The sequence below is a fragment of the Malania oleifera genome, chromosome 9 (assembly GCF_029873635.1).
Source record: "Malania oleifera isolate guangnan ecotype guangnan chromosome 9, ASM2987363v1, whole genome shotgun sequence".
In the NCBI taxonomy this organism is placed as follows: domain Eukaryota; kingdom Viridiplantae; phylum Streptophyta; class Magnoliopsida; order Santalales; family Ximeniaceae; genus Malania; species Malania oleifera.
The window spans coordinates 34,569,044-34,641,132 of record NC_080425.1 but is presented as its reverse complement, the minus strand read 5'-3'; the positions used below and the strand labels follow the sequence as shown (position 1 = coordinate 34,641,132).

General features: G+C 34.2%; 1 protein-coding gene across 1 annotated transcript; it reads right to left on the bottom strand.

Annotated features, from left to right (window-relative positions):
* Positions 1-14,280: 14,280 nt before the first annotated feature.
* On the bottom strand, positions 14,281-28,457 carry LOC131164452 (uncharacterized). Its single transcript, XM_058121640.1, has 4 exons — positions 28,267-28,457; positions 27,989-28,065; positions 25,190-25,297; positions 14,281-14,495 (listed from the first exon to the last, which is right to left on the bottom strand). Exons 1-4 carry the CDS (start codon positions 28,397-28,399, stop codon positions 14,466-14,468), a joined length of 348 nt encoding a protein of 115 aa, XP_057977623.1. The 5' UTR covers positions 28,400-28,457; the 3' UTR covers positions 14,281-14,465.
* Between the last annotated feature and the right edge of the window lie 43,632 nt (positions 28,458-72,089).

The window sequence follows — 72,089 nt, the reverse complement described above, 5'->3', positions numbered from 1 at the left end:
AAGAGGGGGGTGAATTGGGTATTTAAAAATTCCTCCTAAGTTTGGTTCAAATTACACAACCAATATTACACAAACCTAAGGTCTTTCTACATATTCGTAAACCCAATCAGTTGTCAATAGTAAAACATAAGTATTCAAGTGTTGAAATTTTAAATGCAAAAATAAAAGCAAGCACAAGAAATGTTATCGTGGTTCGGCCAACTGTGCCCACGTCCCCGTCTCTAGCTTACAAGTTTGAGGATTCCACTAATGCTTACTTAATGAGTGGAGCGGCACTGGTTACAACCAAGTCAATTTACAGAGCTGACCTCAACCTACACCTTACTAGGATGGTGCACCCAGCTTTCCTAACTAGGTCTAAGCGAATCAGGGACTATTCAACAGGGCTAGTCTCCCTCTTCAGAACCACACCTGGAATACAACAAATGTATGAAATTTTGCGTACACGTAAAATGGTTCTTATACGAAGTAGGCTATGTACCGATTAAGCATAGTATAATCAATGTACATCAATATGTATGAACTATAAGGTCAGTGCTCCATGTGTGCAAGCAATACTCAGAATAATTACTTTATCTAATCAAGCACAAGAGTGTATTCTACAACTATCTTTGAAACTATGTATCAATATATCTCAATCACAAGCTTAGGGTTTCAAATATTTCTACCAAGAGTAATCTAAATATCTCTAAACAATATTTTCTCAATATTCAAGAACAAGGGGATATTTAAAAATAAGCTTGCAAAAATATTTTTGCGCACACAAAAATACAAGTTCAATGAGTTTTGCAATGACAATGCAAAGACTTACTTAACTATAAGATTTTTCAAGATTTATTAAATTAAATCAGGGGAAAAATCATTTGCTTAACCCTCAAATAAAAATCACAAGCATACAAGCAAGTGAGGGTTTCTAGCAATATAGGATAATGAATAAAACACTGACAATATAAGATTTCTCAAAGGAATGAAGGTATTTGAGTGTTATGGGCTTATTATGAAAGAATAGGATTTGGAAACTTTTAGAGGATTTCTCACTAATCAATTAGCTAATTTTTCACTAATCCTCACAAATGAAGCCCTATATATAGAAGTTGGCCAAATTATGGCCGTTGGGGACATGGTGGTCTTTATTAAAATTATTTTTAAAAAAATTAGGAAAATTCACCCCATTTAATTATTTTTAATCTCGATAAAAAATAAGCAACCCGAGATTTTTTGGGTGGCTGATCCATGGTTTGGTTGCCTAAATAGACTCAGTAGAAAAAGTCTCTTTTGGACGTTCGGGCACTCGAGTGTATGTTCGGTTGGCTGAACCAAGCCGAAAATCATTCCGTCTGCGTTTCGGTCGCCCGATCTCAAGTTTGATTTACCAAACTCACATATTCGGTTGCTCGAGGGTAAAATGACTAGGTTCAGGTGCCCGGGGACAATGGAAAAGTACATAGTACTAGTTCGGTTGACCGAGGATGGTACATTCATATTTGGCTCGGTCACCCAAAACCAAGTCAACCGACTGACATCTCAGTCGTTTGGGCACTCGAAATGTTTTGAACACAACGGATTCGGTTGCCCGACCTCTCATAGTTTTGCCTATTAAGTCCAATTTAAAGTCAATTATTTGCCTTGATAATATATGTGATACGGGGACTATTTTGTGCATTTGTGTAGGGACCTAAGGTCTTTCTAAGGTCTGTGAGGACACCAAAAAAATATAGAGTTGGTCGATCAATCCCTAAGGCCAATCTACGGTCTTGAGCTTATAAGTTCCTACATGCATGATGCACATCAATTATTACAGACCATTTCCTATATTATATTACAGACCCAAGATAAACATAATATGAATTACAACACAAGATAAATCTTCTGGGTTGTCAATCTTTAAGTCTTCTTATGCCATCAAGTGATCTTGCTAGTATGAACTTGCATACAAATTTGATAAACATTAAATACTTGAGTATTTGTCATAATCAAAACAGGGTATGACCCATAGGGTCAACAACTTTTGAAATTCGCCACTAATACTCTACTATTAGAGACGTTTTTTAAACTGTCACTACTAATTAGGCTTTAGTGACGCTTTTGATATTCATTACTAATACTCTACTATTAATGACAAATTTGAAACCTTCACTAATAGTTAAAAAATGAACAATCATTAGTGACAATATTAAAACCATCACTAACAATTTTAAAATAAAAAAAAATTTAATCATTAGTTCCTGTAAAAATCTGTAATAACATTTTTACATACATAACATTAAATCATAATTGCTAAAAAAATTCATAAATTATTCAAAATTTTAATTCAAATTCAAATACAAATACATTATACAAATTGAAATTGAAATTGAAATTCAAATTCAAATACATTATGCAACTTCAAATTCAAATACAAAGATTCCATCTATTCAGATAATAGAAAAAAAATACAAAAAAAATCAAAAGCTACATCCGACTATAGTGCATGACATTGTGCTGATGTTGTGATAGTCGCAAACCCTACAAATTAAAAATTATAAAAAAAAATCGGTATATGATTTTTGAACATATATGTATATGTACTATAAGTATCAATGATTTGATAGTAAAAAAGTTAGACATTCGGACATAATTAAAAAAATGATACAATTTTAAATAGCTAAGTTTTATCAATTTAGAAAAATTGTGGCAACATCTCGCCTGTAAATAGGACATTTTCCATAGAAATATGCTCCAAACTTGGGTGTTTATAATAAATAGTTTACAATAATCCAACCAGTAATGAATTTTATGAGTGCACAAAAGCTTCATATAATAAGCATTAAATAATGTGATATGTTCATACATCCCACAAACAATCTAGATCAGAATATAGTTCTATGAAAAAATAGAATATGATGTTGATGGTTTACATGACTTCCTTTGGACTCAAAAACAACTATAATAATCAAATAATGCAAATGAGTCCATGATTGATAGATTTTTCACTTAGCATATGCAAAAGTAAATTTAGAGATGAAGTTCAAAATTCATTTGAACTTCACTCATCCTTTCAAAAATGATTTAACATTCAGCACAATATAATCATTCTCACAAATATGGTATATGACTTTGATTATTTTGGGAAAATTTTAACAAATTTTCGACAGCATGCCGTCTGTAAATAGACCATTTCCCAAACCTGCAAGTCACAAAATCATGCAATTCACAAGATTTTTGCATCATACAGATGTTTAATGTGCTCAAGATAACCTTGGGACTCAAAAATAAAGACATTGATATGCATGAAAGTCCATAGGATTATGTTTTCCAAAATTATAGAAATTTAGAAAAATTTTGGCAACATTTCGTCTGCAAATAGGACACTTTCCATATAGATATGCTCCAAACCTGGTTTTTTTTACAATAAACAGTTCACAATAATCCAACGAGTAATGAATTTTATGAGTACACAAAAGATTCATATAATAAGCATTAAATAATGTAACGGGTTCATTCATCCCACAAACAATTTATATCAGAATATAGTTCTATAAAAAAATAGAATGTGATGTTCATGGTTTACATGTCTTCCTTAGGACTCAAAAACAACTATAATAATCAAATAATACAAATGAGTACATCATTGATAGAATTTTCACTTGAAGTCCACTCATTCTTTCAAAAATGTTTTAACATTCAGCACACTATAATCATCTGAGCATAAGGTATATGACTTTGATTATTTTGGGAAAAATTTAATAAATTTTTGGCAACATGCCTTCTCTAAATGGAACATTTCCCAAACTTGCAATTCACAAAAGCATGCAATTCACAAGATTTTTGCATCATACAAATTCCATTTAGATTAAGACATGCAACAACCTAAAAGTATATACCAACAGGCAATACACATCATTGTGTCAGCCATGCAGATGGCGTTCCAATCAAGCATACAGTCCTAATGTCCACGACTAGCTTGCAGTTCACAAGATATATCAATCCAGGCATGCAATTTAGGAATAAAATCATCCATTAAAATGAAGCAATAAGAAAAAATGGATAATGGGTGTTTGTGCAGTGTAGTGTAGTGCAATGTGGTCAAAATAAAGCAAAGTGCATGAAGTATATAATTATAGACCCAATGAAAGAATAAAAATGTATCTGGGCTGAAAAAATTTTACGCTCCAAGAACAATCTATATCAATAATATGCAATAAAAATAGGATATGATGTTCAATGTGCTTAATACAACCTTAGGAATTAAAAAAAAAAAAAGACAATGATATGCATGGAAGTCCATAGGATTACGATTTCAAAAATTATGGAAGTTTAGAAAAATTTTTGGTACCAAGATGTTCTGGGTCATAGTTTTATTGCTTTTGTTTATTTTGTAGGGTTTAAAACATCCCTGTTCTTGTGTTTTATCTCTTCACACGCTATCGAACTTCACACGTGGGGGGAGTGTTAAAGCTTTAAATACATTGTTGGCCATAACCAAATAACTTAAACTTCCAGGTGAAATGGTATTATAACAAAGGATATGCTCCCACTTGAGTAGATGACATTTAAATTCATATAATTTTGTAGAACATGATGCATACTTTTCTCTAGTCTCCTCTAAAACATTAAGGCATGCAAACTAGACCATAAACTTTCTAGCTTCCTAAAAGAAAATTAATATTAGAATGGAAAATACAGAAGATTATTCTTCATCTCCAAACATGGTATGTAGCAATAGCCCAGAGCAATTTTGAAAAATCTAACTAGATTCAAAAATCTAATATCACCCCATTTTTTCTCAAAGAATTAATAAATACTCTTCTATCGGCCTTTTTGAAAAAATACAACTATAGAATAGATGATCTACAAATTTAGGGATTTTTCTAGATCATATCATGCACATAGACAAACTTCTGAAACCTTATTTCATTAACGTATCCAATGTAAGAACTCTTCCCACTTTTAGCACCTATATAAGGAGCTCAAGGTTCTAATGTTAGATAAGCACAAGGAAATTGTGTGTGTTGTGCTTTGAGCGCATAAACAACAAAAATTGTGTGTGCTTTATGTACAAGAAAGAATTGTAAGTATGTGTTGTGTGTTGGCAACATGGGAGTGTTTTGTAAGTGAGAATGCTTAGTGTTATCTTGTATTTGTGAGGTACATTAGTGTGTGAACATATTTATTGTCTTGTGTGAGTGTCTCGATGTATGTCCAAGTGTAATGTCTTGAGCACGTATTTTCATCTTGTAAGGATGATGGATTTTCTTGGCATGTCAAAGCTTATGTATGCATATATTGAATTGTTATTGTGTGAAATAGATGACACCATATGTTGTTGTAGTTGTGAATTGTGGAATTTAAGTAAGTATGGATTGTGTCCCCCCTTGGGTGAAGGCCCTAAATCTCCAGAGTGTATTTCCACGTTAAGTAGTGGTTAGAAAAGCTAGAATGTGGCACTTGTTGGTATTTTTGCATTAAGCAGTGGTTGGCCAATTTGGAATTTGACACTTTTTTGAGATAAAATATGCACTTAGTTGGGATATAATACTATGTTGGAAAAGAATGTATAAATGTATGCTAATTGGATGTTTTGCAATGGCTACTTTAGATGAACAAGTTGCCTAAAATAAAGAGCATGTTCATGCATATTACTTTGAATAAATAGTGTTTTCATGCGCCTCATGATCATGAATACATGTACAAAATCATGTGTTAAGTATTGAAATCTTTATTTGAGAAAAGGGCGAGTTAAGAATGTCTATTGAGGTTGTGGCTGTTCACCCTATTCCTTAATATGCTTAAGTTCAAACTGAAGGAAAAGCTCCACTTATTAAGTTCTCCAAGATACTATCATTTGAAATGTATTACAGATTGCAGGAAGACAATATGTTTAGTTTTGGGGATTACCAAGAGGTTATGGGTTCAAGTTTTATTGCTCGTGTTTATTTTTTAGGGTTTAAAATATCCCTATTATTGTGTTTTATCTCTTCACACGCTATTGAACTACACACGCGGGGGGAGTGTTAAAGCTTCATATACATCATTGGCCACAGCCAAATAACTTAACCTTCTAGGTAAAATGATAATATTCAACACACTATAACCATCTAAACATATGGTATATGACTTTGATTATTTTAGGAAAAATTCAACAAATTTCGGTAGCATGCCGTTTGTAAATAGAATATTTCACAAACTTGCAAGTCACAAAAGCATGCAATTCACAAGATTTTTGCATCATACATATGCCATTTAGATTAAGACATGCAACAACCTAAAAGTCTCTACTAGTAGGAAATACACATCACTATATCTGCCATGCAAGTGGCGTTTTAATCAAGCATGCAGTCCTAATGTCGACTACCAGCATGCAGTTCACAAGATATATCAATTCAGGCATGCAGTCCAGAAATTAAATCATCCATTAAACTGAAGCAATAAGAAAAAATGGATTGTGGATATTTGTGTAGTGTAGTGTAATGCAATGTAGTCAAAATAAAACAATCATATGCCCTAAAGACAAACTACATTTTACATACCTTCTAATGAGAGGAGTAGCCACCCACATCATCTAAACAAGATTGGTGCATCATTTGTTCGATCTGCGCTTTCCAGTTCTTCATGGCTTCCATCTCCGCTTTTCAAGTGAACATTTTACTTTCAATTTTCGGTTCTTCGTTGAACAGGTGGACACCTGTTCTTTCAATTACTAGTTCTCTGCTCCCAAGGTGGACACTTGTTCTTTCAATTGCTGGTTCTTCACTCCCTAAGTGGACACCTACTCTTTTAGCTGCTGGTTCTCCGCTCCCTAAGTGGACACCTGCTCTTTTAGCTGCTGGTTCTCCACTTCCATCGTCTGCATCCAAAGAACCATCTACTCCTCTTGAGCCTTGGTAGCTCGATGCACTCGGTAAATCTCAACACGAGATGCCACACTCAATGAAGATGATGATGTTAGGGCGATGTATCCACTCCCAAGACCATTCAACCAGCCATCCACTCGTTCCCAAGCACCTGGGTGCAGATCTTGTCATCTATCATTGGTTGACTATTTTCAGTCATGAAAATGATGAAAATGAAGAAGAAGAATACAACTTTGACGTTTTGAATAAAATAATGAACTAAATAATTAACATGACTTGCGTGCTTGCTCTGCGCACCCTGGCACCACTCCTCCGATGGCCTCTAATGTGTTATTTGATAAAGATTCGGCCTCGACTTCAGTTTGCCAATGATTGGATCATGCTACATTATCATATAAAAGTTCATTAATATTAATTTGCAGATGTCAATATAAATAACACTTGTTAGGTAATGGTCAGATAGTTTTATAGCAATTACCTTTCAATGATTGATGAATAACTTTGACCTACCACAATGCATCATATCTAGTTTACTGTAGTTTGCAACATTTTTATCACAGATAGCCTACAAAATAGATGTAATGACTTTTCATTAGCCACATAAATATAAAAATGTAGTTATTATAATACAAACACATCACCTGATAGTTAAGGTTGCGAAAATGGCGACACACCACTTGCCAATCCTCTAAGGAGATTTTATCGTATGGGTGTGCTTCTTCCTTATCTCCCATCTCCCTAAAATAGTCACTCATTTTGTTGCGATAGGACTTAAACCGATAGCACAGCTGTGTGTTCATCACCTTTTTGACATTGTCTGCAGTGAAAATATCCATATTAAACTCTTCCTGCATATGAAATACATATTGAATGTTAGACAATTTTTTGGGTAGTATATTAAAAATAGAATAAATGTTTTAGTGTTACTTACCAAGATGCGCTCATATAGAACCAAGCGCTGAGCTTCCGTTATCTTTGGTCAGGTGAAGCAGGTGATTGGAGCATGTTGTCAACATATAATGTCGAGCTCCTGAGACTAGGCTGAGTACCAATTATCATGCGGGGCCGTGAAGCCTAGACAAATGTCGATCTAGATCAGCTACCCAGTCCTCTCCAGGTGCTTTTTTAGCGCCATGTTCTTTGCTACACCACAACCTAACCTCGTCATCTATTTTATAAAGGTAGATGCTGAATGAAAAGAAAAATACAATGATCATACATGTGAAATGATAGTAAATATATTAATTTAAACCAAATACTCATAACCTTACCAACACTGCTCATTATGGTGGGCAACTCATCCTAGGATTGATCCCCAGCTAATGGATCCATGTTGGGCCAGGGTCCCGAAGGATCAAATGGTGATGGTTTTGCATAAGCACCGACATTCTCTATCGGTCTCGAGGATGACCCATCATCTTCGCAAGATGATGTTGTGGATAGCCTAGACTGAAATAAGCAACGACGACCTCCTGGTGCCATGTATGTAAGATAATTCACAAATAAATATAAGAAAATTGAATATTAGATGGATGCATAGTAAATATATATTTTTTTATTTATACATGTCAAATACATTGTGACAACATAACATGCTTACCCCCCCCCCCCGCCCTTATACGTCCTTCATATCAGTATCATCCTCACTTTCTAGAGTGTCTTCCTCTTCACTATAGTACTCGACCATAGTTTCATCTTCCCCATCAGTTTCATCATAGTCAATGAAGTCAACGTGTATAGAAGGTTCAATTCTAATGTCAGCTATCTCTACATGTTCTACCGTGGCACCAACCCTATTCAATGGTATAGCATCGACTGCTTCCTCGACAACATTGAAAGCAAATTACATTGCTGCACTAATAGATGACTGATCTTCTAGGAAAGCATCATTGCTGACACTCTTCTCCCCATTTCCGACTTATGTAAAATCATACAAACTTCAAGGAGGAATATTTTGGGTCACATGCCATTCATCCTTTAATTTTGTGTCCCTAAGGTAGAACACTTGTTTTGCCTATGTCGCTAGCAAAAAAAGGGTCATTTTGATACCAAGTTTTACTAAAATTGATACTAGTAAAGTAGGCATCTATGTTTATCCCACTTTTCTTTTATTGTTGATGTCCCACTAGGTACACTTGAACATGTGGACAAGTATGTTAGCTCTATAGTGAAGCTATAGAATGTCATCCAAGAAACCAAAGTAGTCAATTTCTTCATCTCCTTTTGAGCCTAGCATTGCAACCCCACAATTTTGGGTTCTTCTATGCAGTTCAAGGGACTTTGTATGAAACTGTAAGCCATTGATAATGCAACTGCTATAGCGGTTAACTCGTTGATCGGGGCCACATGCCAATGTGTACAAATCTTTACTTGTTATTGGTTCTTTATTCTAATACACAACTTTCATCTATTAATTAAAAAGGAGTTTAGATGAATAAACCATCAATATTGAAAATATACATTGCTTCAAACTCGGGTAGTATTTGTTACTTACATAGTTCCCAAACCAATTGACAAATTCCTTCTTATGTCTTTTGTCAACATTCCTTTCATTTTGAGCCAGAAGTTGAACTTTATGTTCACTATATTCAACAATAGTACATGTTAATGTTAACTAAGTGTATATATATATATATATATATATATATATATATGCATATGTGAATACAATGTAAAGTAAGGAGTTTGGAACCACGTACTCAATATATGGAACAATTTCATCACAATTATTGAGGACATAAAAAATGGGCCTTTTATAAGTTGTCCATATCAATGAAATCGTAAACCTGTGCACCGAACGACCAAACTTTTCCTCGAAATATAGAGCTCCTCGGTTCTTCATCTTCGACATTAATAGCATGAATGTCTACACTGCACTCCTTACGAGTGAACCTTGTGTCAATATCATGTAGATACATTGAGTAAAATGCAAGACATTCACTATCAATGTATGCCTCAATGACTGAACCTTTCGGCTATGCCATATACCCCTTCAAAGTGGACAATAACCTGTGCATTTTAAATAACATTAGTGACTTGTACACAAAAAAAAAAAAAAGTAGGATATCATGTGAACATTGTAGAAGGACTTTATAATTACCTCTCAATAGGATACATCCAACGATATTGCACAGGTCTTCCAATTATGGCCTCCCTTGATAAATGGATGGCAAGGTGGACCATCATATCAAAGAATGTTGGTGGAAATATTTTCTCCAACTTGCATAATATGATCATGATGTCCTCTACTAACTGTTCAAGTACATTTACGCTCAATTTGTTGGAGCACAATTGTCGAAAGAAGGTCCCCAACTCAATTAGCACTGAGCGAACATCTTCGGTCAAGTGTCCATGAAAGAAAACAGGTAGAACCCATTGCAGAAGGACGTGACAGTCATGAATTTTTATTCCTAACATCTTCCCTTCCTTCGTGCTTATGCCTTGAGCTATGTTCGATGCATATCCATCGGGGAACTACACTGATTTCAACCATTTAAAAAAATTATTCTTCTCATCCTTTGAAAATGTGTAATAGGTTGATTGGATGAGAAGTTTGTCCCCATCATGAATTTGATGCAACTCAAGTCATATTCCTATATCTTTCATATCCCGATGAGCATTTGCGTTGTCATTTGTCTTCCCATTTATATATAGCAATGTACAAATGACATTCTTACAAATGTTCTTCTCAATGTGCTTGACATCCAAGTTGTGGCATAACGGAAGATCATTCCAGTATGACAACTCGAGGAAGATGCTTCTCTTTGTCCAATTTAACTCCCACTCATCACGTTTTTTTTTTTTTTTTTCTACTGTTGGGTGATTTCCTAAATTTTATATCTCTAATCAACCTGAGCTAGTTTAATATCTTTTCCCCACTTAGTTGGTTTGGTTACCACCTTTGTTCAGGTTTTCCATTAAAACTTCTAACACCATGAATCTTCCAAGGATGTTTAGGTTATAGGAAACGACGATGACAGATAAAACATAAATTGCATCCATAATCCTTATTAGACATTGGGCATGCTAAGTGACCTTTTGTGCTCCAGTTTGATAGATTGCCGTAGGTAGGGAAATCATTAATTGTCCACTGCAGTGCAACATGCATCAGAAATGTTGAACCCAGATTCCACATAGAATATCTCCACTCCTTTTCTCCATAGTTCTTTCAACTCATCAATTAATAGTCTTAGGTAAACATTAATATCATTAGCAGGTCCCCTTGGTCCAGAAATAAGCAGAGACATATAAATGAAGGGTTCTTTCATACATCACCATGGCGGCATATTGTATGACATCATCATTACTGGCCACATGCTATACGAGTTGTTCATGTTACTGAAAGGTTTGAACCCATCTGAAGTAAGGCCAAGTCTGATGTTTTGAGGATCACTAGCAAACCACGGATGCCTTTTATCAAAATTTGCCCAAACTTCTGAGTCCATTGGATGCCTAAGGGTGTTTTCCTCTTGAAGACGTTTCTTTTTATGTCATCTCGTATCTGTAGCAGTCTTTTTGCATATGTACAATCATTGCAGTCGCTGTATTAATGGACAATATCGCAAAATTTTTTGGGGGATCATTTTATTCTTTTTCTGATTAGTTTTATACCTCAGTTCACCACATTCTGGGCACTTGTTCGTATTTTCATATTCACCATAAAAGAGTGCACAATCATACCTACACACATGTAATGGAATGTAACCGAGACCCAATTCGTGCATGTATGTCTTCGCCTCATAAAAGAACTTTGAAAGTGTTTCACCATTAGGATGTGTCACCTTAATGAGACTTAAATGCATGTTGAATGCGCTATAAGATAACCCGTGCATTTTCCTTGCATGAAGCAACTTTATTAGGAACTCTAAATTTGAAAACTTTGTACATGTTGGTTATAGGGGCACCCATGCATCCCTTGCGAGATTAGAAAATGGTTTACCTAATCGATTTAGCATACTAGGATCGCAAGGTATGGTACCTACTGAAGTAGATTCATCGCCAGTACACAACACACTGACATCGTCCGTGTCCATTGCAATCCCCCTTTGCAAGTCACCTATCATTTCAATTAACCCTTCCGAATATGTTTCACCACCTACTATATTTGCCTCCTCATCTTCATTGTCATCATCATCACTTTGAACTACGTAATCTTCACCATGGAACACCCATGTTGTGTACCTTTTCTCCATTCCAAAGTCTAATAAATGTGTATAAACCAAATCAATGTGTTTGAATGTTATGTTCTGGCATTTCTTGCAAGGACACCTTATTCTACTGACATCGTTTGCATGAGGACGCGCGAACTCTATGAAATCATATACCCTTTTCATATATTCTAGCAAAAACCTTCCCGAAGCCTTCATCCAACTCTTATCCATGTTCATTGATTACTCTATAACATGTTTAAGTAAATGGTGTTGATTACATTGTCAGAATGTTTATAACGCATGCATCGTGAATCCTAAAATCAACCACCTTCGGTCTAAAGGGTATAGATCCTATTCCATTCAAGAATGTTGCATATACATTGCACTCAATCGCTCAAATTCCTTTGTCGTAGTCATTATAAATTTTGGCAACATCTCCCCATAGCTCTCCAAGTACACGAGATGAGGGAAGTGCACATGTTGCTAGTTTTCCATCATTAACAAATTGCCACGACACCCCACTATGCACCCAGAGAATACAAGTAGAGCTGCGCTCAAAATATATAATGATAATGAACAAAGTGTGAACGACGACAACAATGTAAATACAACTTCCTAAAATGTCCACATTGGACAATTCAAGAATGGTTGAAATACAAACATCACTAATCATAAATTAAATAAATAATTAACATGTTCAATTGATTATTAGTCTACATAGTATGACTAACAATCAATTGAATTTTAACAATTGATTTCTCTCATATGCACGATGAGGCATGAATGTATAGTAACCATCCTTGAACGGGTCTAAACTTCAATGAACACATGAAATGACATTAATTAATTTGGAATTTTAATTCATATGGCATTTAGTTCTTGGCCTTTCACTGGTCTTTTATACATTGTTGTTATGAAGATTTTCTAACTATGCACAATCTCCAATGTTTGCGTTTCCCACCAAACCAAGAAAACACACTATAGGCATGTATAAAATTTAACAATTTAGTATGTGCATTAGAAGCCTGTGATAAGTAGAATTTTCTTATATTGTGCATGGTTTCATTTGAAAAATTCAACTTAATTTACTTGTAAGGTTAAGTTTTGGGAGTGCGGAAGTGAGCTCTCACCAAAATGGGATGTGTATAGTTTTGGGACTAGGTTGTTCAATGGAGTCACCATAGGATTGCATGGATATAAAAAAATGTGATCCATTAGTTGCACTTGGTCATGGAATTTTAAGAATATCACTTTAAATTTTAAGAATTTATAATTAAACTATGCATTATTACATAGTTCTTATTATGTAAGGATAAAGTTCAATATTCGTTTAACTTTCACTCATCCTTTCAACAATATTTTAACATTCATTTTATCATAATTATCTTTGTACGTGATTTTATTTTAGGAAAATTTTAACGAAATTTCGACAGCATGCTGTCTGTAAATTGGATATTTTCCCATAAAACTTTAACCTGTAAACTTGGTTTTTTTTAGCAAATAAATCATTTCAAGCATGCAACAACCTAAATCCATTACCAGCATGCAATTCACAATACAATGCATCAACCATGCAGTTGGCGTTCAACACAAGTATGCATTCCAATAGTTCAATCTACAATTCAAATAACATAATACCATCAATCAAAAAGATTTAGTCGTTCGGTGCATTATGGATAATTTGCAATGCTGTTCACATAATGACATGGAAACAAAGAGAATGATCATAGGAGCATTTACTTAATATATCTATGAATGATAGATGCTCCCCCTCAGTTATGCGCTCTCACTCATTATATGCTCTTTTCATCTTTTTCTCCCTTTTTGGATATCTTTTCAAACTTCATTATCTTGTTAGTAAGGACCATTCTATTAAAATTTATTATTTCAAAGTCATTGAATTTGGTAACTATCAATCTCAAAGAGCACGCCAGCCTAGGAACCAACTAATGTTATCATTATAAAAATAAATAAATGAGTAAATATGAGTTTTTGAAGGGAAAATGGTAACACAAACTAGTTATCATGTTTACATATGTAGTGTAATGTTTATATTTATACAGATTAAGCAAAGTGCCTAAAATCATAACCAGCACAACTTGTACATCAAAATGTACAGGAAACTTTAACCAATCCTTAGTCAAGCACCATGTGTAACACCCCAGCCCGTTATAAGGCCCTAGAGTGCTACTACACCTGTATAATATGTCTGTCTCTGATAACATACATATACTAACCACCCTTAATAGGGACACACGGGTGTTTCATACTCATTTGTAATCTTAAGCACAGCGGAAAACATAAGCATCTATTTGGAAATCTAATAGAAATATTCAAAGTTTCTAACTGTATCCTCAAATACATACAATTGTACTTAAAACATAACATGTTCTTACAATCTCTAAAAGATATTTTGAACTAAATTTATTACATACACAAAACACTTACGTAATCTAAAATTAAAACAACCGTCCAAGTCCCTCTAGCAGCTAGTACCGATGTCTTGTAGGACCTGAAAGAAAGGTTGTATGTTGGGGCAAGACACTATTCAGTAAAGTGGAAGATATTACATCAGTGTGTGACCATACATATTCAAACCGGTAGAAAGCAGTTATGTGTATATAGCATATTCTCAATATTGTAATATAGAAGATATATAGATATTATTCCTGCGATAGATAATTAAGCCTTGTTGCAAGCCAGAGTTCCCAAGGTTATGGTAGGGTACAGGCTCATATACTTTATGATCCCTCTGCCCGACACTCAAACCTTTGGTTTTTCCAATTTTAGTTTTCAAATCATAAATATGCATATTTAGAACACTTTCTAGCTTAGAAACAATAATAACAAAGGCCAACACCTACCCTTTGGCTTCGGATTGTGCAATTTACTATAGTTCGAATGGTACCACTTGGTCCATTAATCCACCAGTGACACCAAATCCAGCTAACTATCTTGATACCCACACTGAAAATCATGTGTGTTGTTGCATTGTATCCATAATATAAAGCAATGAAATCGCGCTTAAGCTTTTTAAGGCTTTAAATAACATCGAGCTTTATAAGGCTCTCTTATAACAATGAGCTTTTTAGGACTCTCATATGATGGTGAGCTTTTTAAGGCTCTAATATAATGGTGAGCTTTTTAAGGCTCAGATAGTAACAAGATGCGGTTTCAAATATCATATATACAATTTATAATAAAACGAATTAACTTATTTCAAATTCACGAATTACCTGTACAGTTCTAGTATTTTCACAAACTCATTCATTCATACTGGGGTATAAATCGGCACACAAACTCTCGATTTAACCCTTTTAAATATATAGCTTGGTATATAACCGGCACCTGTTTTTCACATTTTTAGATAAAAAAAAAAAAATGGAACTCCAATTCCCATAGTCCATATACGTATTTAAACAGGTTCACATATTCCATTTCATATCATACATCACACTCATTTGTTCAAAATTTTTTATATAGCATATAACTCGATAAATATCATTTAAATGGATAATAAGGGATTCAAGCATCTTCTACATTAAGATTAATATAAATAAAGAAGTTTTGAAAAGTTTGGAGATTATACGCCAAAACTCTCATTTTTACCAAAATTGTAAAATCATAAAACTGACATTTTTACTCAGTGAAACTTCGCAAATAAGAAGTCTTATCATACATATAAACATAAGCTAACTTTTTAGTGGTTTAGTTTTCTAAAAATACTTATGTAAACAAATCCCCTTTCCTTTTTCCCGAATACAGGAATACAAACTACTCGACTCCAAAACAACGAACTAAGTTCTTAAAACCTAAAAATCATAGAACAACACTTCAACATAATTCTATTTGCTACAGATCTACTGAATCAGAAACTAAATCAGACCTTTACCTCGATTTTGGGATAAAACCCGGAAATCTTCAAAATGAAGATCCAATCCACTATAATTGTAGAAATTTTCCCCCTAATCCGCGTAGTAACATCGGATCGTGGATTCAAGTGATGAACAACAAAAGAATCGAGAAGAGAGAGAGAGAGAGAGAGAGAGATTTTTGAGTTTCTTAGCCATGAAGCAATGAAAAATGATATTTATAGACCCCTTGACCCAGTCAATCTCGTTGATGAATGGTGACCTCGTTGATGAGCTATAGAAGGCTCTTCGTTGACGAAACTTTTCCTTCGTCGACGAACCTTTTTTCTGATATTTTTTTTGTCAATCGAGATCTCTTCATCACAAAGGCTCTGAATTTCGAGGACGAACTGTAGAAGGGCCTTCATCGACGAGAACCTTGGATTCGTCGAAGAAGCCTACTAAAATTACATTTTTACCCTTTTCTTATTTTATAGGTTCGGGTCTCTACAATCTCCCCTCCTTATTTAATTTTCATCCTCAAAATTTATTAATCGTTTCTAAGCATAACCTTACCTTATAACTTAGTTTTACAGAAGAGTCGGCAGCCACCCACATAGCGGCTCTGGCCCAAGTTTATTACATAACTTCACATATGGCGGAGGAATACTGTGGTTACAATGTGATGCTTTAGGAGATTACAATAGATATACAAAATTCTCTTGAAGACCATATTTAAAATAATATGAACCATCTATATACCAAGCATACATACATTCTTACTTACCTGTCTATCTCTAACTATCTCTAAATAACTAAGGGTACTTTTGGTGTATCTCTGACTCTAATTCCCATGAAACTTCCTCCACTATGTGGTTACGTCATAGTACCTTCACTAATGGTATCTCCTTAGTCCGTAACTGTTGTACGTTCTGATCTAATATCTATACCGGAACCTCTTCGTATGCTCATGCATCATTGATCTCTAGAGGCTCATAACTCAACACATGCGAAGGATCTAGAACGTACTTCCTCAGCACTGACACGTGAAAAACGTTGTGAAATCTGGATAGTGCTAGAGGTAATGTCACTCGATAAGCAACCGAACCTACCATTTCCAGGATCTTAAATGGTCCAATGTATACCAAAGGCTTAGTTTCCCTTTCTTACCAAACCTCATTAATCCTTTCATCGGAGCAATCTTCAGGAATACCATATCTCCTGCCTCAAACTCTAGCTCTTGTCGACAAGTATCTACATAACTTTTCTGCCGACTCTGAGCTATCCTAATTCTTTGTCTAATCAGCTCGACCTTTGTAGAGGCCTACTGAATCACTTCCTGTCCAAGTATCTACCGCTCACCTATATGATCCTAGTATAATGAAGATCTACACCGATGACTATACAATGCCTCATATGGTGTCATCCCTATACTGGCCTAGTAGCTATTATTATACGCGAATTCCACAAGTGGTAGATACGATATCCATCTATCGCCAAAATCTAGTACGCATGCCCTCAACAAATCTTCTAACGTCTGAATAGTCCTCTTGGACTCTCCAACCATTTTTAGGTGAAATGTCATACTAAAAGTGAGTTGTGATCCCAAGGCATCCTGTAGACTCTTCTAGAAATGAGAGGTAAAACGTGGGTCTCTATCTGAAATGATAGAAAATGAGATACCTTGGAATCGTACAATCTCCTGCACATATAACTCTACCAGCTTATTTAGAAAATAGCTAACTCGAATGGGAATGAAATATGCAATCTTCGTTAGCCAATCAACTACAACCCATATAGCATTCAGCCTATGCACCGCCGTAGGTAACCCCAATACAAAATCCATCAAGATATGCTCCCACTTCCACTTGGGAATGTCAAGTGGCTGAAGGGGTCCTACTGGTCTCTAGTACTCTGCCTTGACCTGCGAACATGTCAAGCACTGCTCTACGAAACGGGAAATCTCTCTTTTCATGTTAGACCACCAAAAATATTCCCTCAAGTTTGGGTACATCTTCGTAGTGCCAGGATGTACGGTGTAGAACGAATGGTGTGCCTTATCCATAATGACCCATCAAATCTCAGCATCATTTGGTACACAAACCCTACTGTGGAATCTCAATATCCCATAATCAAAGCTATTAAAATTCGTCTTTAAACCACTCTGTACCCTTTCCATAACCTCTACCAGCTCTTCCATTTCCTTCTGAACTGTTCGGATTCTCTCTTATAAGGTCGGTTGTACCACCAAGCTAGCAAAAAGAGCCTAGTGATTTCCTTCCACTATTTCCAAGACCAACCTTTCCAAGCCTATATAGATATGATGTTGAACTCCCACTGCTGAGATTGACGCATCAACTGACTTTCGACTCAGAGCATCAGCTACTATAATTGCTTTTCCTGGGTGATAGTTGAAGGTACACTCGTGGTCCTTTATCAACTCTAACCATCTATGTTGCCTCATGTTCAGTTCCTTCTAGGTAAAAATGTACATAGACTTTTATGGTCGGTAAAAATCTCGCACCTTTCACCGTACAGGTAGTGCCTTAAGATTTTCAATGCAAACACTATTGCTGCTAATTCCATATCATGTGTCAGGTAGTTTTTCTCGTACTCTTTGAGTTGATGAGAAGCATAAGCAATCACTCTTCCATGCTGCTTTAGAACACACCCAAGACCTTTTTTAGAGGTGTCACTATAGATAACGAATCCACCATCCCCAGATGGAATGGTCTGAACTAAAGTAGAAACCAACTGCTGTTTCAGCTCCTGGAAACTCAGCTCACACTCATCAGTGTAATTCACATCACACTTCTGGCTGGCTAAGGCTCTAATACAAACTGTAATGCCTCAGCCCGTTATACGGCCCCAAAGTGCTACTACACCTGTATAATATACCTATCTTTGATAATATATACATATACCACCCACCATTAATAGGGACATACATGTGTTTTATACTCATTTGTAATCTTCCCCTAAAGTAGAGTTTTCACTTCCAAAAACAAGCTCAACAACTCCCTGCGCAATAATTAGTAACTTGATCACATATTAATGCAACATATAAAGCATAAAGTCATAAAAGAAAACTATGGCACTATCTCAAATGAATGGACAATAAATAGTACACAGTAAAGCATATAGCTTAAAGTAATCATATCCTGAACATATTACAAGATTGAGTGTATAGTGTCTTAAGAGGTGCACACAACATTCATGAGCTACTGGTAAGCATCACCCCACATTAACCTGCAAGAAATTCTTTTGACAGCCTATTTTATCTTCTCCCAGCTTTTATTGCAATCAATTTTAGAATAAATATTGCCATTAAATATAACAACCTACAACATAAGAACAAAACTAAAACTTGTTTAGCTCGTATCATACACAAGCATCCGCTCAAATACATCTTTACCATTTAAATTTTGCGATGACTATTTCTCAAAATAACCCTAAAAGACGTTCCAATTCTTATATCTCATCACTTCAACTTAAAGGAGCCTTTGTTTTGGTGGCTAAATTTATAGGGCTCAACTGGACTTAGTAGAATGGCTATTTGTAGTTATCTATGTTTCATGTTCTAAATAATAGGAACAACTATAATTGAATTATATCTTTCTAATTAAAAAAATCACCACAACATAAGAAGAAAACTTTAATTAAGTCACATAAATAAATACATTGATTTTTCTCTGAGATACCTTACTTTCCAATCATTTTTTATTATTTTCTAAATAATATACAACCCACACAAGCAAATGTTTGGTCAAATAGAAAAATAATTTCTCACCATTTATATATATAAATTCTATTTGATGTAAAATGTAGACATTCTAGCTTTAAGATCTTTGATAGTCTAATTTCCTTTTCTCGAGGCTTTGCTTCTCTCACTACAAAAAAACATGTTTTTAGTGACGAAAGTATTAGTGATGGTTTTAAAACCATCACTAATATTGTTGTATTAGTCATGGTTTTTTAGAACCATCACTAATAGTGTAAGCATTAGTGACGATTTTAGCAGCCGTCACTAATACAAAACTAATAGTGACGGTTTTAAAATCGTCACTAATACTTTTGTCACTAAAAGCTACGAGGTAAACAATTTTCGCGTGAGAATTTTTTCGGGAAAATATTAGTGACAATTCTCTGGTATTAGTGACGAATTTAATCTGTCACTAAAAAACACTTATTAGTGACGATTAACAAACCATCACTACTAATAGTTATGAATATATTAAAAACATTTAGTTAATGGTATTAGTGACAGATTGGGATATCCGTCACTAATAATGGTGTATTAGTGACAGTTTTGAAATCGTCATTACTAGTTTTTTTATTTAAAAAAATATTAAAAAAATTAAGTAAATGGCTAATAAGAGGATATTAGTGACGGTTTTGAAACCGTCACTACTAGTTTTTATTTAAAAAATATAAAATAAATTTAGTTAAGGGTATTAGTGATGGATTTGGGAACCATCACTAATAGTGATGAATCTAAAAATTCGTCACTAATACTTCCTTTTTAAAAAAAATATAAAAAAATTTAAGTTCAAAATATTAGTGACGAATTTATAAAGTTGTCACCATTGTTGTCTTATTAGTGACGAAGTTGTATATTAGTGACGAATTTGGACCGTCATTAATGCTTTGTTATTTATAAGAAAAACATAAACGGATAGTAGTAGTGACGGTTTTGAAACCGTCACTAATGCCCAAAATCCCTTATTGCTTTTGGCGGGATATTTTCCCTCCTTCCCCAGCTGGCTTCTTCCCCTTCCCCTCTGCCTGCTCCCACGAACCTCTCTAGCTCGCAGTCGATCTCCCGCTGCTCTCCACCGCAAGCCACCATGCTAGCTCCTCCTCTTCCCCTCCTGCTCCGGTGATCCTCTCTCCCAGTCTCCCCCTACTCTCGATCGGCCGCAAGCCACTGCTCCAGCTCCTCCTCTTCCCAGTCTCCCCTTGCTCTTAGCCACAAGCCACCCCTTCTGCTCCGGCGATCCTCTCTCCTAGTCTCCCCCTACTCTCTTCCGTAAGCCACCCCTCCTGCTCCAGCGATCCTCTCTCCCAGTCTCCCTCTACTCTCGGCCGCAAGCCACCCCTCCTGCTCCGGCGATCCTCTCTCATAGTCTCCCCTTGCTCTCAACTGCAAGCCACCCCTCCTGCTCCGGCGATCCTCTCTCCCAGTCTCCCCCTGCTCTCTGCCACAAGCCACCACCTGCGAGTTGCCGTGGCCGTCGCAAGGATGTAGGCAAATTGTCGAAACTTGTAAAAAATCTCGAGGTTCTTCTTTCCCTTTATCTTTTTACTTTCAAGCATATATTTATTGATTTTATCTACTGTGAATATTTAAATATGATTTGGGAATGCTATGAAAGATCAAAATTGATTTGTGAATGACTTGAATGATTTAAACTTCTATTGAGATCAAACGCTACTGTAGCTAAAAATTCGGACTTGATTTAATTTGTTGGTATTACTTATTTTTGGTTGATTAATTGTTCAAATACAAGAATAATATTTGTTTGTGTTTATTGAATACAAAGTTTGGGCATGCCCCATGATCGCCAACTATTTTGTTAAGCTGACTTTACTCAATGGGGATTGAATCAATAATTAGCATGGAAAGAAGTAGGCCATAATCTGATGAATTGGTTTGATGCATTATTTATGTTCGATTTTGATGGTTGCTGTTGTATTGCTTGAATGGTTCTTTTCTTACATTGCATGGATGTGTTTGTCTTCTATTATTAGGTACTATTTTGTTCAGTGGTTTGTGTCCAATGGGGTAGAACTGGTTGGTGATTTCTTATTAGCACTAAGGGTTACAATCTAGCACTTGATATTTATAGTGTGGAATCCAACAAATTTAGGTGCAGAAACCATTTTTTAAGGTTTTATTTATTTTTGGCCACTGTTAATTCATTCGCCACTTGAATTTGTCATGTGTGTGGGTTACATTGCCTTGATGCCTTTGTTTTTTTTAATCAAGATTGTATGTAGGAATGTCATTTCGATGCAATTTATAAACAATTAGTGATATTATTAAGAGACTCCCCAATGAACTTAACTAAAGTTCGGGTATCGAACACTAGTGTGAGTTCAATATACAATGTGTTCGGGTAGTGCTAGTATGACACTATTAACCTTGTATCTTTACTGATTAATAATGACTCATGCCTTAACCCTATGTTTGGAAGTAGATTTTGCAGATTAGATTTGAATTTTTGTGGATTTCAAAAAAATGTTGTGTAATATTGTGTTGAGTTTACTTTAAGTCACACATCCAAGTCCAAGTCCTAAATTCCATCCTTCTAAATACTAACCTAGAGCTGACCAACTATAGATGACATCAATCAAGGAACTATTGTACATGACATGAGCAGTGTTGGGGATGGAGTTGTGAATGTACGCCTCAATTGCTGCAAAGCTAGCTGGTGAGGAAATTTGCGACCAACAGGTGGTTATAATTTTACATAGTTTTGTGTTGGTGGAGTTCAAAACCTTGGCTTGCCACACGGTGATGAATTCATTTGTATTGTGGTTGATTAGATATGTTTATTGAGGCTTGAGAGGGTTTCAATTAGATTGACAAAGTTGTTCTTTAGTGTGGCCAACATTGATAGTGCTAGCTCCTCTTGGTGGAAAAGCAATATTGATATGAGAATCAATGTCACTACAAAAAATAAGGTTATTAGTGATGGTTCAAAACCATCACTAATACTCAAAAAACCGTCACTAATACGGTTTTCAATTAGTCGCTATATCTGTCGTTACTAATACTTATTAGTGACAAATTTTTGAAACTATCACTAATAATAGAGTATTAGTGATGGTTTTAAACCGTCACTAAAAACCTAACTCCATCACTTTAGATTCTAAATCGACTCGACCAAAAATTGTCACTAAAATCCAGTATTAGAACCGTCACTAAAGCTATAGTATTAGTGACGGTACTGAAGAGCAATAGTAACAATTTTTAAACCATCACTAATACTGGCTTTTAGTGACAGTTTTTGGTCTAGCCGATTTAGAATATATAGTGATGGGTTAGGTTTTTAGTGACGGTTTTAAACTGTCACTAATACTCTATTATTAGTGACGGTTTCAAAAATTCGTCACTAATCGTCACTAATGTTACATTATTAGTGACAGTTTTAAAACTGTCGCTATTACTCTATAGAACTGTCACTAATACTGTAGCTTTAGTGACGATTTTATATTTTAGTGAAGGTTTTAAAACCATCACTAATACTATGGGTTTAGTGACGGTTTTAAAACTGTCATTATTGCTCTCTAAAATGGTCACTAAAACCATAGTATTAATGACAATTTGAAAATCTTCACTAAAACTTTTTAAAAAATGCTTATTATTAGTGACGGTTTTAAAACCGTCACTAATACTTAAATTGGACAATTAATGTTAAATTAATTTTTTCCCCAATTATTAATTCCTATAAAACTTTGTGATTACATTTTTTTATCATTAAACCATAATTGCTAAAAAATTCATAAATTATTCAAAATTCTAATTCAAATTTAAATACAAATACAAATATATTAACAAATTCAAATTCAAATACAAATATATTATACAAATTCAAATTTAAATACAAATACATTATACAAATTAAAATTCAAATACGTTTCATCTGTTCAAATAACAAAAAAAAATGAAAAGCTGCATCCATAGTGCACGACATCATGCTGACGTTGTCACAGCAAACCATAAAAATTAAGAAAGTTAAAAAAATTACTTTAGTTAAGTGGGTGGGTGGGGAAGGAACAAATAATGCAATAGCTTGTTGCCAGAAAAGTAGAGAAAAAAAATCATGGGCTGAAATATTAGGAAATGGAGAACTTGAGCAAGCAAGTGAGGTATAAATTCTAAAACTAGAAAAAAGAATGTTCAAAATTAAATTCAGTTCATTTCAAATTATTATCTTTCATGTTTTGTTTCTTGCACTGAAAATATGTTGTTACAAGGCATCATTGATACGCATGATTGCACCTTAATCGTCCTTCTAACACAACAAGTTCTCTTGACTACGGAATAAAAAATCCAATTGTGTATTTTTAACGGTACCTTAGAGAGTTCTCCATAATTTCCATTTCTTTTGGGCTATTTATATAATATTTACTTATATTTTTATAAAATTTTTTCTAGTGTTTACGGTTTTACGCTCCCTAGTCTAGATTCAAATCATATAACTAAAAACTTAATAGTGGATGAGTTATTTCTATTACTTCATAACATAATCTGATGTAGTTACCTATATTCTTGAATTTCATTTTATCCTATGCATGCATGGCTGGGGCTTGTTGACTGGGGCTTGTTGATTTTTTGTTTCTCCTAATGAAGAAATATGTTGCAAAAAAGAACGTTAAAAAAATGGAACAAGTATTATTTTTTCTTTTACAAAATAGCAACGTGTGTGACTACTAGAGTGGCAGCCACCTCATATGGTTGAAGACAAAAAATAATCACAACCGAGTACTAGAACCTGAAATGTTTAGTAACAAGTCAGAAAATTTGGAGCTACAATCATTAGAGAGTGATTTGGCACACTTGTTCTCAATCTGAAAAGCATAAATATAAGTTAAATCTGCTCATGCAGCACAAACAGAATTTTAACGAACAAAAATCCTACATTAAACCCTCTTTTAGCATAGCTCTCATATACGTGTGTGTGTGTGTGTGTGTCCCTCATTTGTTCAATGTGATAGTTGTAGACATTACCAGTACCTTCTATTTTTTTTTTGGTGAGAACTATGAATCTAAAAACTCAAAACCTCTAATTATCCATCATCCATGCTTCTTTTGCAAAGTTCATGCATGCACAGCAACATAATAGCTGGTTTCCAAAGGCGATATATATTTAGTATAAAATGTATATATATATATATATATATATATATATGTATGTATGTATGTATGTATGTATATATGCAAGGACAAGAAATAAGGACTTTTAATATAAACACTTTATTAGTAATAAGAACTTAATTTTAAGTGTTTCCAAACAAGCCCTTAGTTGATAGGGATAATATAAAAGGCAAGGCCTAGAAAATAAGTTTTAGGATAAACTGGAGTTGTGCACTCCAATAGTAGGGTTGTAATGCAGTTGGGGCAATTGGGTTTTCGTCATTTGATTGGGGCAGTTGGGTTCTCATCATTTGGTTCTATCTTCTTTAGTAATGGGCACCTCTCTAGTAGGTTTGGTCTTCTTAGTTTAATTTTTCTTTTTTCAATTTTATTTTTTCTTGAGGAATGCTACTACATATATGCTTCTCAAAATTTGATTTTTCCAATTGCTTCATCAATCTTCTCACCAATGTCATGAATGAAATCCTTTACCTTTTCAATGAAACCTTCCTTCCCCTCTTCCTTTTCATCTTCCTTGTGATCTTTCTCCTTAGCATCCCTTTCAACTATAGCCGGCTTATCAGATGATGCCATACCTAACTAGAAAGACAGAATCGATATTGAAAAGGTCAGGCTGTACAATAACTGGAAATTTTTTTAAGACATGCACACAAGGAAAGACAAAGGAGATGTGTAGGTAAATAAGACTGGACAAAAGTCCAATCACAATCTCTCTTGGAATAGACCAGACTTTGCTAAGCATATATTTGTTACAGGGTAGAATTTTTTTTGTCATTGTTGTTTCAAATTCATCACCTTTTGTTTACTCATCTTCCAATTATTAAGCTAACAAAGAGCATCCAAGAGTAATTAAGCAGATTAGAAATGACGATTACTAAAGCCCAAACAGATTCTTGAGGGTAAACAATGCAAACCCAGGGGTGGTTCTGTATCTTTTTGAACTAGTTGCGAAGCAATGCATAAAGTAGTAAGGGGAGACCCTCACAGAGCTTCCCCTGGGAAGGATGGATATAGCACCCCGTAAGTTTCTAAATTTTTTTTTTCTTTAATATTATCGTACTACAAGTATAGTATAGAAATTTTGCATGTTAACTAAATTAAAAAAAAAAAAAAAAAGAAAAAAAAAAAAACAGGACATATACATGATATATCCTTTGTCAGTTGTCACAACTAACTGATTAGACACAAAAATAAAGTTGTATGGAAATTTGGATAATCTTTTTTAATATCTTTAGAACAATTTCTATATCAATCTATAAAGGTTTCAATAAAATTGAATGGCTGAAATCACACAAATAAAGGCAATTCTAGTGTACAATACTACAATTGACCTAGTGAGCTCAAACTAGTAAATTAAATTTTTTTAAGTAATTTTAGATATAGGACTACAGTACTTTAGTAGGTTCAGCATCATTGCCTCACAATCCAATGCAACCATCTATTTGCTTTTCCTATTTGATCTAGTTGTTATTAGACAAGACAAATATCTAGCAATCCGCTTTGACAATATTTAGTCCTCCACAACAAATTAGATTATTAAGATTATGCCATATTAGTCAAAAAGAAAACAAATCTAATCCAATCATATAATGGCCTTATTAATAAAAAAATATACTAAAAATGGAACTTTGAGAAGAATTCAACAATTCAGTCAAGTCCCATACACAATGAGTTGACTTTGAAACTATTTGGATGAAGAATCATCCACTAAAGTTGGAATTTTTGGATTATTTTTCTAAATCAAAGCTTGCCTCACAAAATGAACTCCATTCTACTACGTATGGCTCTGAAATAATGAATTCTAAAAAGTCAAATAAGTACAGGAACATTAGAAACTAAATAAACTCTATCTTAATAACCCAAGTAATATAACTTGCTATTCAACAAATTATTTTGTTCCATTGCTATTCTTAATTTTTTTTTTTCCTTCAAATGTGACAATCTACTAATCACCCTGGAAGACCCACTATCCACTTAGCCTTGATTCTCCACAATCCCCACCCCCTGCCAGAATTATTTTCCAATCGAACTGATGAGCCTTTTTCATTTAGATCAAGGTTGGCCATCAAAATGTTCTTGCTTCAGTCTATTTTAGCTTTTTATCTTTCTTGAACTAGCATTAAGGCATACCTTATCTCTAGAACAAAAAGTCATCTTGCACTCACCAACGTCAATTTGATACCTTAAATTTAAATTTGTGCAACATTTCGACAGAACATAATTCAAGTTTTGCTTATTGAATCCCACATAAGGTGTGTGTCAGTTCTATAGGTTTCAAGGGCTAAAGTAGTTCCACTAGATTGGATTGAACAACCCTCAGCTGGCTATTCCATGAAACCATGTTTAGATGGCTATCTATAAAAAGAGATTTAAAGGACCAAAATTCTCAATATAGCCAAGAGGATAAGGAGGGGTCCTGGGAAATGGGAATCCTTATCCAAACAAGAAAGAATGTGAGTGGGTGCAAGTGTTTAAAAGCATGAAAGAGGCAACTCAAAAGCTGGGAGCCATATGGAAATGGATTCTGATTCTCTTCTTCAAGTATTTTGCAAGCACTGAAATTCCTCCATCCTGAGGCAATGAAAAACATGATATACATGTCACAGACCCACAAGCAATAAATCCCAAAGCCCCAAAAAATATCGCACGAATCTTATGAGAGTTCCGCTGTTACTGCCAACAGACAATAACTGGGGCTCCAGGGATCATTCACACACACCACAAAGACTCTAAAGCCTCTAGTAAAGGTAAAAAAAAATCAAGAGAAACATCTACCATTATGAATACTTAAAGCCTTCCTCTAAACACGGAAGCTGGACGTAGGACTAGCAAGTCACCATGCAGCACAGGCAAAAATCAGAATGTTCCGGGGGTCCAAGAATCTCAGCCATAAGCCCATATCTTTGGAATCTGGCTCTAAGACCTGCATTAAGGTCACTTTACCCTTAACATCAAAGTCTCATTCAGTTGAGGGAAAAATATCTATCGTCATTCTTGAATTCATACTCTAAACACAAGCTGGACATAAGACTACGCGGTTATCCGAATGTATCGTAGTATACTGATGCGAACAATGGCCATATTACTGAGAATATGTGATCTTAGTGAAAACAAATTTGTAATAAATTCCTAACCTTGTTTAAAAAAAAAAAAGGTGGGGGGGGGGGGGTGGAGAAAAGCATATCGATGAACAGAAATCGTACAAATAATTGAAAAGCAAGTGCATCAAAATATAAATAAATATTAAAAATATATATACTACAAACGCACATTCAAATGTGAAAGGAAAACATATCTTGATGGTATTGAAAATCTAAAAATCCCCTTCCCTTTATGAGGATCATACCCTGTAAAAAAACAAAATAAAATATAGATTAGGATAAAAAGAAAAAAGAGAAAAGCAGGAAATGGGAGCAGATTTGTACAGATCTGCAAAACCCGAAAACGAGGGAGAAGGAGATGAAGAAGAAGAAGGAGAAGGATAAGGAGAAGAAGCAATAGAAGAAGAAGAAGAAGAAGAAGAAGGAGGAGGAGGAGGAGGAACGAACCTGCAAAATCCAAGAGAGCAAGACGAGAGCGAGCAAGGAGCGATGGAGCCACGACCATAAGGCTGAGAGCCGAGCGAGAGAGCAGAGAGGTTGAGGTTGAGAGGCCGAGAGCCAGGATGAGAGCCATGGTCATTAGATGCGAGCAGGGAGCTAGCCGAGAGAAAGAAAAGAAGAGAGGGAAGAGAGAACAACAACACGAAGTGAAGGAGGGAAAAGAGGGACAATTGGAGGGAAATGAGGAAAATTGGGGAACCGGAGCGGGTTTGACAATGGGAGACTATTAGTGACAGTTTCAAAACCGTCACTAATACCTTTAACTAATTTTTTAAAAAATATTTTTAAATAAAAACACTAGTAGTGACGAATTCAAAACCGTCACTAATACCATATTATTAGTGACGGTTCTCCCAAACTGTCACTAATATCCTGAACTAATTTTTTTTTTTTAAATAAAAACACTAGTAGTGACGGTTACAAAACCGTCATAAGTACCGTATTATTAGTGACGGTTCCCCCAAACCGTTACTAATACCCTTAACTAATTTTTTTTTTTAATAAAAACACCAGTAATGACGGTTTCAAAACCATCACTAATACCCTATTATTAGTGACAGTTCTCTCAAACTGTCATTAATACCCTTAACTAAATTTTTTAATATTTTTTAAATAGAAATACTAGTAGTGACAGTTTGGGATAACCGTCACTAATACCCTTAACTAATTTTTTTTTTATATTTTTAAAATAAAAACACCAGTAGTGACGGTTTCAAAATCGTCACTAATACCCTTAACTAATTTTTTTTTTTTTAATAAAAACACCAGTAGTGATGGTTTCAAAACCGTCACTAATACCCTATTATTAATGACGGTTCTCCCAAACAGTCACTAATACCCTTAACTAATTTTTATTTTTATATTTTTTAAATAAAAATACCAGTAGTGACAGTTTCAAAACCATCACAAATACCCTATTATTAGTGACGGTTTGGGATAACCGTCACTAATACCCTTAACTAATTTTTTTTTATTATATTTTTTAAATAAAAACACCAGTAGTGATGGTTTCAAAACCATCACTAATATCCTATTATTAGTGACAGTTCTCCCAAATCGTCACTAATAACCTTAAATAAATTTTTTTTTATTATATTTTTTAAATAAAAACACCAGTAGTGATGGTTTCAAAACCGTCACTAATACCATATTGTTAGTGACGGTTCTCCCAAATCGTCACTAATATCCTTAACTAATTTTTTATATTTTCATAAATATTAGTAGTGACAGTTAGTTAATCGTCACTAATAAGTGACTTTTAGTGACGAATTTAATCCGTCACTAATAACCTAGAATCGTCGCTAATATTTATTCGGAAAAATATTTGCGCGAAAATTGTTAACCGCGCTATTTTTAGTGACAAAAGTATTAGTGACGGTTTTAAAATCGTCACTAATAGTGTCGTATTAGTGAGACTGCTAAAACCGTCACTGATGCGTACACTATTAGTGATGGTTCTAAAAAACCGTCACTAATACCAACTTTTAATGACAAAAATGAATTCGTCAATAATACTTTCATCACTAAAAACCAGTTTTTTGTAGTGGTGTGTATTGTTTGAGGTTCAAATCTTGTAAGCTTATCTGAGCATATTGATTATTTTAGAATTATACACCCATCACTTGATGACAATTCGACAATATTTCAAAATTTAGGAAGCCGGGCATTTAATATCCTATCCCAAATTCAATAGGTATCTTTACAATAGCCCTAAAATTAGTTCTAAATGAATTTGCAAGTTTGGAAAACTATCACTTTGTCCAGGGAAGTCTCATACTTGTGTGTGGCAGGATAGTATGGTAAATATTATATCCAAAAAGAAAAGTGTTTCTTATAAAATGAAATTTATATGATAATTTGCACTATTCATACTTGTTTCCACTAGGCTTGATGTGGAGTGAATAAAAGTTAAAAAATAAATTTACTTATAAAAAATTGTGTTTCCTTTATGACAAAATTAAAGTAGTGTTTGGGAGTAAGGATTTTAGATCCTGGATTAGATTTGGGTGGATTTGAATAAATTTCAATACAATTTTATACTATTTTTTTATTTAAATTCAATACAACTACAAATTCACTACATCTAAAAACATACAATAAGTGTATTTTGGTTGAATAATAAGTTACCATATTTATTTTTACACAATGATTTGCACTATTAATACTTGCATGGGAGTAAGAATTTTAGATGTTGGATTTATATTTGGATGGATTTGGGCAAATTTGAATACAATTTTATACTACATTTTATTCAAATTTAATACAATTCTAAATTCAAGGCATTTGAAAGCATACAATAAGTGTATTTTGGTTGAATAATAAGTTACCATATTCATATTTATGTGATGATTTGCACCATTAATACTTGTATATGTGTGTGTGTGTGTGTGTGTGGATACTTGTGTGTGCATGTGAGAGTTCATCGCCTGACTTCTTGGCTTTGACCAATTATCTTAATTATTTATAATGTGTTTCATAGTAGTGACGTCATAAAATTTGTGGTTGATTTGATGGATGTGAAGCAATAACACTAGGATTCTCTATACAGTTATGCCTAAAGATTTGACATGGAAGCCTTGAAACTTTAATTTTGAACCAAATTGTAAAGGTGGTTGCCCTTCATGGTGAGTAACAAATATTTGAAGCTCTAACTTCTACCCTTCCACATCTTAAACTTTTCAATATTAATTTGTACTATTTTTCATTGTCAAATACTCTCTCAAGGCTTTAATTGGTCACTAAAAAGTTAACCTATGGGCAAATTATTTTATATGAGCATTTTTCAAATTTGTACGCCACCAAAACAAAATCTTTTCTTCTTCTTTTTGAATTTTTATATTCGAATATTGAAAAACTTGAAAAGAAAATGACATTTTGCAATCATTTGAACAATTAAAAATGAAAAACATTTTCTTTCCACAATTGAATAGACAGTTAATTCTAACCATTAAAATTCTAACAATAAATTGGTATAATTATTCACCTAAGCTTTGACAATGCTCTCTCATTTTTCTATCATCTAAAATAGCTCACAAATTAAGTCTATTTTACCTAAATAGTCTTTGCATTTCTATTTCCATTATTTGTTCCATTCTCCGTTTCGTTTTCCTTCTTTGCGCTTATAGTATTGATGATAGGTCATGGAAATTTTTGGGATTTAAATTCATCAATATAGTATTAAAAACATATTTATCTATATACTAAATGATCGTATGAGGTTTATTATGATTATCAAGAAAGAAAAAAAAAAACCAATCCTAATGTGTTTTTGGTAACAATATGTAGGCCATGTTAGAATCGAATCAAGTAATCTCAAATTCACAAGTTGATGTTGATAAGCTTGTTTTACAATTTGAGTATGCTTATCACACCTACTTGGTACTAATACAATATATTTTCATTGCATACGCATTACAAAGGTGTATTCTAGTTTAGATACTGTTATAGGCCAAGTAGTATTTTGATAAATACTATTGACAAGGCAATATGATACTTCTCAATACCTAATTTTTAAAGTATTCTTAGCCATTGGATTGTGAATTAAGCATTGAAAATCTAGAAAGACTTGAGTATGTCCTATCTGTCTTATAGGGTTACTTGTTAGAGAGTACGGTAAACACAATCACATTAAGGATATATAAATTTAGTTACATTGCCTGCCAACTAGATATTCTCTTTAATTGTTATATGAACAATCATTAAACTTTAGTATTCATTTTTTTTTTTTTGGGTATTTAAGCTACTCACACATTTCGATTATATGATCAATGTGTTATTTGAGATTGCCCTTCCAATGAAATTGTAGTATTTTGCTTCAAGGTGATGAATTAATGTTATTTTATTGTGTTTAGTTCTATTGCTTGTGAAATTCTGCTATTCATCTATTTATATTTATATTTCTTGTGCGATTCTACTAGTTTTTAGTATTTTGGCATTTCACTTTGGTGCGATATTCCCTTTTTCGATTTAGTAAAAATGAAAGCTATTCTCTATTCTAACTATTTTATATCGAAAATCCTTAAAAAAGGAAACGAGTTTACACCACTTTGAAAAAAATGTTATTTTAAGTCATCCATTGCATTAGATAAAATTGATCATCCTTACACATATTATTAAAAAACAAATGCGTATATGCAATGCATAGATAAGTCTTATATTCCTTAAAACCAAAACCTGAAATCGTAGCCCCTTGCATGTTTTTTTTTTTTTTCAACTTCATGTATTCATTGAAGCTTAGACCCGTCCAAGAACGGTTACTATACATTCATTCCTAATCGTACATGTGAGACAAATCAATTGTTATATTTTAATTTATTATTAGTCATACTATGTTGACTAATAATCACTTGAACATGTTAATAATTTGTTTAACTTACGATTAGTAATGTTTGTATTTCAACCATTCTTGGATTGTCCAATGTGGACAGTTCAAGAAGTTGTATTTACATTGTTATCATCGTTCACGCTTTGTCAATTGTCATTATATATTTCAAGCGCATCTCTCTTTGTGTTCTCTGGGTGCATAATGGGGTGTCATGACAATTTGTTAGTGATGGAAAACTAGAAAAATTTTCACTTCCCCCATCTTGTGTACTTGGAGAGCCATGGGGAGATGCTTCCGAAATTTATAACGATTATAATAAAGGAATTTGAGCGATTGATCGCAATGTAAATGCAACATTCCTGAATGGGATAGGATCCGTACCCTTTAGAGTATGATGGTTGATTATAGGATTCACGATGCATGCATGATAAACATTATGAGAATATAATGAACACCATTTACTTGAACATATTATAAGGTAATTAATGAACATGGATAAGAGTTGGATGAATGCTCGGTGTAGGTTTTTTCTAGAATATGTGAAAGGGGTACATGATTTCATAGAGTTCACGCATCCTTGTGCAGACAGAGCCAGTAGAATAAGGTGTCCTTGAAAGAAATGTCAAAACATAACATTCAAACACATTGATCTAGTGCATTCACATTTGTTAGACTTTGTAATGGAGAAAAGGTATATAAGATGGGTGTTCCATAGTGAAGATTACGCAGTTCAGAGCGATAATGATGACGATGAAGATGAGGGTGTAAATATAGTAGGTGATGATACAAGTTCGGAAGGGTTAATCGAAATGTTAGGTGAATTGCAAAGGGGGATTGCAGTGGACACAGGTGATGTCAGTGTGTCGCGTACTAGTGATGAAACTACTTCAGTGGGTACCATACCTTGCGATCCTAGTACATTTAATCGACTCAGTAAACTATTTGCTAATCTCATAAGGGATGCACAGGTACCCCTATATCCAAACTGTAAAAATTTCTCAAAATTAGAGTTTCTGATAAAGTTGCTTCATGCAAGGACAATGCATGGGTTTTTAAAGAGCGCATTCAACATGCATTTAAGCCTTATTAAGGCAGCACTTCTTGATGGTGAAACACTTCCCAAGTCTTTTTATGAGGCAAAGACATACCTGCGTGAATTGGGTCTCGGTTACACTCTAATACATGCGCGTAGGTATGATTGTGCACTCTTTTAGGGTGAACATTAAAATGCAAATAAGTGCCCAGAATGTGGTGAACCGAGGTATACAATTAATCATAAGAAGGGTAAAAAGATTCCCAAAAAAGTTTTGCGATATTGTCCATTAATCCCGCAACTGCAACAATTGTATATGTGCAAAAAGACTGCTATAGATATGAGATGGCATCAAGAGAAATGTCTTCAAGATGGAAACACCCTTAGCCATCCAGGGGACTCCGAAGCTTGGGCCGAATTTGATAAAATGCATCCGTGGTTTGCTAGTGATCCTCGCAGCATCAGACTTGGCCTTGCTTCAGATGGGTTCAATTCTTTCGGTAACATGACCAGCCCATATAGCATGTGGCCAGTTATGATGATGCTATACCATATGCCACCATGGCGATGTATGAAAAAACCTTTCATTTATATGTCTCTGCTGATTCCCGGACCGAGAGCACTTGGTAATTAATGATATTGATGTTTACCTACATCCGTTAATTAACGAGTTGAAATAATTATGGGAAAAAGGAGTGGAGACATTCGATGTGGAAATCGGGACAACATTTCGAATGCATGCTGCAATCTTGTGGACAATTAATGATTTCCCCACATACGGCAACCTGACAGGTTGGTGCACAAAAGGTTACTTAGCATGCTCAGTATGTAATAAGGATGTTGGGTCCTTATCCTTGAAGCATGGTCGTAAGTTATGCTTTGTGTGTCATCGCCGTTTTCTACGAACTGGACATCCTTGGAGGACTCGTGGCGTTAGAAGCTTCAATGAAAAACCTGAACGAAGGTTGCTGCCAAAGCGGCTAAGTGGGGAAAAGATATTAAATCAGCTAAGTTTGATCGGAGATGTGAAATTTGGGAAATCACAGACCAGTAGAAAAAGAAAACGCGCTAAGTGGTAGTTGAATTGGACAAAAAGAAGCCTCTTCTTTGAGTTGCCATTCTGGAAAGATCTTCTACTATGCCACAACTTGGATGTCATGCTCATTGACTCACTCGAAAAATGAGCAGCTCGAAAGCTATCCCAAGTATAGGAGTTCTGTCGTGTAATATTAAGCCCAAGGGCTAGATCGTCTCCTCAGGGAATGCGTTTAATCTCATATTTTACGTTCTTCCAATCGAAATTAAAAAGGTACTGAACTCAGTTCAGATTCGGGTTTTTCAAGATGATTCAATTTCACTTTTGAAAAATTAAATGACACGCAATTTAAACCCTAAAATTAACATGCACTAAATAAAAGAAAACAAGAATAAAAACCCTACGTCTACTTAAAAAAACATTGGGACATGCGTTAATAAAAACTAGAAACCTAAAACATGGAACTAAAACATGCAAGAATGGAAACTCTAATCTACCTAAGGAAACATTGAAACACGCACTAATTAAAGATGGTAACCTAGAACATGGAATTAAAAACACACAATGGAAACTAAATTAGACACACACTAAAAAAAAACCAAACCTTCTAAAAATCGAACCTTTAGCACAATTAAGAGATCAAATCAAGACTCACAATTTAAATGTAAACATGAACTCAACGGAAATTTAAAAGACATAAACAATAACGGAACACAATAAAAATACAACCTTTACTAATCATAGACCCTAACTAAATCGAATTTCGACAAAAAAATATCTGAATTTAATTAAGAATGTTAAATTAAACTAACTATCAATTAGATAAACAAAGAGATTAATTTAACAATAATGAAATACTCAACATTACTCAACGTAAACAAAAAGAAAGAAAACTCCAATAACATTAAAAAAAAAACTAAACTTTCTTCAATATTCCAAGATTCAAAGAAAAGTAAATAAAAGAAAGAAAGAAAGGAAAAGAGAGAGAGAGAAACAAATCCACGGAGCCGTGAAGTTGCTGCTGTGGTGGAGAAGTTGATGCTGCGCTTTGGTGGTCCTGCTATGGAGTCGGCTAGTGTTCTGCTGTGCTTGGGGACTGCTAAAGATGGTGAAGGAGGCTGGCCGTACTGCAAGAGGGCAGAGGAGACCAAGAGAAACAGAGGAAAGGGGGAGAGTGAGGGAGGAAAGACAAAGGGAAGGAAGAGAGACAAGGGGAGAGAAGCAGAATTGAAAAGAACAAAAAAAAAACAAACTAAAGAAGAAGAAGAAGAAGGAAAAGAGGAGAATGGGGAGCCATGGGGGCTGCCTATGCAGGAAGAGAAAGAGAAGGGTTAAATAGGATAGGGGGGAAAGCCCTAGACCCAAATAGGAAACCCGAATTGCTATATTTTTTCATTTTTTTCATTTTCTGTTCATTACAAATTTTGCTCTTCTGGGACCCGTATCTTACAAAACTCAAAACACAAAAGTTGTAGATAATCCTTTTCGCTTTCTCCAAAAATTTGAATCGTCTCAATCGGAGCTCGGATGGAAAAGTTATATACAAAATACGAACAGGTGTTGGTTTTGATTCCCGGGAATTTTCCTGCGACAAAAAATTACCAAAACTTCATAAATAGTGCAATAAAGTTCAAGAATGATGATTTTGGCATTTTATTAAAATATTGGACAATTTTAGATATTTAATTAAAAATATAAACCATAAAGCTCGGGTTAAACGTCCAATTACGCAGTTTCGGCGCGTAATCACTCATCGAAAAGAACATTTGTGAGAATGTCACTGGCACATTGCTTGATATAAATGGGAAGACAAAGGACACCAAAAATGCTCGCAGAGATATGGAAGACATAGGAATACGACCTGAGGTGCACTTGTTTCGTGATGGGGACAAAATTCTCATGCCATCAGCTTGTTACACATTTTCAAAGGATGAGAAGAATAAATTCTTTGAATGGTTGAAATCAGTGAAGTTCCCCGATGCATATGCATCGAACATAGCTCGATGCATAAACCCGAAGGAAGGGAAGATGCTAGGAATGAAAAGTCATGACTATCATGTCCTTCTACAATGGGTTCCCATTTTCTTTCGTGGACACTTGACTGAAGATGTTCGCTCAGTGTTAATTGAGCTAAGATTCTTTTTTCGGTAGTTGTGCTAAAAAAAATTGAGCATAAACGTAGTTGAACGATTAGAGGATGACATCGTGATCATACTATGCAAGTTTGAGAAAATTTTTTCGCCAACATTCTTTGATGTGATGGTCCACCTTGCTGTCCATTTACCATGGGAGACCATAATTGGAGGACCGGTTCAATATCGTTGGATGTATCCTATTGAGAGATAAAGTATAAAGTCCTTGTATAATGGTCACGTGATTTTCCTGTTTGAATTTTTTTTTTCTTTATTGTGTCTACAAGTCTATAATGCTACGTAAAATGCATAGGTTTTTGTCCTTTTTGAAGGGGTACGTGCATAATAAGGCACGACTGGAAGGTTTAATCATTGAGGCATACATTGACAGTGAATGTCTTTGCTCAATGTATCTACATGATATTGACACAATGTTCACTCGTGAAGAGCGAAATGCAAACATTCATGCTATTAATGCCGAGGACGAAGAACTCAGGAGCTCTATATTTTGAGAAAATGTTCAGCCTTTCGATGCATGAGTTTTCGATTTCATTGATATGGACAACGTAGAAAAGGCTCATTTTTACGTCCTTAACAATTGTGATGAAACTGTTCCATATATCGAGTACGTGGTTCCAAACTCCTTACTTTGCATTGTATTTACATATGCATAATTATATACTTACTTGACATTAACATGTACTACTGTTGCATATAGCGAACAAAAAGCCGAACTCCTGACCCAAAATGAACGGAATGTTGATGAAAGACATAAGAAGGAATTTATCAATTAGTTTGGGAGTCGTGTAAGTAACAAAAACTGCTTGAGTGAGAAGTAATGTATGTTTTCATTATTGACGGTATTCTTCCAAAATTTTGTTTATTTAATAGATGAAAGTCATGTTTTACAATAAGGAACCAACGACAAGTAAAGATTTGTATGAGTTGGCATGTGGTCCCGATCAACGAGTTAACCGCTACAGCGGTTGCATTATTAATGGGTTACGATTTCATACAAAGTCCCTCAAACTGCATAGAAGATCCCAAAGTTGTGGGGTTGTGATGCTAGGCACAAAAGGAGATGAAGAAATTGACTACTTTGGTGTGTTGGATGACATTATAGAGCTTAGATATGGAGCAAACAGAGTCATCCACCTATTCAAGTTACCTGGTGGGACATCAGCAATAAAAAGACTAGGATAAACACCGATGCCTACTTCACCAGTGTCAATTTTAGCAAGGCCTAGTATCAAAATGATCCTTTTGTGCTTGCGACGTAGGAAAAACAAGTGTTTTACTTTAAAGACACCAAATTGAAGGGTGAATGAGATGTGACCCAAAAGATTCCTCCCCGAAGTTTGTATGCAATTGCAGAAGTTGCAGATAGTGAGATGGGTTCCAGTGAGACTGCATTCCTAGAAGATGAGCCATCTACCCATGCAGCAGCACAATCTGTTGCATATGTTGTTGAAGAAGGCGTCGATCCTATACCATTGCATAGGGATGGTGCCAGGGTAGAACACGTAGGGACTGCTGACATTACAATTGAACCTTCTGTTGACGTTCACTTCATCGACGATGAAGAAACTGATGGGGAAGATGAAACAGAGGTCGAGTACCGTAGTGAAGAGGAAAACACTTTAGAAAGTGAGGATGATGCCGATATTGAGAACGTATAGGGGGGTAAGCATGTTATTTTTGTCACTATGTATCTAACTTGTGTTAATAACTTAAAAATAGATGTATGCTGCATCCATCCAATATTCATACTTTTTATGTTTACTTGTCTATTAATTTGCAGATATGGCACTAGGCGGCCGACGTTGGAGAAATCCTTTCAGGCACATGAGTACATTGCATAAGGATAATCTGACATCCTCCTCCAAAATGGCGGACCCTGTCGGTTCTGATGTGGTGGCACCATTGTCTGAGCCATCAGAACCTCGGCTAGACATGGATACCACTTATGCAACTGATACGCAAGGTGAGTTTCCGACCGTCATAAGCAGTGTTTGTATGGATACGATTAATTTATTTACATGTCAATTGTTGATGATAGTTATTCACATGGATGATTATAATGTTGTTCTTAAATTAACTCTACTTTCAGCATCTACGTCCACAGTCAGGTCAGGTCGTGGTGCAGCAAAGAACATGTCACTGAAGAAGCACCTAGATAGGACTAAACAACAAATTCGAATCGACATTCCTCCAGGATACACCGCCCCGCTAAACGATTGATGCACCGCATGGACGAGGGAGCTCGGCATTATATACCAACAGTATGCTCCATTCACCGCATTCAATTGGTAACAGGTGACTCAGAAGTAGTGCATGGTTCTTTACATGCGCAATTTGGTAAGTTCCCTAACCCTATATAGCTATTTTTAATTTAAATGTTTTTTTTTAATTTTAATATACTAGAAAATTAACAATTGTCTAACATTGTAATTGTATTACCTATATATGCAGGAGGAGTTTGATATGGACATCCTTAAGGATGACCATGTGAGGAGGGCGGTCGACGTCCGATTGTGTAATAAATTTAAGAGCTATCACTCGAAAATGCGTTCCCATTTTTGAGCGATGGGAGATGAAACAGAAGCGCAGCCATACGATAAGATATCCCAACAAGATTTGGATGTGGTGTGTCGCTATTTTTGCAACCTACGCTATCAGGTGATGTGTTTGTATTATAATCACTAATTTTTCACAATGATGTCGCTAATATGTTGTCATTACATCTTCCTTGTAGGCCATATGTAAAACAAATGCTGCGAATAGCAGGAAACTCCCTACGACGCATTGCGGTGGATTGAGGCTATTCGTAAATCATTGCCAGGTAATTACTATATATAAAATTATCTGACCATTACATGACATAATACTAATGATGACTTATATGATAATGTAGCGTGATCCTGAGACTGGCGCAAAGGAGCCGCTGCCGAATCTGTATCAGAGAACACACCAACGGTGATCGGGGGAGTGCTGCGAGGGTGTGGAGGACCGACATGTAAGTGAAGCAAAAGATTTAGTTTATTACTTTATTAAAAACATCAAAGTTGTAGTCTTACTTATTCGTTATTATCATTTTCATGATTGAAATTAGGCACGGATGGTCGAGCTGAGGGATGCACCTATTTCAGAGGGGAGTCCGCACATGATAGATTTCAAGATCACTTCCCAAGTGCTTGGGCAACGAGCGGGGGGATGGGTGAAAGGTCTTGGAAGTAGTTACATCGCCTCAACAGCATCATCATCCATGGGTGCGGCGGCTCGTGCAGAGATGGAACAACAGCGTCGAGAGGCCGAGTATGATAAGCAGAAGATGGCTCGACAAATGCAGATGATCGCTATGGAGAACGCGGAATTGAGATCGGAGGTCTCCAACTTTCGAGCCTAGATGCAAGCCATGATGGATAGGATCGTGTGGTTAGAGGAAAGGATGCGCCAATCCGTACAAGATGATGTGGGTGGCTCCTCTGATTGATTATAAGGTATTATGATCACAAATTGAGTTTCATGTTAAATCATGCTAGTCTAGAATGCCTCCTGCATGGTAGATGCAGTTGATGTGTATTGCTTGCTGGTAGCGGATATAGGTTCTCGTGTGCCTTCAACTTCTTATAAATGATCTATTTGAACCTATTAGGTGCAGGTTTTGTGGGAAAACGTCCAATTTACAGACGGTTTGCAAATGTGCTTTTAATGATAATTGAATTATTTTGATATGATTTGGGCACCTTTTATCTGTTGGCTTTTTGCACCAAACCGTCTGTTTTTGTCAACTCAGGAAAGATTTTATCCTGATTTATGTTTGATAACAATGTAGAGATGGAATAGTTGTCTAACACATCCAACTTATTTCCAAACTTTTCCCCTATAAAAACGTCTGTTTTTGTCAACTCATGATATGCTATGCTCATTTGGCAGCCACTCAGGTGGGACAATTCATGAAGTTTGAAGAATCATCTGAAACATCTTCAAGCCATGGTGGGATGACAATTGTAGGAGCAGTTCTTGTCCCTCAGTTGCTAAAATTACAAGCAAATGTGTGCAACTCCATGTTCTTCTGTTGAATGGCTTGGATAAATTTCTTTCTTTGGGGGGGGGGGGGTTAAAATGACTGTGCACAACATGTATGGCTTCTGTATATGTAGACACCCCATTTTTACCCAGGCCCAATATATGTATTACTATTATTATTATTATTTTATTATTATTAGTATTATTATTATTTTTTATTATTATTATTATTATTATTATTAATCTTCACTAATCTTATTATTTTTATTATTATTATTATTTTCTGTATTATTATTATTATTAGTATTATTAATAGTACTTTATTATTATTATTATTATTATTATTATTATTATTATTTTCATTATTATTTTTATTATTTTTTATTATCATTAGTATTTTTATTACTATTATTACTATTATCTTATTTATTATTATTATTACTTTTGTTTTTATTTCTATTTATATTGTTTATTATTATTATTATTTATTATTATTTTCATTATTATTGACATTATTTTTAATTATTATTATTAGTATGTTTACCTTTATTATTACTATTATTATTATTATTATTTTATTTATTTATCTTTGTTATTACTATTATTATTTATTTCGGGTTATTATTATTCTATTGTTGTTGTTATTATTATTTTAGTATCTTTATTATCATTATTATTATTACTATTATTTATTTATCTTGTTATTATTATTATTATTATTATTATTATTATTATTATTATTATTATTATTTTCTGTATTATTATTATTATTAGTATTATTAATAGTACTTTATTATTATTACTATTATTATTTTCATTATTATTTTTATTATTTTTATTATCATTAGTATTTTTATACTATTATTACTATATTCTATTATTATTATTTTCATTAGTATTATTATTATTACTTTTATTTTGTGTTTTATTTATATTGTTTATTATTATTATTATTAATTATTTTCATTATTATGACATTATTGTTAATTATTATTATTACTCAGTATTTTTACCTTTATTATTACTATTATTATTATTATTTTATTTATTTATTTATCTTTATCATTACTATTATTATTATTATTTTATTATTATTATTATTTTTACCTTATTATTATTATTATTATTATTATTATTATTATTATTATTATTATTTCCTTACTTACATAATAGTAGTATATATTATTACCAAAGAAAAGAAAAATACCATAAAACAAAAAAGAAATTTTTTTAGGGTTTCTTCAAGATTATTTTTATAAGAAGAGGGGAGCGCAGGCACAGCACACCGGGGGGGAAAACCAAAACAAAAAAAAAGGGCCTCTCCCACTGTTCATCTTCTCTCATCCTCAGGCCATCCATCCTTTCTCTAGCTCGCCACCTCCCCAGGACACTCTCCAGGTCTGGACTATCCCTCGCAGGCATCACACGAGACCAGCTCTGTCTCCATTGCCGCAGCAGTTCCACGCAGCCGCAGCATCTCGTTCTCTCCGGCTACCACAAACGAAAGCCCCAGCAATCACCGCCTCTGCTGCAAGTCGCCGCCGAACAGCAGCAGCCCGAAGATCTGCTCCATATTCCGGCCGGCCACATCTCTCTCCCGCGGCTCCGTCACCCTCTTCACTATAGCCGAGAACCCGCAACCACCGTCGTCATCCCCTGAGGCCGTCGCTCCGCAGACTCCATCATCTTCGCCTCTCGTCACTCGCTCCCGCCGCCGTCGTTGTCGTCTCCGGCATCCTCCTCTGACCCAACCACCCGAAGCCACCTGCAGCCCCAGCGACCTCCCCCTGTAAGCCTCTGCACACACGCACACAAACGCACAGGCATGCAATTTCTGATTTATTTATTTTTATATTTTTTTTCTATTTTTCTTTTTTGGTCTTGTCTTGTATTGAAAATTAACATTTTTTTTTTATTTATGCAGGCATGTGTAATATTTAAGGATTTTTATTTATTTATTTGTAATATGTAGGTTTCATGTTTAGGCTTTTATTATATATATATATATATATATATATACATATATATATATATATATGTATATATATTAATTGGTTAAATGTTTATATCTAGGCAGTGTAAATGTGTACGTTGATATATTATATGTTGTGATATTTAGGTAAAATTTATTTCTATGCTATGTATGTGTGTATATTAATACATTTTTTATTTTATTTTTTTAGTATTTAATTAATTATGGTATTTATTGTTATTGTTGTATACTTTAATATCGTTGCCATGTTAATATTATCATGCTTGTTTTATTGTGTATTTATTTTGCATAGTTATATTGTCGCGATGCATGTTTATTTTATTGTATATTTATTTTGCATATTTATCATATTATTGTATTGTGTGCTTATCTTGTTGTATATTTATTTTTCATATTATTATGTTGCATATTTATTTTATTATATATTTTTTCATATTTATGTGATTATTATTATTACCTTATATATTTATATTTATGTTACTAGTGATTGCATATTTTAATTGTATATTTAATTTGCATATGTATTATTGTCATCGCTTTTATTTTATTGGCATATTTATATTGTCATTTAATTGTATAGTTTGTGTATTTATTATAATGATTGCCTCATGCATTTATTTGGATATTTACATTACTACTGACTGCACATTTGATTGTATATTAGCTTGTATTATTATTGTATTTCAATCTTAAATTTTTGCTATGTTTCATAATTATCACATGTTTCCATATTGTATATATATATATATATATATATTTGTATAATATATTGTAATTTGAACTGTTCCCATAATTCCACTTGATTTGTTTCCAAATTGCATAATTTACGTGTTAATTACATGATTAATTTATTTCTTTAATTATTTCCATATTGTACGTGTATTCATTAATTATGTGTTAATATTAAGGTAGGTTTGGTATTACTAAAATATGCTTATTATCATTATTAGTATTAGTATTGCTGTAATTATCATCTTTATTATTATATTCATACACATATATATGTTTTTAGATATGTAGTATTATTTTACATTATTATTTTTATACAGGTATATATATATATATATATATATATGTGTGTGTGTGTGTGTGTGTGTGTGTTAAAATAAATGTTATTATTACTATTAGTGTACCTATATATATTTGATTTACGTATTACTATTACAATATATAAGAGCACAGGTCATTTATTTACGTACATATTCATATTCTAAGGTAGTGTTATTATCATGTGAAATTACTATTAGTATATAATTATTATTCTTTAATTATTTTATGTAGTATCATTATGATATCATTGTATGTTATTATTACTGTATAGCTTGCAATATTAATATGGTATTATTAGTGCATGAATATTATTATAGTATAATGTTTCATTATTGTTACTATTGTTATTACTCTTTATTATTATTATTAATATCAAATATTCTTTATATTTTTGTTTCTCGGGTATGTTCAAATTTGGTATTATGTATTATGATATTTACTCTTATTATTTTATTTTACTATTTATTTTCGTGTACATAGTTCCCTATGATTTTATTGCGAGGGTATGAGCCTTCGGGCATCACGTACCCTAAGCTCTGAGGGAATATCTATATATATATATATATTATCTTTATTTATTTATTATTTTATTTATTTATTTATTTATTTTTTACATGTACTTATAAATTCATAAAAAAAGGAGTAATTTAAAGAATTATTAGATTAACTTAGGGATAATTTTAAATTAATTAGGTACCGTTCGTAAGAACGGGCGCGTAGGGGGTGCTCGTACCTTCCCCTCGCGTAACCGAACTCCCGAGCCTAACTCTGGTAATGTAGACCGATTCTACCCCTAACGGGGTAGTAATCATGTGTTCTAACCGCACTAAAGGTTAGTGGCGACTCCGATATCCATGCTTTTCCATGAAAATATTGAACCACTTTTAATTTCGCCGCGCGGGGCACACGCGCTCCCGGGACGTCGCGACAGCTTGGCGACTCCGCTGGGGACCTAGAGAGTCGAGCCATTAATTAATTGAAAATTATCCCAAGTTTAAATTTAATAAATCTATTAATTACTCCTTATTTTGTAAATATTGTAATTTGTAAATAACTTTACTTAATTGTAAATATTTTACTTCCATAATTTGTAAAAAACCTCAATTAATTAAAAATATTTTGTTTCCTAATTTGTTGAGCATTAATTGAAGATATTTTGTTTCTAAATATTCTGAATAAGCAAATTAATTGTAGATATTGTGAATAAGCATATTAATTATAGATATTTTGTATACTAATCATAAATATTTTGTTTCCTTATTTTTTGTTTCCAAATTTTTTTGAATCAACATGTTAATGGTAGATAATATGTTTCCATATCTTGTGAATAAATATATTAATGGTAGATATCTTGCTTCCATATTCTTTATAGCATGTGAATAAATGTGGGGATAGCGGGATTAGGTTAAAGTTTGAATTCACACACTCTCACGCTCTATACCCGAGCTTTACCTGCTAAGATTAGATAGGGGTATAATAGCGTTTGTCCCTTCGTAGCTTAAGCTTGATGGGACCCGCGAACCACCCCGCTCAATGCGAGTTTTGTCCGGACCCCTATGGGGGAGGATGAAATTTCAAATTGGGGACCTTTTTGTCAATAGGGATTAGAGCCTACCCCCACATACTTGTCTATAGTCTTCCCTAACTAGGATAGAGCCATGAAGAACCCTATATATACGTACCTACCCTAGGTTGGGACAGGAGCCACATCCTTCTCCATGAATAGTGTGTTGTATATATGTTATGGAATACTTTGTATTATATCATACATTTGGCATACATTTAGACATACATACTACTTAGCCAGTATTCAGAAAAAGCCCAGTAATGAGACAAAGGCCCATCCTTTCAAAATGAAGCACTTGGCCCAACTATTTTAAAAAATATGGGTCGGCCCAACCCTTTTCAAATAACTCGGACCCAATTTTTTGAGAAATAACAAGTATAGGCCCAACCCTTTCCTAAGTAAAAATTCGGCCCAGACCTAATTTTCCAAAAGGGGTCAAACCCAATTTTCAAAAATGGTCTTTGGCCCTATTACCCTGAAAATCCGGGCCAATATTTTCTAAACAATCCAAGCCCAAATCCTTTTAAAACTAGAGCCTGATCCCATCATGAAATATATTGAAGCCCATATTTTAATATACTTGAGGCCCAAGTGCACATTACAGTCCACAAGCTCGTATTGAACGAATCCAGTGGGTTGACCAACCTGGGTCAACCCTAACCTCAGATCATAATTTGACCCCTCATAGAATCTGAGGTACATAGACCGTCATCAAGGAAACGAATGATTGAGGGAAGAATTGAATTGAAATTGTGGCCCATCAATGATTGTCTTAAAATCTCTCATTAGTGGGATTTTTCCTAGAATGCTGACAAAGTAGTTAGTTAGGTTACATTACATCCATGCATTCATGCATAATTTCACACATAATCATGCATGATAGGTCACATGCACGGTCATATCTCTATTGGTATGTGTAATTACACTAGTTACATCCATGCACAAAAATTCTTTGCATCCATGCATTCATGCATAATTTCACACATAATCATGCATGATAGGTCACATGCATGGTCATATCTCTATTTGTATGTGTAATTGCACTAGGTACATCCATGCACCAACATTCATTGCATCCAGGCATTCATGTGTAATTTCACACATAATCATGCACGATAGGTCACATGCATGGTCATATCTCTATTTGTATGTGTAATTGCACTAGGTACATCCATGCACCAACATTCATTGCATCCAGGCATTCATGCGTAATTTCACACATAATCATGCACGATAGGTCACATGCATGTTTATATCTCTATTTGTATGTGTAATTGCACTAGTTACATCCATACACCAACATTTATTACATCTCATGGTCATGCATTAGATACTCACACATTCATGCCTTACATAATCATGCATTCACGATTCTAAAAAGGGAAAGTTTTGGTTTGTAGTGCCTAGCCACAAAATTTGTCTGAGCAAGCAACATTGAGACTGTCACGCATCAATACAATACTAGGAGAAGGGCAAAAGAAATGAGTGAACAATTGGAAGGTAGAGTCCTGGGCATAGAACAAGGACATGAAGAATTGATTGAAAAAATGAGTAAAATTATGGAATTGTTGATGAACAAAGGAAAAGCGGTACAAAATGATTCTGAAACAGATATAGACCCTACTCATCCTCCAGGGTTCACCCTAAATCATGGACAAACATCAGCTCCACCACCGGGCGTCATGGGGGATCTAGTGCCAGATATGCCTCCATTTATCCCAACTGTGCCAGCACAAGGGTTTCCAGTGGCAGGGGCTTCCCCCTTAGCAACTCCTGATATGGGGATAAATAGATCTGAGTCTGAGCGTCGTTGTGATGTATTGGAGGAACGCTTGAAAGCAATTGAAGGGTATAATACATTTGACTCCGTTGACCCTTATGACCTTTGCCTAGTACCAAAGGTCACTTTGCCGCCAAAATTCAAGTTGCCGGATTTTGAAAAATTCGATGGGACCCACTGTCCTTGGACCCACCTGCGCTTGTATTGCCAAAAAATGGCTGCACATACTGACGATGAAAGGTTGATGATGCATTGCTTTCAAGATAGTTTGACTGGAGCAGCTATCAGATGGTACATTCAGCAGGATCGAGCTCGAATTCGTACTTGGAAAGATCTGGCAAATTCCTTCATAGCTCAGTACCGCCACGTGATAGAAATGGCACCTGATCGCATAACCTTACAAAGCATGCAAATGAAACCTAATGAAACATTCAGAGAATATGCATATAGATGGAGGGACATGTCCATCCAAGTGAGCCCTCCAGTGGAAGATAGGGAGGCTATCTCCCTATTCGTGAATACGTTGAAAGATCCCTACTTCGGGCATCTCCTAGGGGCAACCCCACATGACTTTATGGATATTGTTGCTACTGGAGAGAGAATTGAAACGACCATCAAAGTCGGAAGAACCAAAAGTGGTGATGCATAAACTGACCCGAGTAAGAGGAAGAAAGATGAGGAAGCACAGATGATTCAGGGGCATCATTACCAAGAGGGTAAAACCCGGTGGACAAATAAGAATTTTGCCTACAAGCCCACAGTACATCAGATAGTGCATTCAGGTGCGCAACCCCAAGCAGTTTCCTTCAGACCTAAACCTATTTCAAGGCAACTGAATGTTCAGGACACGGGAGGGAGCTCCCTAATGGAAAGAAAGAGAAAAGAAGTTCAACCTATTCCGATGACATATGCAGAATTGTTCCCGCAATTGGTGGAAATTAAAATGGTTGCGCCAATACCAGGATTGTTGCTACAATCCCCTTTCCCAAGGTGGTACGACCCAAATGCTCAATGCGAGTATCATTCTGGGGCAATAGGTCATTCAATCGAAAAATGTTGGCATTTCAAGCATAAAGTACAAACCTTAAGAGATTTGGGTCTATTGGCAATTGATGTGGAGGAGCCTGTTGTGCAACATTAAAAGAATATTTTGAAGTTCAGATCAATCAAAGAAGTACAACAAGTTTTGAACCAGAGATATTCCGCATATAGTCTGAATAAATGGGTTTACTTTTTGACCATGGAAATAGAGAAATACAAGTGGCAAGCGTTTGATTGTTCGCCCCCTTCAAGGATGCTTTTATTTTCTTTTGTTTTCTTCTTTCTTTTGTTGCAATTTATTAAAAGTTTTGTCTCCGAAATTTCCTTTTCTATCAAAGAAATGAAATTATGCATTTTCGTATATCACTTGCATCGAGAGTTCAATGTCCAAAATTTTGTTTACTCGTGTTTCTTGCTAAGATAAGGAAGATAAAATACCAGTATTCATGAACCAAAAGCAGGTGTTAGTTATGAAAAATTCAAGCTACAAGACGAAAATAAAGGAAGATGAAACAATGTTCGTCACTCGATGAGTTCAAATACTGCGAAGAAGTTCTGAAAGCCTCAGTAAAATATATGTTGGTTCCATGAATCTCATGTCAGTCCGCTAATCAAGTTTTGATCGAATGATAGATGACCATCTTTGGCCGACCAGTTATCCCTAAAAAGAACCAAATATTGATTTACCAATTGTTAACCAAGTTGAGCCTAAATGTTAAACTAGTCTTTTCTTAAAAGCCAGTTCACCAAAAAGTTAACCTGGGTTGGGTCTCCTAGCGTTTGGCAAGTCATATGAGACAATAATGGGCTATCGAAATGATGGCAGGCCCTTTTTCTGCTACCCAAAATAAATTCAAAGAAGAAATCTCTTGCAAGCCCTTTTGAGCCTGAAAAATTCATTTGTTGATTGACCCGTCAAAGGATCACACCCCACACTAGGGCAGTTTAAAAAAAAATCAGTCCCAAATGGAATTCAAATGAAAATGAAGTTAAGATTCCTTCATAAAAGGAAAAGCAAAAGTTGCGATAAAAGAGAAGGAAGAAGAAAATGAAGAAGAAAGAAAAATAAGGGACATACTACACATGTGATCTTTGACCAAATTACCCTTGATAAACTTGACGATTTTGAGCCTTATTTAACTCTTTTCTTCTTTAACCCAAACCCTAGCCTGCATTACAGTCCAAATGAAAGTCCTGACCAGATTGGTATACATTGTTGTATCAAATGATTTGTCAAACGCAATATTGTGTCTGAACTACGTAATGACCTGATCCTGAAAGGGTACGTAGGCAACTTGTCCAAATGACAAGTTCGGTCAACATCTTGCAAGTGCCTCAATTCAAACTTGGAGCATAAAACATCATTATGGGATGGGATTTTTGAGCCTTAGTTTCCCTTTTATTCTAAAAACCTGTATCCCTCAGCCTACGTTTCGTCCCAAGTCTTAAAGACCATCTTGAGATCAAAACATTGGTCGGACTTGGCTAAACTAGGGGCAACCATTAAACAAGAGGTTCTCAATGGTTTCACGGCAGAACAAGGTAGAAGAATAGTCCCCCAATGAACTAGGGCAATTGGTGAAAGAAGAAAATCAGTTATTCAGTTCGAAAAGTTGGCACCATCATCATTAGGGCTCTCGAATACTGGTATGAATTTTTTCCATTGAAATAGCAAGCGAACTCAGTAAAACATCTATTTTGTGCATATGACCTTTTGATTTAGCAAGTTGATGTCCTAAATGCATGATCATTCATCATTCATTCCCCCATCCAAAAAAAAAAAAATCCATTCTTCAAAAGCTCTAAAAGGAGGACGGATGGTCAAAAGGGCTTAATCACTGACACATTCGCCAAAAGAGGATCCTTGTGAAAGACAGGTAAAATGGTCAAGAATAGTTACAGATGCACTCAAATGATCCAAACTCCGTGTTGAGTTCTAGTGACGCTGATTTGGGGTGCCTTCGTGTCAAAGTCAAATTTGAAGCCAATATCAGTAACAAACAATGGTAAATGGGGCAGATTTTGGGTTGAGTTTTGTTTGGACTAATTCCGATGCCGTCATATCAGAGTGCATGATGAAAACATAGCCAATATCAGTGGATAAGGATCGAAACTAGGCAATTTTTGAGTTCATTAGAGCAAATTCAAGAGCTTTCAGGACAGAATCAAAGTCAAAAACAGGGTCATGACCAGTGGCATGTAAACACTAGGGCAGATTTTGAGTGCCTTTTGGAATTTGAAACATGGCCAGAATCAGCAGGCACACCCAAGATCAGAGATTGGGTTGTTGATTACAAGCATGTTGGAAGGAGAAAAGATTCATGCATTACCATGCATTTCATTCATTACCATACATTTTATGCATTGCATAAGAAAGAAAATATAAAGGGCATCTCATTCAATATGCATACATCTTTGCATTCACACATCACTATGCACACAGAACAACATTTCACTGCATTCTAGCATCTTAGGTAGCAACATGCATACATATAGCAATAGAGCACTATTCAATCACACTTGCCTGGTTGAATAAACTTTTGAATAATTATTTTGCCTCATTGACTGAGCCATTCGAGTCTAGACGTATTTTGAAATTGGGGCAGCTGGTCCCAATGCACATATTAACATACTTTGAAACTGTGGTAGTTGACCCCTTGGTTGTTGAGTCTCAAAGAGGGTAATCTAAAGACAGCCAAAGAAACTCATGTTTTCATTCTCGATTGATAATCCCCAATGGAATAATTCTGAGCCCTATGCTTGAGGACACTTTCCAAAAAAAATCTCAAGACTTCGTACCCGATTCATCATCCCCCATACAAAGTAGCCATTTTCCTGGTCCAAATTGAGTCATCTACCTTAAAATTAGGGCATCGACCCTCACATCCAAAATTGGTGTTGTTCACGACGAAATCGAGGTGTTGGATCACCTCAAAGCTTTCTTGATTACCTCATTCATGAGAGCAGCTTCATCCAAATTATTCTGATTATCTTATTCACTTTTATTTGACCCATCGCGGTCCACTCTTATTGACCCATCGCGGTCCACTTTTATTGACCCATCGCGGTCCATTCTTATTAACCCTTCGTGGTCCCATCTTATTGACCCTTCGTGGTCCCACCTTATTGGCCTATCACGGTCCTATTCTTATTGACCCATCGCGGTCCCATCCTATTGACCCTTCGCGGTCCCACCTTATTGACCTATCACGGTCCTATTCTTATTGACCCATTGCGGTCCCACCTTATTGACCTATCACGATCTCATTCTTATTGACCCATTGCGGTCCCACCTTATTGACCTATCACGGTCCCACTTTATTGACGCTTTGCGGTCTCACCTTATTGACCCATCGAGGTCCCATTCTTATTGACCCATTGCGGTCCCACCTTATTGACCTATCACGGTCCCATCTTATTGACCCATTGCGGTCCCACCTTATTGACCTATCACGGTCCCACTTTATTGACCCTTTGCTGTCCCACCTTATTGACCCATCGAGGTCCCATCTTATTGACCATTCACGGTCCCACCTTATTGACCCTTCATGAACTATAGCTCGGGTTCCTACACCCGGTGCGAGTCACCCTTCGTGAACTATAGCTCGGGTTCCTACACCCGGTGCAAGTCACCCTTCCGTGAACTATAGCTCGGGTTCCTACACCCGGTGCAAGTCGCCCTTCCGTGAACTATAGCTCGGGTTCCTACACCCGGTGCAAGTCACCCTTTTGTGAACTATAGCTCGGGTTCCTTCACCCAGTGCAAGTCACCCTTCCGTGAACTATAGCTCGGGTTCCTACACCCGGTGCAAGTCACCCATCGTGAACTATAGCTCGGGTTCCTACACCCGATGCAAGTCACCCTTCGTGAACTATAGCTCGGGTTCCTACACCCGGTGCAAGTCATCCTCCGTGAACTATAGCTCAGGTTCCTACACCCGGTGCAAGTCACCTCTCATGAACTATAGCTCGGGTTCCTACACCCGGTGCAAGTCACCCTTCCATGAACTATAGCTCGGGTTCCTACACCCGGTGCAAGTCATCCTCCGTGAACTATAGCTCGGGTTCCTACACCCGATGCAAGTCACCTTCCGTGCACTATAGCTCGGGTTCCTACACCCGGTGCAAGTCACCTTTCCATGAACTATAGCTCGGGTTCCTACACCCGGTGCAAGTCACCTTCCGTGCACTATAGCTAGGGTTCCTACACCCGGTGCAAGTCACCCCTCTGTAAACTATAGCTCGGGTTCCTACACCCGGTGCAAGTCACCTCTCATGAACTATAGCTCGGGTTCCTACACTCGACGCAAGTCATTCTCATGTGCTCTCAAGCATACATGCAAATCGGTTTTCACAAATCATTTTGGTCTCTTCCATTACAATGAGCCTGGTCCAAAATCAGCGTCTTTTATCTTTGCAGGTTTGTTGCCACAAATAACGTAGGAGAGATCTTACTTTTACTTTGAAGCAACGAATCCTACAAAGAGGGGCAGCTGTAGACACCCCATTTTTACCCAGGCCCAATATATGTATTACTATTATTATTATTATTTTATTATTATTAGTATTATTATTATTTATTCTTATTATTATTATTATTATTAATCTTCACTAATCTTGTTATTTTTATTATTATTATTATTTTCTGTATTATTATTATTATTAGTATTATTAATAGTACTTTATTATTATTATTATTATTATTATTATTATTTTCATTATTATTTTTATTATTTTTTATTATCATTAGTATTTTTATTACTATTATTACTATTATCTTATTTATTATTATTATTACTTTTGTTTTTATTTCTATTTATATTGTTTATTATTATTATTATTTATTATTATTTTCATTATTATTGACATTATTTTTAATTATTATTATTAGTATGTTTACCTTTATTATTACTATTATTATTATTATTATTTTATTTATTTATCTTTGTTATTACTATTATTATTTATTTCGGTTATTATTATTATTATTATTATTATTGTTGTTGTTATTATTATTTTTAGTATCTTTATTATCATTATTATTATTACTATTATTTATTTATCTTGTTATTATTATTATTATTATTATTATTATTATTAGTATTATTAATAGTACTTTATTATTATTACTATTATTATTTTCATTATTATTTTTATTATTTTTATTATCATTAGTATTTTTATTACTATTATTACTATTATCTTATTATTATTATTTTTCATTAGTATTATTATTATTACTTTTATTTTTGTTTTTATTTATATTGTTTATTATTATTATTATTAATTATTTTCATTATTATTGACATTATTGTTAATTATTATTATTATCAGTATTTTTACCTTTATTATTACTATTATTATTATTATTTTATTTATTTATTTATCTTTATCATTACTATTATTATTATTATTTTATTATTATTATTATTTTTACCTTATTATTATTATTATTATTATTATTATTATTATTATTTCCTTACTTACATAATAGTAGTATATATTATTACCAAAGAAAAGAAAAATACCATAAACCAAAAAAGAAATGTTTTTAGGGTTTCTTCAAGATTATTTTTATAAGAAGAGGGGAGCGCAGGCACAGCACACCGGGGGGGAAAACCAAAACAAAAAAAAAGGGCCTCTCCCACTGTTCATCTTCTCTCATCCTCAGGCCATCCATCCTTTCTCTAGCTCGCCACCTCCCCAGGACACTCTCCAGGTCTGGATTATCCCTCGCAGGCATCACACGAGACCAGCTCTGTCTCCATTGCCGCAGCAGTTCCACGCAGCCGCAGCATCTCGTTCTCTCCGGCTACCACAAACGAAAGCCCCAGCAATCACCGCCTCTGCTGCAAGTCGCCGCCGAACAGCAGCAGCCCGAAGATCTGCTCCATATTCCGGCTGGCCACATCTCTCTCCCGCGGCTCCGTCACCCTCTTCACTATAGCCGAGAACCCGCAACCACCGTCGTCATCCCCTGAGGCCGTCGCTCCGCAGACTCCGTCATCTTCGCCTCTCGTCACTCGCTCCCGCCGCCGTCGTTGTCGTCTCCGGCATCCTCCTCTGACCCAACCACCCGAAGCCACCTGCAGCCCCAGCGACCTCCCCCTGTAAGCCTCTGCACACACGCACACAAACGCACAGGCATGCAATTTCTGATTTATTTATTTTTATATTTTTTTTCTATTTTTCTTTTTTGGTCTTGTCTTGTATTGAAAATTAACATTTTTTATTTATTTATGCAGGCATGTGTAATATTTAAGGATTTTTATTTATTTATTTGTAATATGTAGGTTTCATGTTTAGGCTTTTATTATATATATATATATATATATATATATATATACATATATATATATATGTATATATATTAATTGGTTAAATGTTTATATCTAGGCAGTGTAAATGTGTACGTTGATATATTATATGTTGTGATATTTAGGTAAAATTTATTTCTATGCTATGTATGTGTGTATATTAATACATTTTTTATTTTATTTTTTTAGTATTTAATTAATTATGGTATCTATTGTTATTGTTGTATACTTTAATATCGTTGCCATGTTAATATTATCATGCTTGTTTTATTGTGTATTTATTTTGCGTAGTTATATTGTCGCGATGCATGTTTATTTTATTGTATATTTATTTTGCATATTTATCATATTATTGTATTGTGTGCTTATCTTGTTGTATATTTATTTTTCATATTATTATGTTGCATATTTATTTTATTATATATTTTTTCATATTTATGTGATTATTATTATTACCTTATATATTTATATTTATGTTACTATTGATTGCATATTTTAATTGTATATTTAATTTGCATATGTATTATTGTCATCGCTTTTATTTTATTGGCATATTTATATTGTCATTTAATTGTATAGTTTGTGTATTTATTATAATGATTGCCTCATGCATTTATTTGGATATTTACATTACTACTGACTGCACATTTGATTGTATATTAGCTTGTATTATTATTGTATTTCAATCTTAAATTTTTGCTATGTTTCATAATTATCACATGTTTCCATATTGTATATATATATATATTTGTATAATATATTGTAATTTGAACTGTTCCCATAATTCCACTTGATTTGTTTCCAAATTGCATAATTTACGTGTTAATTACATGATTAATTTATTTCTTTAATTATTTCCATATTGTACGTGTATTCATTAATTATGTGTTAATATTAAGGTAGGTTTGGTATTACTAAAATATGCTTATTATCATTATTAGTATTAGTATTGCTGTAATTATCATCTTTATTATTATATTCATACACATATATATGTTTTTAGATATGTAGTATTATTTTACATTATTATTTTTATATAGGTATATATATATATATATATATATGTGTGTGTGTGTGTGTGTGTGTGTGTTAAAATAAATGTTATTATTACTATTAGTGTACCTATATATATTTGATTTACGTATTACTATTACAATATATAAGAGCACAGGTCATTTATTTACGTACATATTCATATTCTAAGGTAGTGTTATTATCATGTGAAATTACTATTAGTATATAATTATTATTCTTTAATTATTTTATGTAGTATCATTATGATATCATTGTATGTTATTATTACTGTATAGCTTGCAATATTAATATGGTATTATTAGTGCATGAATATTATTATAGTATAATGTTTCATTATTGTTACTATTGTTATTACTCTTTATTATTATTATTAATATCAAATATTCTTTATATTTTTGTTTCTCGGGTATGTTCAAATTTGGTATTATGTATTATGATATTTACTCTTATTATTTTATTTTACTATTTATTTTCGTGTACATAGTTCCCTATGATTTTATTGTGAGGGTATGAGCCTTCGGGCATCACGTACCCTAAGCTCTGAGGGAATATCTATATATATATATATATATATTATCTTTATTTATTTATTATTTTATTTATTTATTTATTTATTTTTTACATGTACTTATAAATTCATAAAAAAAAGGAGTAATTTAAAGAATTATTAGATTAACTTAGGGATAATTTTAAATTAATTAGGTACCGTTCGTAAGAACGGGCGCGTAGGGGGTGCTCGTACCTTCCCCTCGCGTAACCGAACTCCCGAGCCTAACTCTGGTAATGTAGACCGATTCTACCCCTAACGGGGTAGTAATCATGTGTTCTAACCGCACTAAAGGTTAGTGGCGACTCCGATATCCATGCTTTTCCATGAAAATATTGAACCAATTTTAATTTCGCCGCGCGGGGCACACGCGCTCCCGGGACGTCGCGACAGTATAGTTTATGGATTTTGTTCCATGTGTTTGACAACTTGAATCTTTAGAAGTAATAGTAGAGGTAGTATTGGTGATAAGCAGTAAAAAATCTTTATGCAAAGTTGTTTTGGAAAAACTGAACATAATTAATATTTTCACAATTTTTTAAGACAAAATAAACACCAGAATAATTCAGATCCACAAGAACTATATATGAAAAGGGCTCAAATCTAATGAATTTTTAAAGAGTACAATTTAAGTTTTTAATTTTGATAGCGGGATCCCTTTTCATATGTAGTTCTTGTGGGTTTGAATTATTCTGGTGTTTATTTTGTCTTAAAAAATTGTGAAAATATTAATTATGTTCAGTTTTTCCAAAACAACTTTGCATAATGATTTTTTACTACATATCACCACTACTACCTTTACTATTACTTCTAAAGATTCAAGTTATCCAACACACGAAACAAAATCCCGAAACTATACAGAAGCCATGCATGTTGTGCTCAGTGATTTTAACCACCCCCTCCCCCCCAAAAAAAAGAAGTTTATCCAAGCCATTCAACAAAAGAACATGGAGTTGCACAAATTTTCTTGTAATCTTGGCAATTGAGGGACAGGAGCTGCCCTTGCAGTTGTCATCCCACCATGGCTCGAAGATGTTTCGAATGCTTCTTCAAACTTCATGAATTGTCCTACCTGAGTGGCTGCCAAATGAGCATAGCATATCATGAGTTGACAAAAACAGACATTTTTATAGGAGCTGAGTTCAAACATGTCACATTTTTAGACATACCAATTAACCCAAAAGTCCAATTCCACTTCCTTCTCTCCTTCTCCAATGATTACACTGCATTATCTTCTCTTCGTCCAATAAATGGAAACTTAAGCATCTTCTCTGCTATTTATATTTCAAATTTAAGATATGGTTACATGTATTACTGTCGTGAATATGCTACATGATTGCATGCTAATCTAGAATGCTTCCTACATGACAGATGCAATTGATGTGTATTGTATGCTAATAGTGGATATAGGTTCTCGTGTGCCTTCAACTTCTTATAAATGCTCTATTTGAACCTATCAGGTGCAGGTTTTATGAGAAACATCTAATTTATAGACGGCATGCTGCCGAAATTTCATTAAAATTTTCCCAAATAAAAAGAAAAGATAGGCTTAGTTGTTTAATGTTAAAATATTTTTGAAAGTATGAGTGAAACTTAGGAATCATAATAAATGAGGCAATGTAGACTTAGTTAATTTAGAACGGACATTCATTTACATGTTTTGGGTTCGATAAATTTAAAGCATTCATTGTCGTGCCGAAATCATTGAAAATATTATATACACTTGGTTGAGGATTTGAAAATTTGAAAAGGCAGTACGTTGAATATATACATAACTCACAGGGAGCATCAGTTTCATAATTATTTAAATTAAATGCTCTCATCATCTCATAACGTTCATGTCCAAATGCCTGGATGAATAACAATACTATACTGAATCAAATATTATGCACTGTTCTCTGTTATTTATATTCTAAATTTAAGATATGGTTACATGCATTACTGTCCTGAATATGCTACATGATTACATGCTAGTTTAGAATGCCTCCTACATGGCGGATGCAATTGATGTGTATTGATTGCTGCTAGTGGATATAGGTTCTCATGTGCCTTTAACTTCTTATAAATGCCCTATTTGAACCTATCAGGTGCAGGTTTTATGCGAAAACATCCAATTTACAGAAAACATGCTGCCAAAATTGCGTTAAAATTTTTCCAAACAAAAAGAAAAGATAGGCTTAGTCATTTAATGTTAAAATATTTTTGAAAGGATGAGTGAAACTTAGTGCTAGAAAAGGTGTATTCCCAAGAGGTGGGGTGAATTGGAATTTTCAACTTTCTTCCTAGGTTCAACTAATCCTACAATCAGTATTACACAAACCTAGGATCTTTTTATGCGATTCCAAATGCGTAGATAAAAATGATGTGGAAATTAAATCAAACGCATCATTCACACCAAAACATACATGTGCGGTAAATATAAAGTACAGAAATATAAACAAGGCACATGATATATTATCGGGGTTCAGCCAACTGTGCTTATGTCCCCGCCTCTAGCTCGTAAGTCAGAGGATTCCACTAATAGCTCACTTAAGGGTGGAGCGGCACCATTTACAACCAGGTCAAATTAACACAGGGCTGACCTCAACCTTAACCAGGTCAATTAGCGGGGCTAACCTCAACCTACACGCCTTAACAGGACTGTCGCGACGTCCCGGCGAGCGCGTGTGCCCCGGGCGGCGAACTAAAAATTATTTTAATATTTTTAGGAAAAATATGGTGTAGGAGTCGCCACTGACCTTTAGTGCGGTTAGAAGACATGATTACTACCTCGTTAGGGGTAGAATCGGTCTACATTACCAGAGTTGGGGTCGGGAGTTCGGTTACGCGAGGAGAAGGTACGAGCACCCCCTACGCCCCCGTTCTTACAAACGGTACCTAATTAATTTGAAATTATCCCTAAGTTAATTTAATAATTCTTTAAATTACTCCTTTTTATGAATTTGTAAATACATGTAAAAAAATAAATAAGTAAAATAATAAATAAATAAAGCTAATATATACATATATGTTCCCTCAGAGCTTAGGGTACGTGATGCCCGAAGGCTCATACCCCCGCAATAAAATCATAGGGATACACCACGCAAAAATAAATACTATAATATAAACATATACATAACATACTAAACACATAATTTAATAATAAACGTAATAATAGTAAACATAATAATAGTGAACGTAGTAATAAGCTAAAATACTACACCTTATAATGGACACTAAAATAATACTACAATATATAATACTAAATATAAACATACAATGTAAACAACGATATCAAACATACCATAGTACATGAAAATAAAAAAAACTACATAATAATAATAATACTAATAATAATAATAATAACAACTATATGCCATATATACTATATGATAATAAATTGCTATAACACCTAATGACTTGCCCTAATAACAAACCAACCTAATAGATAGTAATAATACGGGCATAATAATAATAATAATAATGTAACACATACCATAATAAGACATTGACATCCTATAAATACAATAATAACGACTTGGAAATAATCAAAACCCTAAAGTTAATATTCAATATATACACATATGGAAACAATTAATCCCTAATAAAAATAATAATAATAATAATAATAATAATAATAATAATAATAATAATATGGAAACAATTTGAACCCTAAAATAAATATACGATATATGCACTACTAATTATGGAAATAATTGAAGCCTTACCATTAATATACAATAACAATGTGGAAACAAATTAAACCCTATAATATACATGCAATATATACAATAATGGAAACTATTACACAAGCAATATTATGGGAAGTAATTTAAACCCTAGAATTAACAAATAACACACGCGACAATAATTATGGAAATAATTTTGAAACCTTACCATTAATATATAGTGACAATATAAGAGACCAATTGAACCCTAAATAAAGCATATGATGAACAAAACCCTAAATATACCATTAAAAACCCTAAATACAACACATAATAGTTTAATCCCTAAATACACAATATATACTAAAGTAAATAACATACCACCATCAATAACATAGTTAATTAAATGCTACAACAAACAATGTGTTAATATACACGCAATTTAGATACAAGGCAATAGACCACTTACCACTGCAAAATAAAAGAAATCCTACAACAATGGGAACAAATCAATTAATAATAAAAAAAATATATATATATATATATATAGACATGGGTATTAAATATGAAAACAATTAAAAATATGGACATGGGTATACATATATATATTATCTACAACATAACAATAATAAGGGTAATTCGTAACAATAATTAACAATTATTAAAGAAAAAAAAATACCATGCAATATAAGTAATAATAATAATAATAATACTACACATAACAATATAATATTAATACTAACCCAATAATAATATCGTTAAATAATAATATCATAACATCACTGTTGATAATAACACACAAATAATACCATAATATTGCTAATAATAATATACAGAGAATAATAATATTTAATATGATCAATATAAAAGAAAAAATATATATATATACCTATTAACACTAACAGTAATTAATATATATATATGTACATATATGCATAATATAAAAGAAAATATATATATATATATATATATATATATATATATATATATATATATACAAACATATTAACACTAACAGTGATATATACATAATATAAAAGAAAATATATATCTATATATATATATATATTAATACTAACAGTAATATATGTGTATATTCCTGTGTGTTGTGTGTACAACAGTGTGTGCAGCAGAAACAGGAGGCAAAGGGAGGACTCACCGGGGGTTCTTGTGTTGCAGGGATGGCCGGAGGACTCAGCTGTGTTGCAGAGCGGAGGAAGCCAAGGGCTGGCCGAGGGTCTGGAGTCGACTGGTCTGAGGATTTCCCGACTGATTGCCTTGGAGAGGCCGGAGACAGCCCCAGCTGGAGCTGTTGCTGGTGTTCTGGTGCGGAGCTGGGAGCAGAGGTTCTCCACGGGGCTGGTTGCTGTGGTGGTGGTCGGTGCAGCAGGGGAGACTGGTGCCTTGGCCGAGGGGCAGAGCCTGGAGCTGGTTAGTGGTGGAGGGCGACGGCGAGTGCAGAGTGGTGGTGGGTCTGGAGCAGAGGGTGGTTTGCCAGCTCTCGGTTCAGAGGGCGACGGCGAGTGCGAAGTGGTGGTGGGTCTGGAGCCGTGGATGGAGTCGTGGCTGGAGGTTGGCCGAGCTCTGCTGGTGCGGGTGCAGCGGTAGTACCAGCCTTCCTTGCAGGAGGCAAAGGAGGAAGCAGAGGAGACGGAGAGAGGACCTGCAAGTGAAGATGGGCGCTGCTGTGTCCGTGGGCGTGATGATGAGAAAGAAGAAGAAGCAGCGGCTGCAAGTTTTTTTTTCGTCTTTCTTTTTGGCTGTGTGCCCAGCTGTGTTCGCAACGCAGCCTCCTCCTTCCCAAGACCCCCCTCCCCGGCCTCTTTTATAAAAAAAATCCAAAACCCTAGAGAGCCCCCTTTTTGTTTTTGTTTTTTTTTCTTTTCATAATACTAAATAATAATAATAATGCTAATAATAATACTAAATAATAAATAACAATAAGAATAAGGAAACTAATAATAAGGAAATAATAATAAAAATAATACCATAATAATAAAATAAAATAATGATAATGATCATAATAAAAATAATAAAAATAATAATTATAAAATAATAATAGAAACAATAATAATAGTAAAATAATTTCTAAAAGTAATATTAATAATAGAGAAAATAATAATAATAGATAGATAAATAAGAATAAAAAATAATAATAATAATAATAATAGTAATACTAATAATGGTAAAGTAATAATCGTAATAATGATAATAATAATAATAATAATAATAATAATAATAATAATAATAATAATAAAGTAAGATAATAAAAATAATTATAATAATAGTAAAAATAATAATGAAGATAATAGAAACAATAATAATAATAATAAAAATAATAATAATAATGATAATAAAGATACTAAAAATAATAACGATAACAAAATAATAATAATAATCATAATAATAATAATAATAAAGACAATAAAACTACTACTACTAATAATAATAATAAATAAACAATAATAATAAAAATAATATTGGGTCTGGGTAAAAATGGGGTGTCTACAAGGATGACGCACCTAGCTTTCCTAACCGGATTTAAGCCAATCCGGGACTATTCCAGGGCTATCTCCCTTTTCAAGCCCGTGCTTGGAAATACAAAAAATGTGTATTACAATCAAATGGTACAGTGATTGTTCTTTCGTGTAAAGCATATATGTACCTAAATGCACACAATAACATACACCACAATATGATTCAATATGTAAGCTCAATGTGGTCTAGATGGTTTAACTCTCAAAGGTATTTTCTATCAGTGCAATGGATACGTGATAGTGTCAAACAAGCAATCTTCGCATCACAAGATATTCAACCAATAAGTTCACACAAAGATGTCAAGTCTCAAGTATTTCAATTAGCATGGTATCTCAAGCATGTAAGTATCAAATGATGTATATGCTTGGTTTGCAAAAGATGTGTAATCTTTGTATTCAGCAAATAATGTATGAGTGAAAGAATATTGCAACAAAGATCACTATCACACAAACAAATATCTCTTCAAATATTTTATAAGATAAAAGCGCAATAGATATTTGGAAGTGTTTAAAAATTTTTTGTAACCAAAAACAAATACAATCTTCTCAAGATCTTACAATGAAAGGTGCAAGCTTAGAAGATCTAACAAAGTCTTCTTAGGATAGACTTATCAACAAAGTCCCCTAAGAATCCTTAGGTTTTGCTCTCAAATAAAATTGTGTCAAGCAAATAAAACAAGGAGACCAAACCTTTCCAAACACACACTCAATCCACTTACAAATGATGTAGGCACTAATAGAATGTAAGCATGAGTGAATGAGGCTAAAAAATGAGTAGTATAGGATTTTAGGTTTTCAGAGAATTATCCCCTAATCAAAGTGGAAAATCCATCCTAATTTTCTCAAATGATCACATATATATAGACATAGGAGAAAATATGACTGTTGGGGACCTATTGGGTATTCTTAGGGAAGTTTAATGATGTTTAAAACATTTTAACCCTGTTTAAAAAATATTTAACTGCGGTAAAAATCAGGGCAACCCGAGAGGTGCAGTTGACCAGAACAAGTACGGTCGACCAAGTTTCATATGGTTCGGTCGACATGGGAAATATTGAACTAAGGGCTCGGTCGACTAGGAGAGGGCGATTTCTCAATTTTTTGAGGTTCGGTCGAATAGACCATTTTGAACTGGCTGGTTTGATCGACCAGACCACTGGGATTTCTCCTGAGGACCCTCGGTCGACCAGGTAGTTGAAGTACAAAACTGGCTTGGTCGACTAGATGGTCAAAATGTTGACCGAGGGATGTTTCGGTTGACCAGGGACTTGGTCAACTGTTGACCCGGGCCTTGGTCAACTGTTGACCCAGTAGGCCTGGTTCAGTCGATCGGGACCTTGGTCAACTATTGACCCAGGCCTGGTTCGGTCGACCAGGGCAGAATGAACTGCCTGGTTCGGTCAACCGAAAGTGCACTAAGTGTGCATTTCGGTCCTATTTCCAAACATACAAACCCTATTCAAGTGCCTACTAAACATATGTGTAAATGTGTGTGTCCTAAGGTCATTTATGTCCAAAATCAAGACATGGAAAAGTCCGTTGTCGATCAACTGAAGGGAAAAGCCTAAGGTCTTTCTAAGGTCCTTTCTCACTCATGATTTGTTTAAGCTTACGTATTATCATACATGTAATGTGTGTGAGCTTATTACAAACCAGATACCTACTTACTATTACAGACCAATTAAATATATTACAATGCTAAATTATAAATTGGTCTTCAGCCTTTGTTTGCTTTGTGCACATCTTGATCTTAACAATCTTAGTTCCTGCACAAAAACTCAAACACTCATTAGATACAATGAGTATTTGTCATAATCAAAACTGGGAGTGACCAATGAGGTCAACACTTAGGAATCATAATAAATGAGGTAATGTAGACTTACTTAATTTAGAACGGACATTCATTTATATGTTTTTGTTCCAGTAAGCTTAAAGCATTCCTTGTCATGCCGAAATCATTGAAAATATTATATACACTTGGCTGAGGATTTGAAAATTCGAAAAAGTGGTACGTTGAATATATACATAACTCATAGAGAGCATCAGTTTCATAATTATTTAAAATAAATGCTCTCATCATCTCTTAATGTTCATGTCCAATGCCTAGATGAATAACAATATGACACTAAACCAAATACTATCCACTGTTCTCTGCTATTTATATTCAAAATTTAAGATATGGTTACATGTATTACTGTCGTGAATATGCTACATGATTGCATGCTAGTCTAGAATGCCTCCTGCATGGCAGATGTAGTTGATGTGTATTGCATGCTGGTAGTGGATATAGGCTCTCATGTGCCTTCAACTTCTTATAAATGCTCTATTTGAACCTATTAGGTACAGGTTTTATGTGAAAACGTCCAATTTACAGACAACATGCTGTCGAAATTGTGTTAAAATTTTCCTAAACAAAAAGAAAAGATAGGCTTAGTCGTTTAATGTTAAAATATTTTTGAAAGAATGAGTGAAACTTAGGTATCATAATAAATAAGACAATGTAGACTTAATTAATTTAGAATGGACATTCATTTATATGTTTTTGCTCAGGTAAGCTTAAAGCATTCATTGTTGTGCCGAAATCATTGAAAATATTATATACACTTGGCTGAGGATTTGAAAATTTGAAAAAGTGGTACATTGGATATATACATAACTCACAGGGAGCATCAGTTTCATAATTATTTAAATTAAATGCTCTCATCATCTCACAGCGTTCATGTCTAAATGCTTGGATGAATAACAATACTACACTAAACCAAATGCTACCACTGTTCTCTGCTATTTATATTCTGAATTTAAGATATGGTTACATGTATTACTGTCGTGAATATACTACATGATTGCAAGCTAGTCTAGAATGCCTCCTGCATGGCGGATGCAGCTGATGTGTATTGCATGCTGGTAGCGGATATAGGTTCTCGTGTGCCTTCAACTTCTTATAAATGCTTTATTTGAACTTATCAGGTGCAAGTTTTATGGGAAAACATCCAATTTACAGACGGCATGCTGTCGGAATTGTGTTAAAATTTTCCAAAACAAAAAGAAAAGGTAGGCTTAGTCGTTTAATGTTAAAATATTTTTGAAAGGATGAGTAAAAACATTTGCCATGTTCGAGCAAAAAATAATAATAATTGCCATGATCGAGTGGCTTTTCAGTTGTTGAGTGAACATTATAAATCCATTAGACTATCTTTAGTTTGCAGAATGCTTATTCCTAGGAATAGAGATAGTTGTAATAGAAGAACTTGATAATTTGTATTAAAAATGTGTTATAATGCACAAGTGAAAATTTATAATTTCTTATCAATCATAGTAAAGTGTAGACAAGGAATGACTATAATTTCATCATAGATATACCTTCCATATTCCATGTTGAGTAGAAGAATGATGAAGAAATATGAAATGACTATTATCTCTATTCCTAGATATCTTCTTGTATTCCATTCTATTCGTAGGAATAGCTATTCAGTGAACCAGCAAAATCTCAATGTATCTGGTGAACTTTTATGAGGCATCTCACTCATCATCTGATGTCAATTATTCTCATGTGGTGAGGTGCCCTATTTTTGTTAGTTGTTTGTGGTCAGCTTGTAAAAGTAGCTTGGGCTTGTTTAGTTGTCAAAAACAATTTTTCATTTTTCTTTTCTAGATTTAAAATAACCAAAATATAACCTTGTTTTGAATTAATATAGATGTCTTCAAAACAGGGAAATGTGCTGACATTTTTTATTCCATTATATTTTGAAAATAGAAAACAAAAATTATCCAATATTAAACTATCTGTTGCATTTTATGATACTCAACGATGAGGGGGGTATCTTTTCGATGGAAAATTTGTCAAATATCAATTTATACTATGAATATTGCTGTATTTGTTTTGATTTTTCTTTTATGTTGGGCATCTCGGCTAAATGCATTGGTTAAATGGTTTTGCAGATATATTTTGGAGAGGAAAAAGCTTGAATTCTACATGAAGAAGATCTAGAGGAATAAGGGAAAGAAGGGAAAGCGAGCAGGTACTACCTAAAGTTTTGTTGCCTAGAGATCGTTTTCATTTTTCTTAATCTCATATCTCATTTCAGGTATTGGATTCTCAAAAGATTTTCAGATGAATTTGGTTGTTTATCTGAACTTTGCTTCTTGTGTTACTGTTCAATATAGTTTTAATTGTTATTTGAACAAATGAAGTTTTTGTATTTTAATTTGAATTTGTACTAGTATTTGTATTTGAATTTTGAATATTTTTAAATAATTTTTGTTATCTGAACATATGTTATTTCTTCATTTTAATTGAATTTATATGAAATTTTGAATGGTTTCAGTTTATGTATTTGAAAATATAATTATAGATTTTTATATAAGAATTCATGATTAAAAAAAATTAGTATTAAAAAGTTTTTTTATTTTTCTAATTATTAGTGAAGGATTCAAATTCGTCACTAATACCCTACTATTAGTGACGAATTTGAATGCTTCACAAATAACTTACTTTTGGTAACGAATTTTGGATTCGTCAATAATACAATGCTAGTAGTGACAAATTTTTAATTCGTCACTAATACCGCTTCTATTAGTGACAAATTTTTAATTCGGCACTAATTCCATACTAGTAGTGACAAATTTCAAAGTCGTCACTAATACTTAACTAATAGTGACGAATTTCTAATTCGTCACTAATACTCTTCTAGTAGTGATGAATTTGTTTTTCGTCACTAATACCCCTACTATTAGTGACGAATTTGAGTTGAGCTATATAGTGACGGTTGTAGACACCTTATTTTTTCCCGAGCCAAAATTTAACATTACTATATTATTATTATTATTATTACCTTATTTTTATTATTATTATTATTATTATTTTATTGTCATTATTTTTAGTATTTATTATTATTATTATTATTATTATTATTATTATTATTTTACTGATAGTATCTTTATTATTTTTATTTTTACTATAATTACTTTTATTATCTATTATTAGCAGTATTATTATTATTACTCTACTACTACTATTATTATTATTATTATTATTATTATTATTATTATTATTATTATTATATTTTCTTTGATATGTTATTGTTATTATTATTATTATTACCTTATTTTTTTTATTATTATTATTATCCTTATATTATAATAATAATAATAATAATAATAATTATTATTATTATTATTATTATTATTATTATTACTATTTTCATTATTACCATAAGAGTAAAAGCAGAAAAAGAAAAAAAAACAAAAAAAAATAAAAAAAGAAGAGTCTAGGTTTCCAAATTTTTTTACACAATTTTTTGGGTCCTCTTCTTCTTCTTCTTCTTCCCGGAGATACACACAACAGGCACCTCTCCTTCCATCTCCCTCATTCTCTCCATCCCACTCTCCCTGCTTCTTTAGCCGCCAGCAGAGTCACAACAGTTTCGAGCTATCCACAACCGCTGCTGCAACAGCACGCACGACCACCCTCTACAGCTCTCTCCGGCAACCACGACGTACACCGCCCCACAGCCATCTTCACAACAGCCCAGCTTCTTCGACCAGCCCCCCACGGCCACGCAACCTCCTCACCACCGCAGGACCACGCCATCACCATCGGCGCCCCGCCATCGGCGCCACACTCCGGGAGGTCATGTCTCTCTCTCGCGGCTCCGTCATCATCTTCTCTGGAAAACCAGCCGTAGCAACTTGCTACGAGCCCTTCCCCAGACGTCCATGCTGCTGGTGCCGCAAACCACCCACGTAGCAACCCAGCTCTGGCGGCGAAGCTCCCAGTCGCTCCTCAGCCAGCTCTTGCTCCCGGCGAGATCCCACGGTGCCCTCACACCTAGCTCCGGCAACTACCGTTCGCACCAGTCACAGACAGCCCGAAGACACCTCCACCACAACAATCCTCTACAACTGCTGCTGCTGCTCCTCTCCACACTAAACTCCAGCCACCACCGATCAGTCCCTCCGGCCGCACCCTACTGTGAGCTCCCTGATTCCCGACCACCCATAGTACACACACATGCACGTATTTTTTTTATTTTTTATTATACATCTTTGTTTATTTTAATATATATGAGATATCGAAATGGTTGTTTATTTTTGTAGGCATATATATATATATATATATATGTATATATAGATACCGACATATATTGTCTAGTCTTGTTTAGATGTTAATATCTAAGGGTAGTTTTTTTTTTTTTTTATGGTTTGTGTTTGGTTGGTGTGTGATTTTGTGTATGGTTTTATCATTGCTATTATATGTGTGTCTCCATATTATGTTCATGTTATATTTATTATAAAATTTCTAATTTTATTGTATATTTATCTTGTAATATTATCAAAATGTGTATAAGTGGGTTCTAATATTTAAAGTTTGATATTTTTTTTATTGTATGTGTGAGTGAATTGTGATATTGTATGTTATTAAATTTCTGTTTGTTTGTTCTTCCCGTATTGTCATATATTTATTACTATTATAATACGTGTTGATTGTTTTGCGCTTAGAGTTTTTGTCATAATTAAGGTTCATATGTGGGTTATTATTATTGTATATATTTAGTGTTTATTTCATATGTAGCATATTGATTTTTAGGATTGTACATTAATGATAGGGTTGATTTGTCTCCATAATTACATTAGTTGCTTCCATATTTATTATTACATTTTGTACATTAATTTTAGGGCTTTATGTGTTTCCATGTTATATATTTAGGGTTGGTTTGATTGGTATTATTGTTACGATATTATTGTGGTGTGTTATTATTATTAGTATCTGCTATACAATTACTATGAAATTATTATTTGTGTAGTGTTATTAGGATATTGTTACTATGTGTTACTATTATAATATTGCATTATATTATTATGAGATTATTATTTTAGGGTTATTATTATAGTAATAATTTTTATATACGCATTGTCATTAATGTGATATATTATTGTTACTACTATTATTATTACTTTTTTATTGTTAGTATTATTACATATTCTTAGTTTTTTTGCTTATTTGGTGTATTTATATTTTGTATTATGTATTGCGGTATTTATTTTCATTATTTATTTTCGTGTTAGTATCCCGATGATTTTAATGCAAGGGTATAAGCTTTTGGACTTTACGTATTCTTAGTTTTGAGGGAATATGTATATTCATGTATTATTTATTTATTTACTTATTTATTTATATTGCATGTATATTTGTAAATCCATTAATAGATGAGTAATTTGAAAGACTTACTAGATTAACTTAGGGATATATCCAAATTAATTAGGTATCGTTCATAAGAACGGGCATGTAGGGGGTACTCGTACCTTCCCCATGTAACCGAACTCCAGACCCCAACTCTGGTAACATAGATCCATTCTACCCTTAACGGGGTAGTAATCATGTGTTCTAACCACACTAAAAGGTTAGTAGTGACTCCGATATTCCTATTTTTCCTTGAAAATTAAAATTTATTTTTTTTTTCGCCACTCTGGGGCACACGCGCTCCGGGACGCCACGACAACGGTCTTAAGGTTTTAGTGACGGATTATATCCGTCACTAATATTCCGTTATTAGTGATGAAAGTTATATTCATCACTCAAAGTTATTAGTAACAGTACGCATAGCAACTATTTTAAAACCGTCACTAATACCCTGATTTTTTGTAGTGTGTTGTTTTCAATAAAAGCTTAGCCTAGTTTTTTTTTTTTTTCTTGTATGTTCGTATTTATTCAGGTTCTTAATCCATTTTCTTACCTTCCTTTAAAAAACTACATAGAAAAAGAAAGGTGTATTAGTCAATCCATTATAATAAAATGCAATGCTACTGAGATTGAATCATGAGTTGAAAATTTCTAGTTGAAATTGTTGACACTGAATACTAAAAGGTGGAAACCAATTCTAAAAATTGAACACAAAAATGTTCAACAAGACAACTTTTATCAATATCCTTAATTGACAACCAGAAATTTTCATAAAATATTCATCTATGAGAACTAATTATAAACCAGGTACAATTGTAGATTATACATCTGCATAGAAGTACACGTGGCCAAAATTATGGTATTACACATAGTTGAAATATATATTGTAAGAACCTAAACCTTGATAAATGGGTTTAAATAAATAAGAGAGGGGTAAAATTGGAATTTGAACAAGCTTCGTCGATGAAGCCAGTGTTCATCGACGAAGGCCATGCATCTCTCGACGATGAAGTTCAAAGGCTCGTCGACAAGGAGAAGCCGAGGAGTTTCGAGAAACCGGTGATATCAGGATTTGTTAACGAATCAATCATCTCGTTGATGAGAAGACTATAGAGTCTTGTCGATGAGGACACCATTTCGTCGACGAGTTTGCCCGAGTCAAAGGGCTATAAATAGAAGTTATTACTTCCAAGCTAAGAAAACTCAAATATCTCTTCTCTCTCGCTCTTTAGAACTCTCCCTACTCTCTATCTCTCTAGATTTCTTCATTGTTCGTCGCTAGAATCATGAATTTGAAGTTACCACGAGGATCGTGGAAGGATTCTCTACAAGGTCTACGGATCGGAATCCTGTTTCGGAGATTTTCGAGTTTTGGTATAAAATCGAGGTAAGACTCAGTTTTCAATTATGATCCGATAGTTTTGTAGGAAATAGTCTTGTGAGTTATTTTGTACTATGATTTGTAGGTTTTGGAACTCCATTCGCTGTTTATGGGCCTTAGAGTTCGAGATTTGCTATTCTGAGAAAAGGTAAGGGGAATTGTGTTTATATCGGTTAATTTTTAAATTGGACTCGGTAAAACTGTGGTCCACGGTTCTGTGTGTGTTTTGAATACTCATTTGGGGTATCTAACGGGGAAAAACTATGGGTTTTCATGATTACAGTTGTGGGAAAAAGGGGGCGACAGGCTATATCCTTGGTTTTGTTGTAAATCGAGCGTATATGTTGATTTATACTGTGTTATGGGGACGGCTATGCCTTGACTTGTTTTCAAATGTATATGTTTGGAAAACCATGATTTTAGATTACCAAATGGGTGTGGTTTGTTTGGTTATATGAGCATGCATGTATGTGTGATTGGTTTAAATGCTAGTAGGAACGCGATTCCAAATTGTTCCAGGTACTGAGAGTGTCCAACTCTATATCCTCGGGCATATGAAATCACTGACTATAGGTTGGTAGAGGTCCAGCTCTATATTTGAGGGCGTGAGCGTATTCCAGCAGATCAGACCAAAGGGAGTGGATCCACCAGTTAGCACTGGTACGATGCCATAGGAGTCGGGGACTAGCTATGTGCCAATGGTGCCGTGTTTCTTAGGTTGGCTATGGGCCAACACCGTATGTCTCAAGCCGGCTTCGGGCCGAAGGGTGTGACGACACTGAGATTGCTGACCATGTGTTTGAGTGCGTGTATGCACTGTGTAAACTAGTACTGGAACTGCATTTAACTGCGTGTAGGTTGCATCATTATAACACTTAAATGCCACTCATTGATATAACCTGTGTTCTTCCTTACTGAGAGGTGTCTCACCCCTATTGTATATACATTTTTACAGGTCCTTCAAGTAACCAGAACTAGCGTCCAAGTGTAGGGAGCATAGTGGACGGTGTACTGTGGTTAGCGCTTGGGTAAGTGCTAGGACTATGTTTTGATGGGTTGCCATTTTAGGATGTGTTGGCTCCCAGTTGTATGTTGTATGATAGAGCCTGTTCTGTTTTTGTATAAACTCTGGTATTGTAC

Coding starts and splice junctions, on each gene's coding strand:
- LOC131164452 (XM_058121640.1), bottom strand. CDS start 28,399: ATGACCATGGCTCTCATCCTGGCTCTCGGCCTCTCAACCTCAACCTCT. Junction 28,066..28,266: donor TGCTCTCTTGGATTTTGCAG/GTTCGTTCCTCC, acceptor GTTTTTTTACAG/GGTATGATCCTCATAAAGGG. Junction 14,496..25,189: donor AGGAAGGTTTCATTGAAAAG/GTAAAGGATTTC, acceptor CCTTTCTTTCAG/GTCCTACAAGACATCGGTAC.